The 69,757-nt window shown below is 47.1% G+C and overlaps 4 protein-coding genes, 3 long non-coding RNA genes and 1 pseudogene across 12 annotated transcripts in view; 3 read left to right on the top strand and 5 right to left on the bottom strand.

Annotated features, from left to right (window-relative positions):
• Nucleotides 1-28,600: 28,600 nt before the first annotated feature.
• On the bottom strand, nt 28,601-33,202 carry LOC100193802 (ubiquitin carboxyl-terminal hydrolase pseudogene; annotated as a pseudogene). The gene is made up of 12 exons (NR_159680.1): nt 32,661-33,202; nt 32,537-32,573; nt 31,975-32,065; nt 31,324-31,368; nt 31,060-31,171; nt 30,890-30,951; nt 30,712-30,786; nt 30,069-30,252; nt 29,329-29,466; nt 29,122-29,208; nt 28,965-29,030; nt 28,601-28,867 (listed from the first exon to the last, which is right to left on the bottom strand). The product of NR_159680.1 is annotated as a ubiquitin carboxyl-terminal hydrolase pseudogene (transcript).
• A 1,896-nt stretch (nt 33,203-35,098) lies between these two features.
• On the bottom strand, nt 35,099-35,964 carry LOC111589540 (uncharacterized). The gene is made up of 2 exons (XR_002748602.1): nt 35,598-35,964; nt 35,099-35,508 (listed from the first exon to the last, which is right to left on the bottom strand). It is a non-coding gene; the product is annotated as an uncharacterized lncRNA (long non-coding RNA).
• A 1,101-nt stretch (nt 35,965-37,065) lies between these two features.
• LOC103630747 (WRKY transcription factor 42) lies at nt 37,066-39,725 on the bottom strand. Its single transcript, XM_020540171.2, has 6 exons — nt 39,422-39,725; nt 39,217-39,318; nt 38,910-39,095; nt 38,381-38,803; nt 38,173-38,286; nt 37,066-38,063 (listed from the first exon to the last, which is right to left on the bottom strand). Exons 1-6 carry the CDS (start codon nt 39,647-39,649, stop codon nt 37,428-37,430), a joined length of 1,689 nt encoding a protein of 562 aa, XP_020395760.1. The 5' UTR covers nt 39,650-39,725; the 3' UTR covers nt 37,066-37,427.
• Nucleotides 39,726-41,097: 1,372 nt separating this feature from the next.
• On the bottom strand, nt 41,098-47,024 carry LOC100282399 (aspartic proteinase oryzasin-1). Of its 4 annotated transcripts, none has more exons than XM_008649622.3 (14): nt 46,890-46,954; nt 46,168-46,534; nt 46,002-46,062; nt 44,598-44,692; nt 43,946-44,058; nt 43,279-43,447; nt 43,155-43,194; nt 43,008-43,072; nt 42,379-42,492; nt 42,211-42,275; nt 41,910-42,069; nt 41,710-41,829; nt 41,504-41,592; nt 41,098-41,415 (listed from the first exon to the last, which is right to left on the bottom strand). In XM_008649622.3, exons 2-14 carry the CDS (start codon nt 46,522-46,524, stop codon nt 41,331-41,333), a joined length of 1,533 nt encoding a protein of 510 aa, XP_008647844.1. In that variant the 5' UTR covers nt 46,525-46,534; nt 46,890-46,954; the 3' UTR covers nt 41,098-41,330.
• A 2,585-nt stretch (nt 47,025-49,609) lies between these two features.
• On the top strand, nt 49,610-60,277 carry LOC103631640 (14-3-3-like protein GF14-D). The gene is made up of 3 exons (XM_008652505.2): nt 49,610-49,965; nt 59,801-59,879; nt 59,974-60,277. Exons 1-3 carry the CDS (start codon nt 49,610-49,612, stop codon nt 60,166-60,168), a joined length of 630 nt encoding a protein of 209 aa, XP_008650727.1. The 3' UTR covers nt 60,169-60,277.
• A 1,639-nt stretch (nt 60,278-61,916) lies between these two features.
• LOC103630745 (uncharacterized) lies at nt 61,917-62,375 on the top strand. The gene is made up of 3 exons (XR_002262664.1): nt 61,917-62,027; nt 62,116-62,215; nt 62,315-62,375. It is a non-coding gene; the product is annotated as an uncharacterized lncRNA (long non-coding RNA).
• Nucleotides 62,376-62,414: 39 nt separating this feature from the next.
• On the top strand, nt 62,415-63,797 carry LOC118472276 (uncharacterized). Its single transcript, XR_004850397.1, has 2 exons — nt 62,415-62,577; nt 63,084-63,797. It is a non-coding gene; the product is annotated as an uncharacterized lncRNA (long non-coding RNA).
• A 3,170-nt stretch (nt 63,798-66,967) lies between these two features.
• The window catches only part of LOC103630744 (cell wall protein AWA1-like), an 11,331-nt gene continuing 8,541 nt past the window's right edge, over nt 66,968-69,757 (bottom strand). The window contains exons 8-10 of one of the 2 annotated variants that reach the window (NM_001329052.1): nt 68,583-68,738; nt 67,721-68,233; nt 66,968-67,595 (exon numbers count right to left, since the gene is read on the bottom strand). In NM_001329052.1, coding sequence (NP_001315981.1) covers nt 67,314-67,595; nt 67,721-68,233; nt 68,583-68,738 — 951 coding nt within the window. In that variant the 3' untranslated portion in view covers nt 66,968-67,313. The remainder of the gene's footprint in view (nt 67,596-67,720; nt 68,234-68,582; nt 68,739-69,757) is intronic. The other variant, XM_023300323.2, reaches the window with a different exon arrangement.

The following is a 69,757-nucleotide window of genomic DNA, read 5'->3' as shown; positions in this document are numbered from 1 at the left end:
CCCAGACTAGAGGGCCTTCGGTTGCCTCTTTGCTCCTTTGTTGAATCCAAAACTTGATCTTTTTATTGGCTGAGTGTGAACCTTTTACACCTGTATAATCTATACACTTGGGCAAACTAGTTAGTCCAAAGATTTGTGTTGGGCAATTCAACCACCAAAATTATATAGGAACTAGGTGTAAGCCTAATTCCCTTTCAATCTCCCCCTTTTTGGTGATTGATGCCAACACAAACCAAAGCAAATATAGAAGTGCATAATTGAACTAGTTTGCATAATGTAGGTGCAAAGGTTGCTTGGAATTGAGCCAATATAAATACTTACAAGATATGCATGGATTGTTTCTTCATTTTTAACATTTTGGACCATGCTTGCACCACGTGTTTTGTTTTTGCAAACTATTTTGTAAATCCTTTTCAAAGTTCTTTTGCAAATAGTCAAGGGTAATTGAATAAGATTTTTCAAAGCATTTTCGAGATTTGAAATTTTCTCCCCCTATTTCAAATGCTTTTCCTTTGACTAAACAAAACTCTCCCTAAATGAGATCCTCCTCTTAGTGTTCAAGAGGGTTTTGATATAACATTTTGAGATACTATTTTCTCTCCCTTTTGAACACAATAGGATACCAATTGAAAATATTTAATACTAAGTTTTTGAAATTGGTGGTGGTGCGGTGCGGTACTTTTGCTTTGGGCTCATACTTTCTCCCCCTTTGGCATGAATCGCCAAAAACGGAATCATTAGAGCCCTCGAAGAGCATTCTCCCTCTTTGGTCAAAACAAATGAGTGAAGATTATACCAAAGATGGAGTCCTTTTGCTTGGTGCTCTTACTTTCTCCCCCAAAGACGAAGTCCTTTTGCTTTCTCCCCCAAAGATGGAGAGTCTCTTGGAGCGACGTCGAAGGATGAGTTACGGAGTGGAAGCCTTTGTCTTCGCCGAAGACTCCAATTCCCTTTCAATACACCTATGACTTGGTTTGAAATAGACTTGAAGAACACATTAGTCATAGCATATGAAAGAGACATGATCAAAGGTATATAGAAGAGCAATGTGTGCAATTTAACAAAAGAAGTTCCTAGAATCAAGAATATTGAGATCATGCCTAAGTTTGTTAAAAGATTGTTCATCAAGAGGCTTGGTAAAGATATCAGCTAATTGATCTTTAGTATTAATGTATGAAATCTCGATATCTCCCTTTTGTTGGTGATCCCTCAAAAAGTGATACCGAATGGCTATGTGCTTAGTGCGGCTATGCTCGACGGGATTGTCGGCCATTTTGATTGCACTCTCATTATCACAAAGCAAAGGGACTTTGGTTAATTTGTAACCGTAGTCCCGCAGGGTTTGCCTCATCCAAAGCAATTGCGCGCAACAATGACCTGCGGCAATGTACTCGGCTTCGGCGGTGGAAAGAGCGACCGAATTTTGCTTCTTTGAAGCCCAAGACACCAAGGATCTTCCCAAGAACTGGCAAGTCCCCGATGTGCTCTTCCTATTGATTTTACGCCCCGCCAATCGGCATCCGAATAACCAATCAAATCAAATGTGGATCCCCTAGGATACCAAAGCCCAAACTTAGGAGTATAAGCCAAATATCTCAAGATTCGTTTTACGGCCGTAAGGTGAGCTTCCTTAGGGTCGGCTTGGAATCTTGCACACATGCATACGGAAAGCATAATATCCGGTCGAGATGCACATAAATAGAGTAAAGAACCTATCATCGACCGGTATACCTTTTGATCCACGGACTTACCTCCCGTGTCGAGGTCGAGATGCCCATTGGTTCCCATGGGTGTCTTGATGGGCTTGGCATCCTTCATCCCAAACTTGTTTAGAATGTCTTGAATGTACTTCGTTTGGCTAATGAAGGTGCCCTCTTGGAGTTGCTTCACTTGAAATCCTAAGAAGTACTTCAACTCCCCCATCATAGACATCTCGAATTTTTGAGTCATGATCCTACTAAACTCTTCACATGTAGACTCGTTAGTAGATCCAAATATAATATCATCAACATAAATTTGGCATACAAACAAGTCATTTTCAAGAGTTTTAGTAAAGAGTGTAGGATCGGCCTTTCCGACTTTGAATCCATTTGCAATAAGAAAATCTCTAAGGCATTCATACCATGCTCTTGGGGCTTGCTTGAGCCCATAAAGCGCCTTAGAGAGCTTATAGACATGGTTAGGATACTCACTGTTTTCAAAGCCGGGAGGTTGCTCAACATAGACCTCTTCCTTGATTGGTCCATTGAGGAAGGCACTTTTCACGTCCATTTGATAAAGCTTAAAGCCATGGTAAGTAGCATAGGCCAATAAAATGCGAATTGACTCAAGCCTAGCTACGGGTGCATAGGTTTCACCGAAATCCAAACCTTCGACTTGGGAGTATCCTTTGGCCACAAGTCGAGCTTTGTTCCTTGTCACCACACCATGCTCATCTTGCTTGTTGCGGAAGACCCATTTGGTTCCTACAAGATTTTGGTTAGGACGTGGAACTAAATGCCATAACTCATTCCTAGTGAAGTTGTTGAGCTCCTCTTGCATTGCCACCACCCAATCCGAATCTTGTAGTGCTTCCTCTACCCTGTGTGGCTCAATAGAGGAAACAAACGAGTAATGTTCACAAAAATGTGCAACACGAGATCGAGTAGTTACCCCCTTATGAATGTCGCCGAGGATGGTGTCGACGGGGTGATCTTGTTGGATTGCTTGGTGGACTCTTGGGTGTGGCGGCCTTGGTTCTTCATCCTCCTTGTCTTGATCATTTGCATCTCCCCCTCGATCTATGCCGTCATCTTGAGGTGGCTCATTTGATTGATCTTCTTCTTCATCAACTTGAGCTTCATCCTCATTTTGAGTTGGTGGAGATGCTTGCATGAAGGAGGACGGTTGATCTTGTGTATTTGGAGGCTCTTCGGATTCCTTAGGACACACATCCCCAATGGACATGTTCTTTAGCGCGATGCATGGAGCCTCTTCTTCACCTATCTCATCAAGATCAACTTGCTCTACTTGAGAGCCGTTAGTCTCATCAAACACAACGTCACATGAGACTTCAACTAGTCCAGTGGACTTGTTAAAGACCCTATATGCCCTTGTGTTTGAGTCATAACCAAGTAAAAAGCCTTCTACAGTCTTAGGAGCAAATTTAGATTTTCTACCTCTTTTAACAAGAATAAAGCATTTGCTACCAAAGACTCTAAAATATGAAATGTTGGGCTTTTTACCGGTTAGGAGTTCATATGATGTCTTCTTGAGGATTCGGTGTAGATATAACCGGTTGATGGCGTAGCAAGCGGTGTTGACCGCCTCGGCCCAAAAACGATCCGAAGTCTTGTACTCATCAAGCATGGTCCTTGCCATGTCCAATAGAGTTCGATTCTTCCTCTCCACTACACCATTTTGTTGTGGCGTGTAGGGAGAAGAGAACTCATGCTTGATGCCCTCCTCCTCAAGGAAGCCTTCAATTTGAGAGTTCTTGAATTCCGTCCCGTTGTCGCTTCTTATTTTCTTGATCCTTAAGCCGAACTCATTTTGAGCCCGTCTCAAAAATCCCTTTAAGGTCTCTTGGGTTTGAGATTTTTCCTGTAAAAAGAATACCCAAGTGAAGCGAGAATAATCATCCACTATTACAAGACAATACTTACTCCCGCCGATGCTTATGTAAGCAATCGGGCCGAATAGATCCATGTGGAGTAGCTCAAGCGGCCTATCGGTCGTCATGATGTTCTTGTGTGGATGATGAGCTCCAACTTGCTTTCCTGCCTGACATGCGCTACAAATCCTGTCTTTCTCAAAATGAACATTTGTTAGTCCTAAAATGTGTTCTCCCTTTAGAAGCTTGTGAAGATTCTTCATCCCAACATGTGCTAGTTGGCGATGCCAGAGCCAGCCCATGTTAGTCTTAGCAATTAAGCAAGTGTCGAGTTCAGCTCTATCAAAATCTACCAAGTATAGCTGACCCTCTAACACTCCCTTAAATGCTATTGAATCATCACTTCTTCTAAAGACAGTGACACCAATATCAGTAAAGAGACAGTTGTAGCCCATTTGACATAATTGAGATACAGAAAGCAAATTGTAGTCTAATGAATCAACAAGAAAAACATTTGAAATGGAATGGTCAGGCGAAATAGCAATTTTACCCAAGCCTTTGACCAAACCTTGATTTCCATCCCCGAATGTGATAGCTCGTTGGGGATCTTGGTTTTTCTCATATGAGGAGAACATCTTTTTCTCCCCTGTCATGTGGTTTGTGCACCCGCTGTCGAGTATCCAACTTGAGCCCCCGGATGCATAAACCTACAAAACAAGTTTAGTTCTTGACTTTAGGTACCCAAATGGTTTTGGGTCCTTTGGCATTAGACACAAGAACTTTGGGTACCCAAACACAAGTCTTTGACCCCTTGTGCTTGCCCCCAACATATTTGGCAACTACTTTGCCGGATTTGTTAGTCAACACATAAGATGCATCAAAAGTTTTAAATGAAAGACTATGTTCATTTGATGCAGTAGGAGTTTTCTTAGGCAACTTGGCACGGGTTGGTTGCCTAGAACTAGATGTCTCACCCTTATACATAAAAGCATGATTTGGGCCAGAGTGAGACTTCCTAGAATGAATTCTCCTAATTTTGCTCTCGGGATAACCGGCAGGGTACAAAATGTAACCCTCGTTATCCTGAGGCATGGGAGCCTTGCCCTTTACAAAGTTAGACAATCTTTTAGGAGGGGCACTAAGTTTGTCATTGTCTCCCCTTTGGAAGCCAATGCCATCCTTGATGCCAGGGCGTCTCCCATTATAAAGCATACTTCTAGCAAATTTAAATTTTTCATTCTCTAAGTTATGCTCGGCAATTTTAGCATCTAATATTGCTATATGATCATTTTGTTGTTTAATTAAAGCCATGTGATCATGAATAGCATTATTATCAACATCTCTACATCTAGTACAAATAGAAACATGCTCAACACTAGATGTAGAGAGTTTGCATGAATTAAGTTCAACAATCTTAGCACGCAAGATATCATTATTATCTCTAAGATCGGAAATTGTAGTATTGCAAACGTCTAGTTCTTTAGCCTTAGCAATTAAATTTTCATTTTCTACTCTAAGGCTAGCAAGAGAAATGTTCAATTCTTCAATCCTAGCAAGCAAATCATCATTATTATTTCTAGGATTGGGAATTGAAACATTACAAACATGTGAATCAACCTTAGCATTTAAACTAGCATTTTCATGTCTAAGGTTGTCAATCATCTCATGGCAAGTGCTTAGCTCACTAGATAGTTTTTGACATTTCTCTACTTCTAGAGCATAAGCATTTTTAACCTTAACATGTTTCTTGTTTTCCTTAATAAGGAGGTCCTCTTGGGAATCCAAAAGGTCATCCTTTTCATGAATAGCACTAACCAATTCATTTAATTTTTCCTTTTGTGCTATGTTGAGGTTGGCAAAGAGAATACGCAAATTATCTTCCTCATCACTAGCATTATCATCACTAGAGGATTCATATTTAGTGGAGGATTTAGATTTAACCTTCTTTTTGCCGTCCTTTGCCATGAGGCACTTGTGGCCGACGTTGGGGAAGAGAAGCCCTTTGATGACGGCGATGTTGGCGGCGTCCTCGTCGTCGGAGGAGTCGCTTGAGCTTTCGTCGGAATCCCACTCCTGACAAACATGGGCATCGCCACCCTTCTTCTTGTAGTATCTCTTCTTCTCCTTTCTTCTCCCCTTCTTGTCGTCGCCTCGGTCACTGTCACTAGATATGGGACATTTAGCAATAAAATGACCAGGCTTACCACATTTGTAACAAACCTTCTTGGAGCGGGACTTGTAGTCTTTCCCCCTCCTTTGTTTGAGGATTTGGCGGAAGCTCTTGATGACGAGCGCCATCTCCTCGTTGTCAAGCTTGGAGGCGTCGATTGGTTGTCTACTTGGTGTAGACTCCTCCTTCCTTTCCTCCGTCGCCTTGAATGCGACGGGTTGAGCCTCGGATGTGGAGGGATCATCAAGCTCGTTGATCTTCCTCGAGCCTTCGATCATGCACTCAAAACTTACAAAATTCCCGATAACTTCCTCGGGGGTCATTTTAATATATCTAGGATTACCACGAATTAATTGAACTTGAGTGGGGTTAAGAAAAATGAGAGATCTTAAAATAACCTTAACCATTTCGTGGTCGTCCCACTTCTTGCTCCCGAGGTTGCGCACTTGGTTCACCAAGGTCTTGAGCCGGTTGTACATGTGTTGTGGCTCTTCCCCTTTGCGAAGACGGAACCGACCGAGCTCCCCCTCGATCGTTTCCCACTTGGTGATCTTTGTGAGCTCATCTCCCTCGTGCGCGGTTTTGAGCACATCCCAAACCTCCTTGGCGCTCTTCAACCCTTGAACTTTGTTATACTCCTCTCTACTTAAAGAGGCAAGGAGTATCGTTGTTGCTTGAGAGTTGAAGTGCTCGATTTGGGCCACCTCATCCTCATCATAGTCTTTATCCCCTACCGACGGTACCTGTGCACCAAACTCAACAACATCCCATATACTTTTGTGGAGTGAGGTTAGATGAAATCGCATTAAACCACTCCACCTAGCATAATCTTCACCATCAAAAGTTGGTGGTTTGCCTAATGGGACGGAAAGTAGAGGTGCATGTTTAGAAATGCGAGAGTAGTGTAGGGGGATCTTACTAAACTTCTTACGCTCTTGGCGTTTAGAAGTTACGGAGGGAGCATCGGAGCCGGAGGTTGATGTTGATGAAGTGTCGGTCTCGTAGTAGACCACTTTCCTCATCCTCTTTTGCTTGTCCCCACTCCGATGCGGCTTGTGGGAAGAAGATTTTTCCTTCTTCTCTTTGTGGTGAGAAGAAGATTTCTTCTCCTTCCCTTTGTTGGAGGAGCTCTTCTTCTTCTCCCTCCTCTTGGTGCGGGACTCTTCCGATGAAGTGCTCCCGTGGCTTGTAGTGGGCTTTTCGCCGGTCTCCATCTCCTTCTTGGCGTGATCTCCCGACATCACTTCGAGCGGTTAGGCTCTAATGAAGCACTGGGCTCCGATACCAATTGATAGTCGCCTAGAGGGGGGGGGGGGGGTGAATAGGGCGAAACTGAAATTTACAAATATAAACACAACTACAAGCCGGGTTAGCGTTAGTAATAAAGAAACGAGTCCGCGAGAGAGGGTGGAAAACAAATCGCAAGCAAATGAAGAGTGTGACACGCGGATTTGTTTTACCGGGGTTCGGTTCTCGCAAACCTACTCCCCGTTGAGGAGGCCACAAAGGCCGGGTCTCTTTCAACCCTTCCCTCTCTCAAACGATCCCACGGATCGAGTGAGCTTTCTCTTCTCAATCACTTGGAACACAAAGTTCCCACAAGGACCACCACAAGTTTGGTGTCTCTTGCCTCAATTACAAGTGAGTTTGATCGCAATGAAAGAATCAAGAAGGAAGAAAGCAATCCAAGCGCAAGAGCTCGAAAGAACACAAGCAAATCACTCTCTCTAGTCACTATGGCGTTGTGTGGAATTTGGAGAGGATTTGATCTCTTTGGTGTGTCTAGAATTGAATGCTAGAGCTCTTGTAGTAGTTGGGAAGTGGAAAACTTGGATGCAATGAATGGTGGGGTGGTTGGGGTATTTATAGCCCCAACCACCAAAAGTGGTCGTTTGGGAGGCTGTCTGTTCGATGGCGCACCGGACAGTCCGGTGCACACCGGACATGTCCGGTGCCCCCGCCACGTCATCACCGCCGTTGGATTTTGACCGTTGGAGCTTCTGACTTGAGGGCCCGCCTGGATGTCCGGTGCACACCGGACATGCACTGTTCCTTGTCCGGTGCGCCAGTATGGGCGCGCCTGACTTCTGCGTGCGCTGCGCGCGCATTTAATGCGCCGCAGGTAGCCGTTGGCGCGGAGATAGCCGTTGCTCCGGAGTTGCACCGGACAGTCCGGTGCACACCGGACATGTCCGGTGCACACCGGACATGTCCGGTGAATTATAGCGGACTAGCCATTGGAGATTCCCGAAGCTGGCGAGTTCCTGAGGCCGCTCTTCCTTGGCGCACCGGACACTGTCCGGTGTACACCGGACAGTCCGGTGAATTATAGCGCGAGTGCCTCTGGAAATTCCCGAAGGTGGCGAGTTTGCGTTGGAGTCCTCTGGTGCACCGGACACTGTCCGGTGGCGCACCGAACACTGTCCGGTGTACACCGGACAGTCCAGTGCTCCCAGACCAGAGGGCCTTCGGTTGCCTCTTTGCTCCTTTGTTGAATCCAAAACTTGATCTTTTTATTGGCTGAGTGTGAACCTTTTACACCTGTATAATCTATACACTTGGGAAAACTAGTTAGTCCAAAGATTTGTGTTGGGCAATTCAACCACCAAAATTATATAGGAACTAGGTGTAAGCCTAATTCCCTTTCAAAACTGTGGCTCGCGGACTACCGGCTGGCCTGCCAACTGGGTGGAACGGACGATGACAACCTCATCATCCGCAACCTCCCCCTGTTCCTCTCTGACACCGCTCGCGCCTGGTTGGAGCACCTGCCTCTGGGGCAGATCTCCAACTGGGACGACCTGGTCCAGGCCTTCGCTGGCAATTTCCAGGGCACATACGTGCGCCCTGGGAACTCCTGGGACCTCCGAAGCTGCCGACAGCAGCCAGGAGAGTCTCTCCGGGACTACATCCGGCGATTCTCGAAGCAGCGCACCGAGCTGCCCAACATCACCGACTCGGATGTCATCGGCGTATTCCTCGCCGGCACCACCTGCCGCGACCTGGTGAGCAAGCTGGGTCGCAAGACCCCCACCAGGGCGAGCGAGCTGATGGACATCGCCACCAAGTTCGCCTCTGGCCAGGAGGCGGTTGAGGCTATCTTCCGGAAGGACAAGCAGCCCCAGGGCCGCCCACCGGAAGATGCCCCCGAGGCGTCAACTCAGCGCGGCGCCAAGAAGAAGGGCAAGAAGAAGTCGCAAGCGAAACGTGACGCCGCCGACACGGACCTTGTCGCCGCCGCCGAGTACAAGAACCCTCGGAAACCCCCCGGAGGTGCCAACCTCTTCGACAAGATGCTCAAGGAGCCGTGCCCCTATCACCAGGGGCCCGTCAAGCACACCCTTGAGGAGTGCGCCATGCTTCGGCGCCATTTCCACAGGGCCGGGCCACCCGCGGAGGGTGGCAGGGCTCGCGACGACGACAAGAAGGAAGATCACCAGGCAGGAGAGTTCCCCGAGGTCCGCGACTGCTTCATGATCTACGGTGGGCAAGCGGCGAATGCCTCGGCTCGGCACCGCAAGCAAGAGCGTTGGGAGGTCTGTTCGGTGAAGGTGGTGGCGCCAGTCTACCTAGACTGGTCCGACAAGCCCATCACCTTCGACCAAGCCGACCACCCCGACCATGTTCCGAGCCCGGGGAAATACCCGCTCGTTGTCGACCCCATCATCGGCGATGTCAGGCTCACCAAGGTCCTTATGGACGGAGGCAGCAGCCTCAACATCATCTACGCCGAGACCCTCGGGCTCCTGCGTGTTGATCTGTCCTCGGTCCGGGCAGGCGCTGCGCCTTTCCACGGGATCATCCCCGGGAAGCGCGTCCAGCCCCTCGGACAACTCGACCTTCCTGTCTGCTTCGGAGCACCCTCCAACTTCCGAAGGGAGACTCTCACGTTCGAGGTGGTCGGGTTCCGAGGAACCTACCACGCGGTACTGGGGAGGCTATGCTACGCGAAGTTCATGGCCGTCCCCAACTACACCTACCTCAAGCTCAAGATGTCGGGCCCCAACGGGGTCATCACCGTCAGCCCCACGTACCGACACGCGTTCGAATGCGACGTTGAAAGTCGCCTAGAGGGGGGGTGAATAGGGCGAAACTAAAATTTACAAATATAAACACAACTACAAGCCGGGTTAGCGTTAGTAATAAAGAAACGAGTCTACGAGAGAGGGTGAAAAACAAATCCCAAGCGAATAAGCAAGTGAGACACGGAGATTTGTTTTACCGAGGTTCGGTTCTCTCAAACCTACTCCCCGTTGAGGAGGCCACAAAGGCCGGGTCTCTTTCAACCCTTCCCTCTCTCAAACGGTCCCTCGGACCGAGTGAGCTTCTCTTCTCAAATCAAAGCCGGGAACAAAACTTCCCCGCAAGGGCCACCACACAATTGGTGCCTCTTGCCTTGATTACAATGGAGTTATGATCTCAAGAACAAGTGAGAAAGAAAAGAAGCAATCCAAGCGCAAGAGCTCAAAAGAACACGGCAAATCTCTCTCGCTAATCACTAGAGACTTGTGTGGAGTTGGAGAGGATTTGATCTCTTTTGGTGTGTCTAGAATTGAATGCCTAGCTCTTGTAAGTGGTTGAGAAGTGGAAAACTTGGATGCAATGAATGGTGGGGTGGTTGGGGTATTTATAGCCCCAACCACCAACTTGACCGTTGGTGGAGGCTGTTTGTTCGATGGCGCACCGGACATGTCCGGTGCCCCCGCCACGTCATCACTGCCGTTGGATTCTGACCGTTGGAGCCTCTGACTTGTGGGCCCGCCTGGGTGTCCGGTGCACACCGGACATGCACTGTTCCTTGTCCGGTGTGCCAGTATGGGCGCGCCTGACTTCTGCGCGCGCTGCGCGCGCATTTAATACGCCGCAGGTAGCCGTTGGCGCGGAGAAAGCCGTTGCTCCGGAGTTGCACCGGACAGTCTGGTGCACACCGGACAGTCCGGTGAATTATAGCGGACTAGCCGTTGGAGTTTCCCGAAGCTGGCGAGTTCCTGAGGCCGCTCTTCCTTGGCGCACCGGACACTGTCCGGTGTACACCGGACAGTCCGGTGAATTATAGCGCGAGTGCCTCTGGAAATTCCCGAGGGTGGCGAGTTTGAGTTGGAGTCCTCTGGTGCACCGGACATGTCCGGTGGTGCACCGGACAGTCCGGTGCGCCAGACCAGAGGTGCCTTCGGTTGGCCCTTTGCTCTTTTGTTAACCCCAACACTTGGTCTTTTTATTGGCTGAGTGTGAACCTTTTACACCTGTATAATCTATACACTTGGGCAAACTAGTTAGTCCAATTATTTGTGTTGGGCAATTCAACCACCAAAATTAATTAGGGACTAGGTGTAAGCCTAATTCCCTTTCAATCTCCCCCTTTTTGTTGATTGATGCCAACACAAACCAAAGCAAATATAGAAGTGTATAATTGAACTAGTTTGCATAATGTAAGTGCAAAGGTTGCTTAGAATTTGAGCCAATATAAATACTTACAAGATATGCATGGATTGTTTCTTACTTATAACATTTTGGACCACGCTTGCACCACATGTTTTGTTTTTGCAAAATCTTTTGTAAATCCTTTTCAAAGTTCTTTTGCAAATAGTCAAAGGTAAATGAATGAGATTTTGAGAAGCATTTTCAAGATTTGAAATTTTCTCCCTCCGTTTTAAATGCTTTTCCTTTGACTAAACAAAACTCCCCCTAAATGAGATCCTCCTCTTAGTGTTCAAGAGGGTTTTGATATACCATTTTTGAAATACTACTTTCTCCCCCTTTTGAACACAATAGAATACCAATTGAAAATATTCAACACTAAGTTTTTGAAATTGAAATTTGTGGTGGTGGTGCGGTCCTTTTGCTTTGGGCTCTTACTTTCTCCCCCTTTGGCATGAATCGCCAAAAACGGAGTCATTAGAGCCTTCGAAGTGCTTTTCTTCCCCTTTGGTCATAAATAAATGAGTTAAGATTATACCAAAGACGAAGTCCGGTCCTTTTGCTTTGGGCTCTTACTTCCTCGCCCAAAGACAAAGTCCTTTTCTTTGATGCTCATGCTTTTCTCCCCCAAGAATGGAGAGTTGCTTGGAGTGACAGCGAAGGATGAGTTACGTAGTGGAAGCCTTTGTCTTCGCCGAAGACTCCAATTCCCTTTCAATACACCTATGACTTGGTTTGAAATAGACTTGAAGACACATTAGTCATAGCATATGAAGGGGTATGATCAAAGGTATATAAATGAGCTATGTGAGCAATCTAGCAAAAGAAATTGCGCGAATCAAGAATATTGAGCTCATGCCTAAGTTTGTTAAAAGATTGTTCATCAAGAGGCTTGATAAAGATATCGGCTAATTGATCTTTAGTATTAATGTAAGAAATCTCGATATCTCCCTTTTGTTGGTGATCCCTCAAAAAGTGATACCGAATGGCTATGTGTTTAGTGCGGCTATGCTCGACGGGATTGTCGGCCATTTTGATTGCACTCTCATTATCACATAGTAAAGGAACTTTGGTTAATTTGTAACTGTAGTCCCGCAGGGTTTGCCTCATCTAGAGCAATTGCGCGCAACAATGACCTGCGGCAATGTACTCGGCTTCGGCGGTGGAAAGAGCGACCGAATTTTGCTTCTTTGAAGCCCAAGACACCAAGGATCTTCCCAAGAACTGGCAAGTCCCCGATGTGCTCTTCCTATTGATTTTGCACCCCGCCCAATCGGCATCCGAATATCCAATCAAATCAAATGTGGATCCCTTAGGATACCAAAGCCCAAACTTAGGAGTATAAGCTAAATATCTCAAGATTCGTTTTACGGCCGTAAGGTGAGCTTCCTTAGGGTCGGCTTGGAATCTTGCACACATGCATACGAAAAGCATAATATTCGGTCGAGATGCACATAAATAGAGTAACGATCCTATCATCGACCGGTATACCTTTTGATCCACGGACTTACCTCCCGTGTCGAGGTCGAGATGCCCATTAGTTCCCATGGGTGTCTTGATGGGCTTGGCATCCTTCATCCCAAACTTGTTTAGAATGTCTTGAGTGTACTTCGTTTGGCTAATGAAGGTGCCCTCTTGGAGTTGCTTCACTTGGAATCCTAGACAATATTTCAACTCCCCCATCATAGACATCTCGAACTTCTGTGTCATGATCCTACTAAACTCTTCACATGTAGACTCGTTAGTAGACCCAAATATAATATCATCAACATAAATTTGGCATACAAACAAGTCATTTTCAAGAGTTTTAGTAAAGAGTGTAGGATCGGCCTTTCCGACTTTGAATCCATTTGCAATAAGAAAATCTCTAAGGCATTCATACCATGCTCTTGGGGCTTGCTTGAGCCCATAAAGCGCCTTAGAGAGCTTATAGACATGGTTAGGATACTCACTGTCTTCAAAGCCGGGAGGTTGCTCAACATAGACCTCTTCCTTGATTGGTCCATTGAGGAAGGCGCTTTTCACGTCCATTTGATAAAGCTTAAAGCCATGGTAAGTAGCATAGGCTAATAATATGCGAATTGACTCAAGCCTAGCTACGGGTGCATAGGTTTCACCGAAATCCAAACCTTCGACTTGGGAGTATCCCTTGGCCACAAGTCGAGCTTTGTTCCTTGTCACCACACCATGCTCGTCTTGCTTGTTGCGGAAGACCCATTTGGTTCCTACAACATTTTGATTAGGACGTGGAACTAAATGCCATACCTCATTCCTAGTGAAGTTGTTGAGCTCCTCTTGCATTGCCACCACCCAATCCGAATCTTGGAGAGCTTCCTCTACCCTGTGTGGCTCAATAGAGGAAACAAAAGAGTAATGTTCACAAAAATGAGCAACACGAGATCTAGTAGTTACCCCCTTATGAATGTCGCCGAGGATGGTGTCGACGGGGTGATCTCGTTGGATTGCTTGATGGACTCTTGGGTGTGGTGGCCTTGGTTCTTGCTCATCCTCCTTTTCTTGATCATTTGCATCTCCCCCTTGATCATTGCCGTCATCTTGAGGTGGCTCATTTGCTTGATCTTCTATTTCATCAACTTGAGCCTCATCCTCATTTTGAGTCGGTGGGGATGCTTGCATTGAGGAGGATGGTTGATCTTGTGCATTTGTAGGCTCTTTGGATTCCTTAGGACACACATCCCCAATGGACATGTTCCTTAGCGCGATGCATGGAGCCTCTTCTTCACCTACTTCATCAAGATCAACTTGCTCTACTTGAGAGCCGTTAGTCTCATCAAACACAACGTCACAAGAAACTTCAACTTGTCCAGTGGACTTGTTAAAGACTCTATATGCCCTTGTGTTTGAATCATATCCTAGTAAAAAGCCTTCTACGGTCTTAGGAGCAAATTTAGATTTTCTACCTCTTTTAACAAGAATAAAGCATTTGCTACCAAAGACTCTAAAATATGAAATGTTGGGTTTTTTACCGGTTAGGAGTTCGTATGATGTCTTCTTGAGGATTCGGTGTAGATACAACCGGTTGATGGCGTAGCAGGCGGTGTTGACCGCCTCCGCCCAAAACCGATCCGAAGTCTTGTACTCATCAAGCATGGTTCTTGCCATGTCCAATAGAGTTCGATTCTTCCTCTCCACTACACCATTTTGTTGTGGCGTGTAGGGAGAAGAGAACTCATGCTTGATGCCCTCCTCCTCAAGGAAGCCTTCAATTTGAGAGTTCTTGAACTCCGTCCCGTTGTCGCTTCTTATTTTCTTGATCCTTAAGCCGAACTCATTTTGAGCTCGTCTCAAGAATCCCTTTAAGGTCTCTTGGGTTTGAGATTTTTCCTGTAAAAAGAATACCCAAGTGAAGCGAGAATAATCATCCACAATAACTAGACAGTACTTACTCCCGCCGATGCTTATGTAAGCGATCGGGCCGAATAGATCCATGTGTAGGAGCTCCAGTGGCCTGTCGGTTGTCATTATGTTCTTATGCGGATGATGAGTGCCAACTTGCTTTCCTGCTTGGCATGCGCTACAAATCCTGTCTTTCTCAAAATGAACATTTGTTAATCCTAAAATGTGTTCTCCCTTTAGAAGCTTATGAAGATTCTTCATCCCAACATGGGCTAGTCGGCGGTGCCAGAGCCAACCCATGTTAGTCTTAGCAATTAAGCAAGTGTAAGTTCAGCTCTATCAAAATCTACCAAGTATAGCTAACCCTCTAACACTCCCTTAAATGCTATTGAATCATCACTTCTTCTAAAGACAGTGACACCTACATCAGTGAATAGACAGTTGTAGCCCATTTGACATAATTGAGATACGGAAAGCAAATTGTAATCTAATGAATCAACAAGAAAAACATTTGAAATGGAATGGTCAGGTGAAATAGCAATTTTACCAAGACCTTTGACCAAACCTTGATTTCCATCCCCGAATGTGATCGTTCTTTGGGGATCTTGGTTTTTCTCATATGAGGAGAACATCTTTTTCTCCCCTGTCATGTGGTTTGTGCACCCGCTGTCGAGTATCCAACTTGAGCCCCCGGATGCATAAACCTACAAAACAAGTTTAGTTCTTGACTTTAGGTACCCAAATGGTTTTGGGTCCTTTGGCATTAGACACAAGAACTTTGGGTACCCAAACACAAGTCTTTGACCCCTTGTGCTTGCCCCCAACATACTTGGCAACTACTTTGCCGGATTTGTTTGTTAAAACATAAGATGCATCAAAAGTTTTAAATAAAATGTCATGCTCATTTGATGCACTAGGAGTTTTCTTCTTAGGCAACTTAGCACGGGTTGGTTGCCTAGAGCTAGATGTCTCACCCTTATATATAAAAGCATGATTTGGGCTAGAGTGAGATTTCCTAGAGTGAATTCTCCTAATTTTGCTCTCGGGATAACCGGCAGGGTATAAAATGTAACCCTCGTTATCCTGAGGCATGGGAGCCTTGCCCTTTATAAAATTAGACAATCTTTTAGGAGGGGCACTAAGTTTGACATTGTTTCCCCTTTGGAAGCCAATGCCATCCTTTATGCCAGGGCGTCTCCCATTATAGAGCATACTTCTAGCAAATTTAAATTTTTCATTTTCTAAGTTATGCTCGGCAATTTTAGCATCTAATATTGCTATATGATCATTTTGTTGTTTAATTAAAGTCATATGATCATGAATAGCATTGATATCAACATCTCTACATCTAGTACAAATAGTGACATGCTCAATGGTAGATGTAGATGGTTTGCAAGAATTAAGTTCAACAATCTTAGCATGAAGAATATCATTTTTATCTTTAAGATCGGAAATTGTAACTTTGCAAACATCAAAATCTTTAGCCTTAGCAATCAAATTTTCATTTTCTAATCTAAGACTAGCAAGAGAAATGTTCAATTCTTCAATCCTAGCAAGCAAATCATCATTATTATCTCTAGGGTTGGGAATTGAAACATTGCAAACATGAGTATCAACCTTAGCTAACAAATTAGCATTCTCATTTCTAAGGTTGGCAATCATGTCTCGGCAAGTGCTTAGCTCACTAGATAGTTTTTGACATTTTTCTACTTCTAGAGCATAAGCATTTTTAACCTTAACATGTTTCTTGTTTTCTTTAATTAGACAATCCTCTTGGGAATCCAAAAGGTCATCCTTTTCATGAATAGCACTAATCAGTTCGTTTAATTTTTCTTTTTGCTCCATGTTAAGATTGGCAAAGAGAATGCGCAAATTATCCTCCTCATCACTAGCATTATCGTCACTAGAAGACTCATATTTAGTGGAGGAGTTAGATTTAACCTTCTTCCGTTTGCCGTCCTTTGCCATGAGGCACTTGTGGCCGACGTTGGGGAAGAGAAGTCCCTTGGTGACGGCGATGTTGGCGGCGTCCTCGTCGTCGGAGGAGTCGCTAGAGCTTTCGTCGGAGTCCCACTCTCGACAAACATGGGCATCGCCACCCTTCCTCTTGTAGTACCTCTTCTTCTCCTTTCTTCTCCCCTTCTTGTCATCGCCTCGGTCACTGTCACTAGATATAGGACATTTGTAGCACTAGGTAAATGACCGGGCTTACCACACTTGTAGCAAACCTTCTTGGAGCGGGACTTGTAGTCTTTCCCTCTCCTTTGCTTGAGGATTTGGCGGAAGCTCTTGATGACGAGCGCCATTTCCTCATTGTCAAGCTTGGAGGCGTCTATGGGTTGTCGACTTGGGGTAGACTCCTCCTTCTTTTCTTCCATCGCCTTGAATGCGACGGGTTGAACTTCGGATGTAGATGGATCATCAAGCTCGTTGATCTTCCTCGAGCCTTCGATCATGCACTCAAAACTTACAAAATGCCCGATTACTTCCTCGGGGGTCATTTTAGTATATCTAGGATTACCACGAATTAATTGAACTTGAGTAGGGTTAAGGAAAATAAGAGATCTTAGAATAACCTTAACCACTTCATGGTCATCCCACTTTACGCTCCCGAGGTTGCGCACTTGGTTCACTAAGGTCTTGAGCCGGTTGTACATGTGTTGTGGCTCCTCCCCTTTGCGAAGCCGGAACCGACCAAGCTCCCCCTCGATCGTTTCCCGCTTGGTGATCTTGGTGAGCTCGTCTCCCTCGTGCGCGGTTTTGAGCACATCCCAAACCTCCTTGGCACTCTTCAACCCTTGTACTTTGTTATATTCCTCTCTACTTAGTGAGGCGAGGAGTATTGTTGTCGCTTGAGAGTTGAAGTGCTCGATTTGGGCCACCTCATCCTCATTATAGTCTTCATCCCCTACGGATGGTACCTGTGCACCAAACTCAACAACATCCCATATACTTTTGTGGAGCGAGGTTAGATGAAATCGCATTAAATCGCTCCACCTAGCGTAATCTTCACCATCAAAAGTTGGTGGTTTGCCTAATGGGACGGAAAGTAAAGGTGTATGTTTGGAAATGCGAGGGTAGCGTAGGGGATCTTACTATATTTCTTGCGCTCTTGGCGCTTAGAAGTGACGGATGCCGCGTCGGAGCCGGAGGTGGATGCCGATGAAGAATCAGTCTCGTAGTAGACCACCTTCCTCATTCTTTTCTTCTTGTCCCCACTCCGATGCGGCTTGTGGGAAGAAGATTTTTCCTTCTTCTCTTTGTGGTGAGAAGAAGATTTCTTCTCCTTCCCTTTGTTGGAGGAGATCTTCTTCTTCTCCTTCCTCTTGGTGCGGGACTCTTCCGATGAAGTGCTCCCGTGGCTTGTAGTGGGCTTTTCGCCGGTCTCCATCTCCTTCTTGGCGTGATCTCCCGACATCACTTCGAGCGGTTAGGCTCTAATGAAGCACCGGGCTCTGATACCAATTGAAGTCGCCTAGAGGGGGGGTGAATAGGGCGAAACTGAAATTTACAAATATAAACACAACTACAAGCCGGGTTAGCGTTAGTAATAAAGAAACGAGTCCGCGAGAGAGGGTGAAAAACAAATCCCAAGCGAATAAGCAAGTGAGACACGGAGATTTGTTTTACCGAGGTTCGGTTCTCTCAAACCTACTCCCCGTTGAGGAGGCCACAAAGGCCGGGTCTCTTTCAACCCTTCCCTCTCTCAAACGGTCCCTCGGACCGAGTGAGCTTCTCTTCTCAAATCAAAGCCGGGAACAAAACTTCCCCGCAAGGGCCACCACACAATTGGTGCCTCTTGCCTTGATTACAATGGAGTTATGATCTCAAGAACAAGTGAGAAAGAAAAGAAGCAATCCAAGCGCAAGAGCTCAAAAGAACACGACAAATCTCTCTCGCTAATCACTAGAGACTTGTGTGGAGTTGGAGAGGATTTGATCTCTTTTGGTGTGTCTAGAATTGAATGCCTAGCTCTTGTAAGTGGTTGAGAAGTGGAAAACTTGGATGCAATGAATGGTGGGGTGGTTGGGGTATTTATAGCCCCAACCACCAACTTGACCGTTGGTGGAGGCTGTCTGTTCGATGGCGCACCGGACAGTCCGGTGCACACCGGACATGTCCGGTGCCCCCGCCACGTCATCACTGCCGTTGGATTCTGACCGTTGGAGCTTCTGACTTGTGGTCCCGCCTGGGTGTCCGGTGCACACCGGACATGCACTGTTCCTTGTCCGGTGTGCCAGTATGGGCGCGCCTGACTTCTGCGCGCGCTGCGCGCGCATTTAATGCGCCGCAGGTAGCCGTTGGCGCGGAGAAAGCCGTTGCTTCGGAGTTGCACCGGACTCTTCCTTGGCGCACCGGACACTGTCCGGTGTACACCGGACAGTCCGGTGAATTATAGCGGACTAGCCGTTGGAGTTTCCCGAAGCTGGCGAGTTCCTGAGGCCGCTCTTCCTTGGCGCACCGGACAGTCCGGTGAATTATAGCGCGAGTGCCTCTGGAAATTCCCGAGGGTGGCGAGTTTGAGTTGGAGTCCTCTGGTGCACCGGACATGTCCGGTGGTGCACCGGACACTGTCCGGTGGTGCACCGGACAGTCCGGTGCGCCAGACCAGAGGTGCCTTCGGTTGGCCCTTTGCTCTTTTGTTAACCCCAACACTTGGTCTTTTTATTGGCTGAGTGTGAACCTTTTACACCTGTATAATCTATACACTTGGGCAAACTAGTTAGTCCAATTATTTGTGTTGGGCAATTCAAGCACCAAAATTAATTAGGGACTAGGTGTAAGCCTAATTCCCTTTCAGACGTCGAGTGCGTGGAGTACGCCGAGGCCCTCGCCGAATCCGAGGCCCTCATCGCCGACCTGGAGAGCCTCTCTAAGGAGGTGCCAGACGCGAAGCGTCACGCCGACAACTTCGAACCAGCGGAGACGGTTAAGTCCGTCCCCCTCGACCCCAGCAGCGATGCCTCCAAGCAAGTCCGGATCGGCTCCGAGCTCGATCCCAAATAGGAAGCAGTGCTCGTCGACTTTCTCCGCGCGAACGCCGACGTCTTCGCGTGGAGTCCCTCGGACATGCCCGGCATACCGAGGGATGTCGCCGAGCACTCTCTGGATATCCGAGACGAAGCCTGACCCGTCAAGCAGCCTCTGCGCCGATTCGACGAAGAAAAGCGCAGAGCCATAGGCGAGGAGATCCACAAGCTAATGGCGGCAGGGTTCATCAAAGAGGTATTCCATCCCGAATGGCTTGCCAACCCTGTGCTTGTGAGAAAGAAAGGAGGGAAATGGCGGATGTGTGTAGACTACATTGGTCTAAACAAAGCATGTCCAAAGGTTCCCTACCCTCTGCCTCGCATCGATCAAATCGTGGATTCCACTGCTGGGTGCGAAACCCTGTCTTTCCTCGATGCCTACTCAGGGTATCACCAAAACAGGATGAAAGAGTCCGACTAGCTCGCGACTTCTTTCATCACACCCTTCGGCATGTACTGCTATGTCACCATGCCGTTCGGCTTGAGGAATGCGGGTGCGACGTACCAGCGGTGCATGAACCATGTGTTCGGCGAACACATTGGCCGGACGGTCGAGGCTTACGTCGATGACATCGTAGTCAAGACGAGGAAAGCCTCCGACCTCCTTTCCGACCTTGAAGTGACATTCCGATGTCTCAGGCGAAAGGCGTGAAGCTTAATCCCGAAAAGTGTGTCTTCGGGGTACCCCGAGGCATGCTCTTGGGGTTCATCGTCTCCGAGCGGGGCATCGAAGCCAACCCGGAGAAGATCACAGCCATCGCCAGCATGGGGCCCATCAAGGACTTGAAGGGCGTGCAGAGGGTCATGGGATGTCTTGCGGCTCTGAGCCGCTTCATCTCACGCCTCGGCGAAAGAGGTCTGCCTCTGTACCGCCTCTTAAGGAAGGCCGAGTGCTTCACTTGGACCCCTGAGGCCGAGGAAGCCCTCGGGAACCTGAAGGCGCTCCTCACGAATGCGCCCATCTTGGTGCCCCCAGCTGCCGGAGAAGCCCTCTTGATCTACGTCGCCGCGACCACTCAGGTGGTTAGCGCCGCGATTGTGGTTGAGAGACGAGAAGAGGGGCATACATTGCCCGTCCAGAGGCCAGTCTACTTCATCAGCGAGGTACTGTCCGAGACCAAAATCCGCTACCCACAAGTTCAGAAGCTGCTGTACGCGGTGATCCTGACGTGGCGGAAGTTGCGACACTACTTCGAGTCTCATCCGGTAACTGTGGTGTCATCCTTCCCCCTGGGGGAGATCATCCAGTGTCGAGAGGCCTCGGGTAGAATCGCAAAGTGGGCGGTGGAAATCATGGGCGAAACAATCTCGTTCGCCCCCCGGAAGGCCATCAAGTCCCAAGTCTTGGCGGACTTCGTGGCTGAATGGGTCGACACCCAGCTCCCAACAGCTCCGATCCAGCCGGAGCTCTGGACCATGTTCTTCGACGGGTCGCTGATGAAGACAGGAGCCGGCGCAGGCCTACTCTTCATCTCGCCCCTCGGGAAGCACCTACGCTACGTGCTACGCCTCCATTTCCCGGCGTCCAACAATGTGGCTGAGTACGAGGCTCTGGTCAACGGGTTGCAGATCGCCATCGAGCTAGGGGTCCGACGCCTCGACGCTCGCGGTGACTCGCAGCTTGTCATCGACCAAGTCATGAAGAACTCCCACTGCCGCGACCCGAAGATGGAGGCCTACTACGATGAGGTTCGGCGCCTAGAAGACAAGTTCTACGGGCTCGAGCTCAACCACATCGCCCGGCGCTACAACGAGACTGCGGACGAGCTGGCTAAAATAACCTCGGGGCGAACAATGGTTCCCCCGGACGTCTTCTCCCGAGACTGCATCAACCCTCCATCAAGATCGACGACACGCCCGAGCCCGAGGCACCCTCGGCCCAGTCCGAGGCACCCTCGGCTCGGCTCGAGGCACCCTCAGCTCGGCCCGAGGCACCCTCGACCCCCGAGGGTGAGGCACTGCGCGTCGAGGAGGAGCGAAGCGGGGTCACGCCTAATCGAAACTGGCAGACCCCGTACCTGCAATATCTCCACCAAGGAGAGCTACCCCTCGACCGAGCCGAAGTTCGGCGGTTGGTGCGGCGCGCCAAGTCGTTCGTCTTGCTGGGAGATGGGAAGGAGCTCTACCACCACAGCCCCTCAGGTATCCTCCAGCGATGCATTTCCATCACCGAAGGTCAGGAACTCCTACGAGAGATACACTCGGGGGCTTGCGGCCATCACGCGGCACCTCGAGCCCTTGTTGGAAACGCCTTCCGGCAAGGTTTCTACTGGCCGACGGCGGTGGCCGACGCCACCAGAATTGTCCGCACCTGCGAAGGGTGTCAATTCTACGCAAGGCAGACCCACCTGCCTGCTCAGGCTCTGCAGACGATACCCATCACCTGGCCTTTTGCTGTGTGGGGTCTAGACCTCGTCGGCCCCTTGCAGAAGGCACCCGGGGGCTACACGCACCTGTTGGTCGCCATCGACAAATTCTCCAAGTGGATCGAGGTCCGACCCCTAAACAGCATCAGGTCCGAACAGGCGGTGGCGTTCTTCACCAACATCATCCACCGTTTTGGGGTCCCGAACTCCATCATCACCGACAACGGCACCCAGTTCACCGGCAAAAAGTTCCTGGACTTCTGCGAGGATCACCACATCCGGGTGGGCTGGGCCGCCGTGGCTCACCCCATGACGAATGGGCAAGTAGAGCGTGCCAACGGTATGATCCTACAAGGACTCAAGCCTCGGATCTACAACGACCTCAACAAGTTCGGCAAGCGATGGATGAAGGAACTCCCCTCGGTGGTCTAGAGTCTGAGGACAACGCCGAGCCGAGCCACGGGCTTCACGCCGTTCTTTCTAGTCTATGGGGCCGAGGCCATCTTGCCCACAGACTTAGAATGCGGTTCCCCGAGGACGAGGGCCTACGCCGACCAAAGCAACCAAGCTAGTCGAGAAGACTCGCTGGACCAGCTGGAAGAGGCTCGGGACAAGGCCTTACTACACTCGGCGCGGTACCAGCAGTCCCTGCGACGCTACCACGCCCGAGGGGTCCGGTCCCGAGACCTCCAGGTGGGCGACCTGGTGCTTCGGCTGCGACAAGACGCCCGAGGGCGGCACAAGCTCACACCTCCCTGGGAAGGGCCATTCGTCATCGCCAAAGTTCTGAAGCCCGGAACATACAAGCTGGCCAACAGCCAAGGCGAGGTCTACAGCAACGCTTGGAACATCCAACAGCTACGTCGCTTCTACCCTTAAGATGTTTTCAAGTTGTTCATATACCTCGCTCCCACGCAAAGTTTAGTCATCAAGGAAGGGTCAGGCTTGCCTCGGCAAAGCCCGACCCTCCCTCGGGGGCTAAAAGGGGGGGAACCCCCTCTGCGTCGAATTTTTTCCTCGAAAAAAGATCCTTTCTGCCAGAATGTCTTTCGTGCTTTTTGACTACTTCGAAAGTGGATCCTGAAAACGATGGAGTACACGTAAGCAGTCAAGGCTGACCGAGCCGAGGGACTCCTATGCCTCCGGGACACGGATACCTCACTCATCACCTTCTGCGATAAGTAACTCACGTTCGGATAAGTGATTCCGCGGACCGAACAAGTCTTCACGTTTGAAAGTTCCTCTGCCGAAGCGATTCTTCGAGCCTTCTCGACTGCGTCGGTGACAGAATCCCATGGACAGGCAAGAGCACGCGTAAGCGGCAAGGCCGACCGAGCCGAGGGATTCCTACGCCTCCGGGATACAGATACCTCACTCATCATCTTCCGTGAAAAGCAACTCTCGCTCGCACAGACAATTCTGAAACAAGAGGAAAAGAAGCGCAACTTTACAACACGGCGAGGGTGTGTTTGGGCCTCGGCGGCCGCAGAAAACACACGCTACAAGATGATCCGATCCTGCAGGCTCGGATCTCGACAAGTTGAAGGGAGCAGCAGCACCCTCGGCATCGACTATACCTTCGGCGAGGTCCGACCTAGCCTCGGACGGCGACGCGGTCTGAGGATCTCCACTCTGAAGGACGACATCATCATCACGCCCGGGCCATCGTCGCCAGGGTCCTCCCCCTACGGCGCGGGGGCTGGGTCCCACGCGTCATGCAAGCTGGCCCAGAGCAGAAGAAGCCAAACCGCCGCGCGCGGTGCATGCAACCGCCCAGTGGTTACAAGCGGTCCTCCACTTTTGCCCAGACCAGCGGGCGAAAGGGCGGGCAACCATGCAGGCGGCATGCAACCGCGCCAAGTGGGCGCACCTCTCCGACATCCAACACGCCCATCATGGAGGCACAGGCCCACGCATCATGCAACCGGCGCGCCGGATGCTGCGTGCGAGCAACTGCACCGCCACCCGCGCCACTGCCACGCCTCCTCGACTGCGGAACCAGTACCGCGACTCAATGCAACCCTACGCACGACCCAGCGGCGCCAGCCTGGCGCGACGGTCAATGCGGCCAAAAATGGGCCAGCAGTAATGGCGGTGGCAGGCGGGCAGGAGCAGCGGTCACGTCGTCAGCCAAGCTTACGTCCCATCCGGGGGCAGCGAGAGAACCCTCTCTCACGGCGTGAAGACGACGCGCCCGTGTTCTGTTCCTCGAACGGCTCACGCACGCGCAACGGCCGCCCCGCGAACCGCACGCCCCGTCGCATTAACTCCGTGGCGGGAAAGGCGGCGCCTCTGGGAGGGGAAGCGAGCGACGCTTCGCCTTCACCATAATGACTGTGTCAAAAAAAGGTACGCCACGTCATTCGATTTCGTATCCTTTTCCTTTTTCCTCTTTATCTCTCTTACAACAGGGACCGGGAAAGGGGGATACCCCGAAAAGGATCCTTCTCCGTGAAGGAACCGGGCTCCGAGCCTCCCTACTGATCAGAGGTTCAAAGGCTGGCCCCTCGGAAGGGTTCAACAGCCGCCTTAGAGCGCGTGGGCTCCACACCCACTACTGGTCAGCGGTTCGAAGGCCGGCCCCTCAGAAGGGTTCAACGACCGCCTCAGGCTACTCGGGCTCCGCGCCCACTACTGATCAGGGGTTCGAAGGCTGGCCCTCGAAGGGTTCACAGCCGCCCTAGACACAGAGCGAGGGATGACCATGGGTACGTTCGATACATAACCAAGGCTCGGGCTGCGCTCCCGAGGTACCCTAGGACATTTCCCAGACCAGCGGGAACGATCTTGTAACGGAATCCCATCAGAGGGAGGCATCGAGCCCTCGGACCCCGTCGACAGGGGACCGGGTACGGCAGATCACCCGCAGGTACTTTTGGGCGCGCCTCTGGGCCGCTAGCCGACCCCTAACAAATGGGGCACGGACGTCCGCTCGGATTACCCGCCAGCAGCTCACCGGAGACACCATGTTCGGCGCCCTCCGAGGGCAACATGGCGCTTCCCCCCCTCCTCCTTGCGGAAAGGCGACGCAAGGGCGTATGTAAAAAAGCTGAGTCTGTCCCTGACCATCCTCTCGCCTTGTGCAGAGGCTCGGGGGCTGCTCTCGCAAACCCGGCTCCGGCCAAACCGTTGACAGCGTCAACATACCATCCCGAGAACTTGGGACCCGACCGTGCACCCGGGCTACGGCCAGCTCGCATGAGGGAACGACCAGACCAGCCAAAGCATTGCGCGAGGCATTAAGACCTCGGAGGAGTCAAACCACTCCTCCGAGGCCTCGGGGGCTACACCCGGCGGGTGCGCTCGCGCGCACCCACCGGAATGTAATGCAACCGAGAAAGGCTGGTCCCCTTGCAAAAAAGTGCGACAAAAGCCTCCAAGCGAGTGTTAACACTCCCTTCGAGGCTCGGGGGCTACTGTCGGGGACCATAATTAGGGGTACCCTCAAGACTCCTAATTCTCAGCTGGTAACCCCCATCAGCACAAAGCTGCAAAGGCCTGATGGGTGCGATTAAGTCAGGGATTGGTCCATTCGAGGGACTCGATCACGCCTCGCCCGAGCCTAGCCTCGGGCAAGGGCAGCCGACCCCGGAGGATCTCCGTCTCGCTCGAGGCCCCCCTCCAGCGACGAACATACTTCCGGCTCACCCGAGGCCCTGTCTTCGCCAAGAAGCAACCCTGACCAAATCACCGCGGCGACCGACCAAATCGCAGGAGCATTTAATGCAAAGGTGGCCTGACACCTTTATCCTGACGCGCGCCCTTCAGTCAGCAGAGCCGAAGTGACCGCAGTCACTTCGCCGCTCCACTGACCGGCCTGACAGAAGGACAGCGCCGCCTGCGCCGCACCGACTGCAGTGCCACTTGACAGAGTGAGGCTGACAGGTAGTCAGGCCCGGCCTCAGGCACCATAGGAAGCTCTGCTTCGCCCGACCCAGGGCTCGGACTCGGGCTAAACCCTGGAAGACGGCGAACTCCGCTCCGCCCGACCCAGGACTCGGACTCGGGCTAAGCCCCGGAAGACGGCGAACTCCGCTTCGCCCGACCCAGGGCTCGGACTCGGGCTAAGCCCCTGAAGATGGCGAACTCCGCTCCGCCCGACCCAGGGCTCGGACTCGGGCTCAGCCCCGGAAGACGGCGAACTCCGCTCCGCCCGACCCAGGGCTCGGACTCGGGCTCAGCCCCTGAAGACGACGAACTTCGCTTCGCCCGACCCCAGGGCTCGGCCTCAGCCCTGGCATCAGCCGACGGTCTCCGCCTCGCCCGACCCAGGGGCTCGGACTCGACCTCGGCCACGGAAGACAGACTCGACCTTGACCTCGAAGGAGCCTCTACATCGCCCAACCTAGGCGCGGACCAACCACGACAACGGGAGGCGCCATCATTACCCTACCCCAAGCTGACTCAGGCTTCGGGGGACAAGATCGGCGTCCCATCTGGCTCGCTCCGCCAGATAGGCAATGATGGCGCCCCGCACGCTCCCTGACGACGGTGGCTCTCAGCCCCCTTACGGAAGCAAGAGGACGTCAGCAAGGACTCGGCAGCCCCGACAGCTGTCCTTCCGCCAGGCTCCAGCGCTCCTCCGACGGCCACGACACCACACGAACCGGGTGCCAAAACCTCTCCAGCTGCCACGATGGCATGTACTTAGGACGCTAGCTCTCCTCCGCTAGACACGTTAGCACTCTGCTACACCCCCATTGTACAACTGGATCCTCTCCTTACGCCTATAAAAGGAAGGACCAGGGCCCTCTCACAGAGGGTTGGCCGCGCGGGGACGAGGACGAGACAGGCGCTCGCATGAGGCCGCTCGCTCCCTCTCCCGCGTGGACGCTTGTAACCCCCTACTGCAAGCGCACCCAACCTGGGCGCGGGACGAACACGAAGGCCGCGGGATTTCCACCTCTCTCACACCCGTCTCCGGCTGCCTCTTTTCCCCCCTTCGCGCTCGGCCTCGCGCCGACCCATCTGGGCTGGGGCACGCGACGACATTTCACTCGTCGACCTAGGGACCCCCCGGTCTCGAAACGCCGACAGTGTCCATGCATATTCTCGGGCCTGCCCCCAGTCTAAGGCAGAGGTTCGATGCCAACGCGTGGCCAAGACGTAACTAGCATAAGCTATCGAACGGTGTCTGACGTATACATCTAACATGAGGCCTGCCAGCATTATGTGCAAATGGTATGCATACTCACCCGCGCCAACGACGGGTAGTGTATCCCCCGCATTAAACGTGTGTGGCGCGTCAGGTCTGCAACATGCAGGATTTCACTCTGACCCCACGTTACCAAGGCAAGATTATTGACCCAATGCGTCGCTTAGGCGCCCTTCTTTGTGACTTCATTGCTCCTTGTGTGTTACCGATACATAAAGAGATTATAGGGGGAGAAGATAGGAGGACACTGTCCACCCCTACACACGACAGCGTATCAAACTACGCCACAACCTACTCCATGGGCTACGACAGAGCTCTGATTAAACGAGACGAGAGGATAGGACATTGGGAGCCAGCACAACGACCAAGAGGAGATACAAGTTTAGGAAGATCTAGTGTCGTCGGGCTTATTCGACACCTCTTGTTCTACTGTGTAAATTGCTCCTGGGCCACCTGTTGGGGGCCAGCTCCCTTATAATGTGTCTCCTCTTGGACTATAAAAGGGTGGCACTTACGACGCATAGGGGAGGTCGATTAATACTCAGACCGACGACTTACAAGCTTTCAACCAATACAACTCTAATGGATGTATGGTATTACGCTCCGGCTAGTCAAACCCCAAACCGCCCCCGTCAAGGGGGCCAGGGGCAGGTGCACTCCGTCACCCGGTCGGTGGTTTTTCGCCTCCGACATTTAGCGCGCCAGGTAGAGGATTCCAGAGCCTGGCCCCTTGATTGATAGAAAATATTAACCATACTTATGTATTTAAATAATTTTATTATGAAAATATATTCGACAATCTATCTAATGTACTAGTACTATTTTTTACATATAATCAATCAAAGGTTAATATGTTAAACTTATAACGAAGCGAGAAAGAGAATTATATTTAAACGTAGTCAACCGTAGCAGACTTTAACCAGGCGTTACTTTTTTAAGTAGTTGAGATATATGTACATCGCTACGGTTTTTACGTATAACTAGGTAGGTGCCCGTGCGATGCCACGGAACATAAATTGCTTCTCGATTTGTATATCAGCTATGCTTCCTGTGGAGCAAGGAAGCGAACGCAAGCCAGCCTTTTGTATTAGTGCATTCTGTTCAGTTCTTACTTGATCATCCCGTGTTCTCGCGTGTGCCATGGCCGAGTGGCAAGCTCAACACTGTATTGTTGTCTTGTCTCAAATGAAGTCCGGTTCCACAAGTTAACCGGAAATCTTCATGGGTGATAGCTGTGTCAGATTCTTCCGTGCATAGGGCAAGTAAAGCAAGTGATAGCTGTGTCAGTTTACCCCCATTTTCTTGGGCATCACTTGTCTCAAATGAAGTCCATTGGAGGTTCGCAATTTATGTTCCGTGGCATCGCAAGGGCACCTACCTAGTATAAACAGAAAATGAATGCTCGGAAATCATAATTGGGATGGATAAATTCATGCATAAGTTCTTGAGTTATGGCCATAGGTTACAGAATAAAAGCATCAACAATCAGCTAACAGATTCGTCAGAACACGTGATCCAAAATTACTGCTCTTAAAAATGAGCTTCATTACGCCAACAGTTCTTCAACATTATGATCAGTACTTGAACTCTGAGCTATATTCTCATATCAAAATCTGAGAACAAGAACAATAAACTGAAGCAGATGAGGCTTTAAAATCTGTACTTGAGAGGTCAAGCACAGAGAGGAGCATAGACTTAAGATGATGAACGTAAGTCATAGTTTTAAAATCTGTACTTCTGACCACTCGTCATTGTCTCCATTTGAGACAGAAGGAATTTCTGGGATCAAGTAAAGAGTTGTGTTATGAACATATAGATGAGATGTCATAGTTTTTACAGTAGAACAAGAACAGTGGCATCCAAAATAATAGCAAACCTGAAGATGATGACTTGGTCAGGCTTTCTCTTCCCAGAACTGGTGTAGAAGTCAATCAGACACTCCCTGCAGCAACATTAAAATCCAACAAGCAATGGGAGAAAGCATGTCATTAGTACATAACTTAACAAATGTAATGCAGGCTAAAATATCTTACCTGATCAGACCATCATCTTTAGCTTCTCGTGGCTTAAACAATGAGTCAATCATTTCCATTTTAGGTGATTGGGTGCGGACAGAAGCTCTGTATTACGAGATAAGAGGCCATTAATGAGAACTAACAATCTAAGAAAAACAAAATAAAGCTATCACAATAGCTACTATTTATTAAATATCACAGAAAATTACAAAAAAATATACTTACAACAACAATAGATGGTACCTCACAATGTCCAAGAGAACCATGGGACACATCCATTCCCAAGATTATAGTTGAGACCTTGGATACAAGAGGAAATGTTGGGGATGTTTCAATTTGGAGCAATGAATTCATGCCACCCAGCTGTTTGAAAAGGGAAGAATATCAAAATATTTAATTGCCATATACAAATGTAGCCATGTTCTAGCCAATAAATCTGTTTAGGTCAAAAAGGTTCGACAAAAGGCAGCATTGTTAGAAAATTCCTAGTAAATCACAATGCAAAGGTTAAATCTTTGATCTGAGTCACTGACATTTGTTTGAGGTGCATGCTGGAGCTGGAGAGAGATATTGGGATTGAACCTTCCAACATGTTTTGATTAAAATGGCTAGAAAGAACAGTAGAAGTAGATTATCTTTTATGAGCGATAAAGAATAAGGGACAGAAACAGATGTCATTTTATGACACTACTAACAAATGTTGTGCCTTAAGAAGGTGGTCCAATCTAGTTCCATTATCTCTGGAGGTTGGGAGAGGTCCGGTCAACTGGTTATCAGTGAGGTCCAACCAGGTGACATCGAATATTCCACTACTAACAAATGTTGATGCCTCCCCTCCGCTCATTTTCTGTTTTTTCTGACTATCTATATTCCTGAAGCATTGGAGCAGAGGACGAAGCAAAGGAAAATGAAGGGTTGAAATCAAAGGAAAAAAATCGGGATTTTGGAAGGGGCTCATGAAGTACCTCATGTCACCGGTGTGCCCGTGGTCCCGTCCCCGGTGTCGGTGGTCGTCGATGCCGCTTTGCAGGTCCACGACGAGCGTCGTCCTCGGTAACGCCAAGGTCACTTTTTGGCGACCTTGTTATATTCTCCAATCATCAGGCATCCTTTGCTCTTTGGGGCTGTCGCAACATCTGGGCTCATACCCTATAAGAAAAAAGAACAGGTAATCATAGGAGTGCAAAGAAAGCAAAACTTCAAAACAAGATTTTTAATGTGCAAAAAAATGATGAGAAAAAATTGGCTATTATTTTTTCCCTTGTTTGGGACAACTCGAGTTGAAATTGAAACCCACTAATGAATTTCATGTGTATGACCTGTAACAAAATTATTTATCTATTTGCAGCTGAAGAAAACAATAACCATAACAATGCTTCATCTATCTATATAAAATAGAATCACAAATTTAAGCTTCACGATTTTACTTTGTTGTCAATGCACACAGCACAGCACAGTTCAGCTCAGACCTTGAAACTATGCTAACTAAAGAAAAATATAGTGGAACATCATGAACTGTATTTAGTGCATAGCCTTACGTTCGACAGTTATTATTCTTTGATGTTTTCTAGATTGATTTCCAGTTCACATATGCAAATAAACCAGTACCTTAGTGGCACCATAATTGGCAGCAAGTAAATGAGCCCTTGCCGTTGTATCATCCTTCTCCAGACACACAGCACGCTGTAAAACATAGCATAAGGCATAACCGCGTAAGGGAAAAAACTGCAAGACTGGTCAAGGTATCCTGGTGACGAGAATGCATTTTGAGAAAACAAACAAGAACCTCATGAGGGTCATCCATGGTAGCAGTTGATTTGAAGAACAAGTCCAAGCATGAATTCTCCACTACAAAAGACCAGATAAGTTAATTCAATTCAGAAACAAGGAGAGAACAACAAAGATTGCAACCATCTTATAGAATTCTGTGTGCTGCATATAATCGTTTCAGGTCACCTAAATTGACTTTGGAAGATGCATTTCCAACAGCATGGAGTAGAGCAATAGTTCCACAAGCATTTCCCAATGATTCGATCTGTTTTATAAAGTAAACCTGGTCCTGTGTTTCCTGTGTTACACAAGGCAGCATGAAACACCATGCACAGTAAAGGGATATGGGCAACTTGATATAAAACCATCAGAGATTTGGATGATGGAGAAATCAACTGCAAATCATACATGAGGAGGGGGGAGGCATCTACAAGGAACGTAATTGTTCACCTTTTCTCCAGAAATTAAGAGTTGTTCTGAAGGGTAACTTGCATCCTGCAGTGGAACAATAGTGTATCTCAGTAAAAAAACTGAACTTGCTTACTGAGCTCATAAATATGAAAACAAGTTTTATGTGCATCCCACATTAAGAGAGAAACATTCGTATATTTGGACGAGTTGGGTTACATATGCAGCATGGTAAAAATTGTTTAGGCACTAATTGGTCATTACTCAACACTACCAGCAGTCACTACGGTTACTTCATCTGAGGGTTACAAACTTATATTGCACGATCAAACTTATATTGCACGGTCAAATCTGAGGGTCATCTAGAAGTAGATTTCGGCTCTGTAACAAAATAGGTAATCACTTACTAAAAGCAAGGCATTCTGAAGATTTTGCTCTAGGTTTTGACTCATAATTTTCAATGACCCCGAAAAGTTTATCTTTCGTAAAGAAATTGTTTTACTACTTTATATTTCCTTGTTGCTCCAAATCAGACGATAGCACCTCCATTGTGCCGGGAGAATCCTACAGCTCCAGCAAACCATGAGTCGCAAGGAAGGGAGGTCACTATCATCTAATCTGCCATGCCCATGATAACAAATAAATAAGTCACATGTTTGCAATCAGACAATCGGAGGATGTAGGAGAACTAACCTGCAGACCACGTCTAAGACTTGTTGTGACAACAGGGCGCCTCTTCAGCCCCAGCAATCTAGCACCACCGCCACCAGGAGGTCACTGTCGTCTGATTTGACATGGAAACAACTTAATAAGTCACTCGGTAGACCACCAGATTTAAGAAAATCTAAGAAAATTCAGAAAGAGTTTGTAAGCTCAAGTACGATGGAGGGTTTGGACCAATTTATCTATCTAGAATTGTGAAGCCTGATCCGGCAAGGAGGCTACGGAACAAGCCAGTTTAACCATAGCTGTAGGCTCCTGAACTTGAGTTATAATTTACAGTCCTGTAGTTCTAAATTTCTGAAACTTCAGGAAGTAAAACCAGTGTTCCAAACATGATTTGCTAAACCAGATCTAAAACACAAAACGGCTACAGTACTGAACAGTTAGCTAATCCATATGAGGGGGGATCCAAGTCAAATTACCTATTGAACAGTACTGAACAAGCAAATCCATATAAGCTCAATCCCCACGGGTCATCAAACATATATAATTGAAGATATAATTGAAGATAATTAAAAAACACAAAACACACCTATTGAGGGCGCGGATGTAGGGAGCAGTGGTTGAATCTGCAGCAATGGGGAGAGTTGTGGGGAGCAGTGGTTAGAGCAGCAACTCAACCACGTAGTTAGAGCACGGTGTGGTGCAAGCCTCACCGGTTGTTCTTGTAGGTGGCCAGAGGTTGCCGAGGTCGATGCGGCGTCGTCGATGGAAGGTGAGCGAGGATCGCGGACCAGATGGGTAGGAGAGCGTCCTTTCCATCCGCGCACCTCCTCCCCATCCACGCGCCATGCTGTTTTGGAGATCCGCGGGCGGTCGCGGAGGATGAAGGTGCGCGCCGCGGGGATGGAAGGTGCGCGCCACCTCCATCCGCCACCTTCCATCCGTGGGATTTGGCAACGGACCTTCCATTGGCGTAGGGGCGGGCGTGGCATTACGGGCATCCATCCTCAACCTCCTCCTCTCGACCAATGTCGTACGGTGACCTTCCATTCTCCGCTCAATCAAGGAGGAGTTGCGCCATGGACCTTCCATTCTACGCAAGCCGTGGCACGAGCAGGGGTTGCGCCAGCCGTCGGGGCGCGTCCAAGGAGGATTTGGCGCAGGGGCGAGCGCGCAGGGGTGTGGCGGCGGATTTGGCGCGGTGGATTGCGGCCGCGGATGGAAAGGCGGTGGATTGCGGGGGCTGCGGGTGGAGAAATCGCGGCGGGCGGGCGTTGCGGGCGCAGGGGTGTGGCGGCAGATTTGGCGCGGCGGATTGCGGCCGCGGATGGAAACGATTGCGGCCGCGAATGGAAAGGCGGCGGATTGCAGGGGCTGCGCGTGGAGAAATCGCGACGTGCCCGCGGCGGGCAGAACATGGCATGTGTGGACGCCTACACTAAGAACATATAGAGTAGTAGAGATTCATATATTAAATAAAATTTCAGAATTGTTCCACTTCTGCCATACTCTAGAAGAAAATATGATGCATAAGGTATCTTAAGAAAAACATCATGCTTCGAGCTCATAAATGATGCATATTCTGATTCGTGAATGAGGCAAAGAAATATCAGAGTTGTAAGTAGATATTTAGATTTCTTACTGTCAACTCATAAGTGCTAGCATGTCAGATTATTATGACAGAAGTAACTGCCTATCTTGTGAAACAGAAACTTTAGTGAAAATAACATAAAGGGGAAAACCTTGTCCTCTTCAGAAGTTGTGGTTGAATTACATGGTAGCCGAAAGAATAAACAAAACCTGCAAAGAAAAATAGGCTATCCAATTATCAACATGGCAAACTTATTTAGATAATGCAGTAAAGGTAAATGGTTTTGTATAGGCACTAAAAAGGAAAAAAATTAGCTGCAGAATTTACCTCACTTCCTTAAGATTTCCATGTCAGGAAGCAGCTTGAATCCAAGTTAAGTCAGTGTTCTAACATAATTTTAATTATCAAAACATCTAGAGTGCTTGAAATCCATTCATACGAAAATGCTTGAGCATAGAATGAGGAGGCTGGAGCATAGATGTACTTGTAACTGTGCACCATTTGTACACTGGGCAAAATCCAAGTAGAGATGGCTACCTAATATGGTGACATGAACTCTAACATACAAGCTAAGCAATGTCATTGCCGACATTGGAGAAACAGTTTTTCTGAAACCTAAGAAATCAGAGAAAAGCCACAAAAACAATAACATTGTTAGAAATGCATATTTATGATTAGACAATGAATAGACCCAGCAAGTCATGCATAGCAGTCAGCCTTAATATAGTAGTATAGATTTATAGCCTCTATCTTATAACAGCTGTCATTTTTTAACCAAACGTTATTTGAACCTTCTAGTGCAAAACGATCCTAATAAATACTTTCTCGGACATGCAGTCAGCTCCTCAAAAGGAAAAGGAAAAAAAGAACCACCTCAATGGATGAATATGCTAGTGAACTAAACAAGCAAAATGCACTGGTCAGCTATATAGTGTGAAGCTAGAAACTTATAGCTTCACTTTCATGATAGTTATTACCTGACTTATATGGTCCCTGGCATTTTGCAGCTGAATTCTAGTCCTACTGTTTGCCATCCCTATTTCTAGGATTGGGTCAGTTTTTGTTAGACAAATTATTAGTAATTTATATGCTCTATAGCGTATGGAAGATCGACTCTGCTAGCTAGATTACTGCACATACTTATATTTTGTCTATGCAGGTAAGTTGTAGCCACCTAATTGGAGCAGAAATCAAATAATACATGGTTTGAACCTAAAATATCCTCGACCTTCCACAAAGGACATAAGGACAAGGGACTATGGAAGAACACTATTAGCGCTTCAGAAAAAGCCCAACCGATGCAAGACTATTAAATACCAACCGATGCAAGACTATTGAAATTAAAGCCCAACCGATGCAAGGGACTATGGAAGAACATTGTTGTCCTATAATGGTGCTTGTAGTAAATACAGAACATCGCATAGATATATGGACAGAGTCTCCAATTATGTCATCTATTCAAAGATAAGGGATTAAATGCTCAAATCATTTCAAACAATTCCATAGATGGCTTCTTCCAAGCATCTAGCAGAATAATAACACATGAATGTATACAATAGATAAACCAAACAACAGATTCTTCCAAGCATCAAGCAAAATAGCACAAAAATGTGAGTTGTCAATAGAGAATATAAATCATACCATGATAGTTTAAAAGGTACTCACATCACTGGATTCACCCCAACAGAGCTCTACGATTAGAATGCCCCAAAATGACTCAGGCACCTACAGGTTCACCAGTATCTCAGCACAGAAACAAGAAAACTGACACGTATAACCAATTGGAAAAAATACTCCAGCTTTTACTCCATTGGTGGCTTGGATCAACAAAATGGAACACTATAAACATTACAGGATCCGGCCACCAAGCATGCCATGGCCGCTGAGTACCCAGCCTCCATCACGGAGGCCTAGAGGGGATAGAGGTGAGGGCAAGTCCGGCCACCAAGCATGCCACGAGGGCGTAGATCCTTTGAAAACGAAAACGACCAAGAACGAATTAGATCAACACAAACCAGTCATGAAATCCTTGAAGCATTCGAAATCACCCCCACCTCACCTCCAAAACGACATCAAATCAGTGTTGTTCCCTAGCACGGTTGCCGTGTACCTGGCCTCCATTGTGGAGGGGATAGAGGTGCTCCAAGCGTTCTCTTCGCCAAAATTCGGTCTGTCGATGTGCCTGCTGAGGGGAGCGCCTTGGTTGAGCTCTGTCCTTCCTAATTACGAGAGAGGGGTCGAGGATGGATAGAGAGGGAGAAGAAAGGGGTTGGGGCGGGTCTCACCGCGGGGTGGGAAGAAGAATCGGAGTTGCGATCTGGAGGCCGCCACATGGAGGCTCTACCCTTCCTACGGGAGAGCCATTCGATGCTACCTCGTAGACCTACGATCTATCCAGGCACGGAAATGGCGTTGGTGCAGGTGTGTGTGTGTGCGCGGTGCGGTGCAAGGGGGGAGGGGAGGTGGACGGCTTTGGAGGGGAGGTGCATCGCGCGTTGTCTCTGCCGGTGGGGTGGGGCGACGGGATGGGATTTCCGGTAGGGGTGGGCAGCGGGCGGTACAGACGACCTTCCATTGTGCGGATCCACGGCGCGGTACAAGAATTCCATGGATGGCGGGCAGAGGAGTAGATGGCGCACCTTCCATGGATGGCGGACCTCCCAGTAATGGGGAGAGGAGATCCGCGGCAGATGGACCCGCAGCACTCCACGCCGCCGTGTCCAAGCCGGACTACGCACCGCGGCGACTATCTCCCTGCTCGGCGATTTCATAGCAACCGCGGGCGCTGCTCGTCCCTTCCACCTTGGTGTCGCTACCCTCCTCGTCCTCCTCGGGCTTGGCACGGGCGGGGTTCGCGGGGTGCGAGGGCGACACAGAGGTGGATTGGAGCCGCGAAGGCCATCGTCATGCGGGCCTCGTTGACGTCCTCGTCGTCGGACTTAGCACGAGTGGGACGCGGCGGGGGCGGGGGAGGGGGGTGGCGGCGGCGGGGGCGGATCGGAGCCCCGGAGGGTCGGGGACTGCGGGGGAGGTTAGCGATTGGGTACAGCCGTGAGGGTGGGTCGCGGGATCGGACGGCTGGTGGGATCGAACGGCTGAAAAGCATAATGGTAAAAACGGATGGTTGAGATTACATAACGGCAGAACGGCATGCTACCCTTGTAGCCTTAATAAGTAGTACAGATATATAAAATTTCTAGTATCTATAGCACATATAGACATATAGTGAAATGGTACAGTGGTAGAAGATATTTGTCTCCTTTTCAAAGGACAGCGATTTGATTCCTTGTTGACGCCCTTTTTTCATTTTTTGTCCGCTGGGTGCTGAGCGTGGGAAGTTTTATTTTTCATTTTTTTTGCTACCAGCATGGAAGCATAAAGACTCTCACACTTTATTACAGTAGAGATAGAGATTAATTTTATTTTTAAAATAAATTCAAACGCTCGTATATATTAAATGCAAAACGTATTAAAGTCTTGTGTTTTAACTATTAGATGCGAGTAGGTCATACAACCACACTACCATGTTACAAATCATTTGTTATTTTCTAGATTAAATTATGTCTACATTTGAATATCCAATGACAAACATACGTTCATGAACCAAGAAAGGTACAAGTCGGACCAGCATGGTGAAGAGTTGGATCCAGCAATTTCAGTTTTCTCGACAACTACCAAGAATTCAATAAAACTGGTTGCACACCGACCGGAACTGCGTGATTCTGTAACTACAAATTCTAGCCAAAACAAAATCGTTAGAGTAAAATAATGAAAAGAGCAAAATTTCCGTCTCCTACTTCGAAACTGAGGAGACTGGAGTCTTGTGGGAACTCAACTACGCAGACGGAAGGAAATTGAAACCGAGCAATCAAGCAAACGGACGATCACCTCAGCCCCCCTGCTCCCCGGCCTTGTCATCTCTGCTGCTATCGTCGGCGCTGCTCGCCGCCGGCGGCGGCGGCAGCACGGTCGTGCCACTGTTCCCACCGCCGCTGCCGTTCCCGCTTATGTACGACTTGATCGCCGCCGCGAGCACTGCAGGGAAGTTGGGGTCGGACGCGATCACGGCCGCCGCGCTGACGGTGTCGCCCGCCGCGTCCGCTCCCTGCGAGGCGGCGGGGGCCTTGGAGGAGGAAGGGTCGTACAGCTTCTGCCCGAACAGCTGCGGCGTCGGTCGGCCCGCGGCGTCGGCGAGCGCGGCCTGGAGCTGGGAAGGCTCCGTCGTGCTCCGCGCCTGCGCCTGCGGCGGCAGCGGCTGCGTGAGGTCCAGCGCCACGGTGGGGAACGGCGCCGACGCCGAGATGGTGGCGACGCTGGAGGAGCACGGCAGCACGGCGCGCGCCAGGAAGTTGGACCCCGCCATCAGGCTGCTGCCCTCCGCGCTCGGCATCGACCCGGACAGCAGCATGGACGACGCCGTCGTCGTCGTCGAAGCCATCGGCATCGCCGCCGGCGGCAGCGGGTGGTTGTGGTTCCCCTCGTACGTCGTGACCACCACCGTCGTGTCCTCCGCGCATCTCTGGACCTGCCATCAGAATCAGACACCACACACAACGCATGCATGGTCAGGAACGTGCCAGAAAAATGTTCAGACTGGTCCACGGACCACCGCAAGCTTCAGCAGAGCAGCGAACCTGCTTGCGGACCGGGCAGCCGGCGGCCATGGTGCAGCGGTAGTACGAGCGGGGGCACGGATTGCCCTTGGCCATCTTCTGCCCGTATTTCCTCCATTGACACCCATCACTGATCTGCGTACCATCGAGAAGAACAAACATTTCAGCAACAGCTCGCTCAGTAGGCCAGTAGCAGTCCACAGTCAGAAGCGGAGCACTGTCAGCCTACCATGAGTACCTCGGAGCGGGCTCGGACGGAGACGCGGGCCTTCCGCATGGTGGCGGGCTCGGGGCCCTTGACGGGAAGGAACTTGGCCACCTTGTTCGAGAGCCAACCCTGATTCACCGCCAGGTGGTGTGACGGTGGCTCGTCCGGGCTGCTACTGCTACCCCTCTCATGGGCGAGGTGCTGGTGGTGGCCGTGCTCGAACGCGGGCAGCGGCATCATTTCCATGGTCGTCGTCGTCGGCGGCGGCTCCACGTTGCTGGTGGACGCTGAGCTCTCGCCGCCTTGCACGTCTGAGGCCACGAAGCGCAGCGGGTCGTCGAACGACAACGCGGGGGTGCTGAGCCCGATGAACTGCTGCGGGAGCAGGTGGCCGCCGCCGCGGCTCCCCTCCTGGTCCTTCTTCTTCTCCGGATCGACGTTCAGCTGGCGATGACATGAACATGATGTGATCGACGTCCTTTTGATGATCTCGTGCGTTATTATTATCATATCGATCTGTTGGTTGGTGGCGTGGATGTGGTTTAATTACCTCATGGCTTGGAGCTCCGCGAAGACCTCGATGGATGATATTGTTCCTTAGCTGTTGCATCGTTGTGAGGGCCTGCATCTGCATCTGGAGGGGGTTGGAGTTGCTGCTGGTCAGCCTGGTGAGAATGTTCTTGAGCTGCTTGTTCTCTTCGTTCAGGCGTCCAAGCTCGGATTTTGTCAGTGCCAGCTGATCACATAGATATGATATTTTATTCAGTACAAACAAGAGACTATTTACAGTCAAGTAGCAGAAACTATGCAAATTATGCATGGATCACGGCTCCGCTGGTGATATTGTTTTCCTTCACCTCAGTTTTCATCTCCCTCGTATCCCCGTCGTTGGAGGAGACGCCCTCGTCGACGGACTCTTCGCTCCTGTTCTTCCATCTGCCGACGTGGTGCAGACCCATCTGAAATTTAGCCGAGCCGAACCGGCCGCGCGCGTCAAGAAAACGTAGGAAAACTGCCGATCCGACAGGCTAGAGGGAGCAATAACGAAATCGAACGGATTACGTTGATGGTGATGTCTTCTTCCTTGATGCCGAGGTCGTCCGGGGCGGCGGCGTCAGCTTTCCTCTCCCTCTTCTCTCTCTTGAAGAAGTCCATCTCGCCCGTCTCCAAGCGATGGGGCATGTGGTCCACCGCGTCCGCGTCGCCGTACTCGTACCCCAGCGGGAGGAACGCGGGCGGCGCCCTCTCGGCGCCGTTCAGCCTGCGCTTTCCCAGGCAGGAGGACTCCATGACGGAACGACGATAGGCGAGACGGGGTGTGGACGGAGGGGAGTTCCAGGTGCGTTGCGTATAAGAAGGCGCGGTGGGGCGCACATGTGGTGAGGTCTGATCTGAGTCCATCTTTATAGGCACAGGCAGTGCTGGTGACCGTTGACCAGAACCAGGGGATGGTATGGTAATGCAAGGTGATGGTGATGCGATGCAGTCGCGCGTCATGTGACTAGTGAGTGAGAGAGGCTGGGACCTGGGACCCGGGAGAAACTGAGCTGTTGTGCTTGTGCGCGGTCCTCTCGGCTGACCCCTTTAATAACTGTGTCTATGTTACTGGCATTAGGGGTACGTCCCGTCCGAGCACCAGCGGCGGTCAGGTCAACGACTGATCCGAGGAAATGGTAGTAGGGATCAAGACCAAATACTTCTAGGTTTTGACTGAGCAAGATGCACAACTGAACAAGCCACGTAGGCTTAGCAGTAGCACCTACGGATGCGGTTGTCCATGAGTTTTACACACATCGAATATGGTGGGTATCAACGTAAATTTTTATCCACGAGACTATACCTGACCAGATCCGTAAAATAATGGGTTAGACCTAGGTGTGATTTTTCAACCGTGAGTGCTTATTAGACCTCAGAATAACTAGCTTTGAGTCCTTGTCCACGTATGATTTTGGGCCAACCAAGTAAAAAAAAATTAATTTATCTACACATCCTCACTTCTTTGAAATGTGAATTGATATTGCACATATACTAATTATATGTGGTATGTTTCTAATTAATATACGGGTTTTCCTTGCTATTTGTGTTGTTTTTGTTTAGTTATTTGTAATTGTTGATCATCACACAGGTGCCTAATCCAGCAAGCGCGGATTTTAAAGTCCACGCGTTAGGCATTATGAGTGGGGATAATATTCAGTGCATGTAAAAAGTTTGTGCACATGTAGAATCTTGACCTTTAAAACCATATGTAATATATATATATATATATATATATATATTTAAAAAACCCTACATCCTTGGTTGGTTCGTTTAATAGAACCCCTGATATCGTGCACCGTTAGATCTGATTTGAAAAGATAGTATTCTATATATACACACATGTACATGTACATAAGATACCATCTTTATAAATACAGAATAACTTAATATAAACATAGACAGGTATTTATTCACCCGTACTACAACCACTCGTTGACATCTCTAGAGCCACGCGCAGCATGGTCTACGGATACGTTGTCTGCTTCAAAGGCTAGCCCAGCCCAACTAAATGCCCAAAATCTGACGCTGGGAGCACGCGGAGTACGAGACAAGGTTGCCTGAGTTTAAAAACTAAACAAATCCTACGTAGCTTAAACTAAACAAAAGATAAAACCAAGATAAAGCCTCCCGCATACCCCACAAATACAAAAAAAAATCTTTTCGGAACCCGCACCCGCAAATGCCCACGAATGCGAAAAGGCTATTTCAAACACGCAACCGCAAGATGGTCACCATTGCATCAGACACGCCTTTGTGTACGGAGAATACATCCAGAACCAGAATTATTCTTGCGCCACGTTAAAACAGACGGGCGTTGTCTCAGGTCTCGGAAAGCATCACTAAACATGTAGTAGCATATATACACACATCGCCGGTCGCATAAACACACAAATTACGCGTTTGCCTCTGGACGGGTTGCTGCCAAACCATATCCCTAGGCCGACTCTGCGAAGCCAACCCTCAGCTTGCCATAGTCGAAGACGGTGTGGTAGACTCCCATGAAAACATCACCCAAGATCCTGGAATTGCAATTAGTCCAAACGTTATGCGCAAAGATTTAAGATTCGTGCGAGCCAGGACCAGGAGCTTAGCGGTGCACGGTTTTACCAGAGAGGGCCACGGGGTGGTGGGATATCCATAGCTGTGAATCCGCTGATGCACTGGGCAGCCTGTCCTTCACCAACCTTCAGAATGTACTGCATAACCAAAGAGAGAATCAAGTTCAGATACTGCAACAAATATGGCGTGTGGGGGTGTGGTTGGGCTAATAAGGATCAAGGGCCAAGAGTGTGATAGTGGAGAGGGGATCACACCTGCTCTGGTTTCAGCTTGAACTTCTTGCCTCCAATGGTGAACGCAATGTCAGGCATGGACGCAAGACTGCCACAGTCCACGGCTGATTCTCCCATCGGACTCGGAAGACGCTCGCAAAGCTGTCATAGTGAAATAGTTAAGCAAAGCAGCATGCTAAATGGTACAGAAACGCCTTGCGCTCTGGGTCAGTTAAGCTCGCCTGATTAATGTAGTTCAGGATGAGCTCCTGTGTCTTGTTCTGGGCAAGTTGGTTCTGCATCCATACCACAGCCATCTCACAAGCATTGCACATTGGATCACTCTTGAGACCACCATTTGATTTCCCAGCTTCATCATCCACTACGCTCCGAATTCCAGCGCTGTGTTTGCATAGCATATAGCAAAGGAACAAATGAGGTACAGGGACACCATAATATAAGACAGGATTGCCCAGATGATTATCGTTATCATGAGTTCATGGCAGGCTATGTCACACTACAGACATTGTTTACAATACTCACCTGACACCATGGGTGCCATCAAAAGTGCACAGACCAACCTGAGAACAGATCTTCGCTGGTTGTGTCTGCAAAATAACCCAATAGCAAGTTGAGTTACCGCAGAGCTTCAAGAGAAATTGATCAAACCAGCAATCAGAAAAGCAAATCCATAGTTTGGAATATACAAACCTCAGCTAGCAAAAGATCTAGGATCTGCTGTCCATATTGAGAAACAACAGTCTTGCACTCTTGGCTGACTACACCAGCAGCACCAATCTTTTCATTGATTTCAGTAATTATGGCCTGCATTGAACATATTAACTTGTAAGCATCAGAGCAACACAGGGTGCAACACAAAATGCAAAGAAGCAGGGAATGGTAATCAGACTCAGATCACCACCTAGATATTTTATGTGAGCACCACAGGATTGAACACAAAATACAGAAAAAAGGAGAGTGATGATCATATGTTCAGATCACCACTCACCATCTAGGCAAATATCAAAAGTAGGGTAAAGTGTCCAGGAGGCAACCCAGTATATCTAACTGGGTCTAATTTCCAAACTGTCTATCGAGATATTAAGCACCTGACAATCGATTTGTCAACACAAGGGCATGATATGATGATACAGTAATAGAAGTAGCAAGGGGGCATTTTTAGGCAGACACGATAGCATCAACTACATTTTTCATTCAACGAAGATAAAGGTCATTCAAAAAAGGTTTCATTATATACGTAAAATATCACCATAGACACAAAAACTAAGCAGCTGCTTCAATCTCAAATGCAGATAAAAAACACAGAGCTCAAAACTTACTGTGGGGCCAGCAAGCAAGGAAGTTCCAGAATCTGCGATGGCTGCACAGCCACCGGCACAAAACCCTGATAATGATAGATGCCACATTTAGTTATATTTCTCATTAACATGAGATTAGAATAACAAAAGATAGAAACATTGCAGTACCAGTGGACTTTCCATCAACCAGGACATCACCCATGTTGAACTGCATCAACAAATTGTACACTTTAAACTGATATATACATTCGAAAAACAAAGTTATTAGAGAATACAAGAAACAAAAACCAACCTGCCAGTATCCCTTCCGAGTGACTGGGACAAACGTGTGATCACCCTTGTAGTGGCTAGAATCCATTCCACCAAACACAATTTCACCACCTTCTCCTTCATCAGCATGTCGGTTAAACCAGAAAGAGAAAACAGGGTCGCTGATGAGACCTTGTTTCACCATGTTATACCTGCAATTTGTTTGTTCTTAGGGACCAGATGTGCGAAGTAAATTACATATCCCAAAGTACAAACCAATATGTAACAAAGTTCTACAATACCAAAATCACATATCTTACTATTCTTGCTAGAGACATCACAATTTACAATCTAACTACATAGCATGGCAACACATAAGATACCCCAGAAAACTCTCTTTACAGATGTAAGCAATTAAACATAAAAAAACTGGGAATAAGAACTCCTAATGCAGAAAGATGACCTTTCATTTTACACAATGATAGCCAGGAAATATGTAGCATGCTGCCATTGATGTAGATACCATGTGCTATGATATGAACAACTAAACCACTACAACCTTGAGCTTTAGTGTCCGAGAAAAAAATACCTAGGTTTCTGAAAGAATCTACAGCAGCTAAAGATAGATGCAAAGAAATGATCATTGCTTTTACTGTAATTGAAAGAGAAGTGTGAGCAAACAATCTGAACTTTGAAGTCCACGAGCTTACCACACTGGTGTTGCATTCCCAACAGAGATTTCTTGAAAGCCTAGCCCAAGAATGCCATCAAATTTTGCAACCATGAAGGTAAGCCCTGGCTCCTTTGTAGCTTCAATAAATTCCTAATAAAGCAACACGATATTAATTATTTCCAAGTGGAACTGATGTAACCAGAGAGAAACAATAAATGAATTTGGAACACATATTATAACATATACATTGTCAAGGCCTAAGGAGGCCCACAGAGGGGCTGCGACAGCAGCAACCATGGACCCTCCAAAGGGGATTAGATAAGGATAGTTAGAGATAAGATTAGAAGATTAGTTGAGATTATTTAGGAGATTAGTTGAGATTATCTAGGAAGGTTATCAGTTAGTTTGTTGAGAGTTTTAAGGAGATAAGGATCTCTAGCTAGACAGGGGCGGCCAGTCGGCCTATTTATGCAATCAATGGATGAGAAATAAAGTAGGCAAGAATTAGAAGAGAGAAACACTCTTCTTGCTCGGCCGTGGGCAGAGGCCCCCGGCCGACGTTCCTGCCCATCGATACCTCTCTCCAATCCCTCACCGATCCCCTTCTCCAATCCCTCACCGATGTAGCGACCATAACATACATAATAACACTGTCCCATACAAATAAACAGATACAAGTGTGCACTAACCTGATCCTTCACAACCAGATCACCTAATGTAACGCTATCCTCACTGAAAAAACCAGCAATGGAACCAGTTCCATAGCGTATGGCAGCAGGTTTTCCTAGAGAGTTGAAACAAGACAACATGTCAATGTCCAGAAGCAAATAAACAGCATACAAAAATGCCCAATATGAAGACCCAGAGTCTTTATGCTTTTCTCATCTTTTTTATTTTACATTCTTAGTGGCTCGTGTTGGGTTTCATCTCTAGCATACTCAATTTGCTTGGAACTAAAAGTTTTTTTATAATAGTTAGTAGTATGATAAAACAAAGCTATATATATATTCAATAAGAGGCAAACCTTTCGATACCCATACTGCAAGAAAAATGAGGCACTCCCTCCATCCATGTGAATTAGTCATTTTAGGTTTGTCCTAAGTCAATCACTATCAACTTTGACCGGTGATACCGGATGTTTCATAAGATTTTACAATATAAAAGTAAAGTTACTAGATTTATCATGACTTGAACTACGATAATATGTAATTTTTTTAGTTTAAAACAATTCAATCTTATGTATATTGGTAGTCAAATTTCAAATAGTTTGACTTAGGACAAACCCAAAACGACTAAATCATGTGGACAGAGGGAGTAACTATTTCCAGCATAAGGTGTGCTAGAGTCATGCGCTGAAGTTATTACTATACCAACTTCTAGGGTTTCCATTGAATTCAACGAGTCATAATCAAGCTAAAAAAAGACAGCTACTGTAAACTGTCATCATCGTTCCTGAATCCTGGCTCCACCTCACTACACAATTTGCACTACATCTACATCAGCAGCTTTTGACGTCCTTGTCATGGATGTTGCAATTACCAAGGTACCGCAGATTTTGTTTCGATGTTGCCAACCATACATGATGAATTTTCTGTTTCATCCTAAATATTCTAGAACTCGAAGTAGGGGATGCAGCAGACAAAGTAGGATTTGTAAACTACTAGCAAAGTAGCAATACATGAGCAAAAATAAAAAGGGAAATTCGTGACGTTGGAGCTGAAAAGAAAATTTGTGTTTCTGCTCAGAGTAGATTTAGCGTTGAATTAAAGACCATGTGTTATTCTAGGTATGGTGTCTTGGGCCTAATCTCATAGCTCGGAACTTTTATTATGTCCACGAGGCATTTAACTTATGATCACCTGACATATAAGTTTTGGTTTTTTTCCCCCACATTTATATACACCTTTTCAGCATATATGGTCTGTGTGTGCGTTTTCCTGCATAAGAACATGGGCTTCAATATGACACGACCATGTAACATGGGGAACCAGTTGGGAAATACAAACGTATGAAGAAAGTGATGCAGATATCAGTCCACAACGAGCAAATCGGGAAAACAATACAGTAACAAGACAAGAAAGGAAGAGTCAAACCGTTCTTCTTGTAAGTGCTTGACTGCCCTGACTTGTAGCGCGAGTGGAAGTAGCAAGCGATCTGCATCACATCAGCACAAAAGCACACTCCAGTGTTAGCGCAAAACACATCCAAGTCCTGAAAAAGGAAAACCTCGGCCAGGCAAGGGGAGGAACCAGGACGCACCGAGAAGTAGCACTTGGAGGACGGCACCCAGAGGTTGGAACTGCCGGTGTCGAAGATGACGGTGAACTTCTGCTGCGGCGAGCCGACGCCGATCTCCCCAAAGTACTGCGCGTTCATGTAGTTCTTGAGCGCGATGACGTCGGAGTCGTCGTCGCCGCCTGAGCCCAGGGCGTTGGCGCCGCGGAGGAGGAGGCGCTGCCTCTCCTCGGCGGAGAGGCGCGCGGCGACGCGGCCGTTCTGGTCGACGGGCAGCTTCTTCAGCGCGACCCGCACCAGGCCCTCCGACGACGCGAGGAGGAGCGCCTGGAGGAGCAGCACCGCCGCGAGGAGCAGCAGGGCGACGCCGCGGGTTCCCATGTTCGCTGATCTGCGGCAGCCCAAGGCGGAGCGAAGGCCGGTTAGATATCGAACAGATCCGTCAGTGGGGAAAGCACAGTACAACCAAGAAAAGGACAGTTTCCGGCTGACAATAACGCTGCGATTACGGTTGCGAGCGGGTTTTGCAACATCTGATGAAAGCCTGACACAGATCGGATCGACCGAGGATCAAAGCCGCCCACGAAAAACCTCAAAACCCGGTGAGTCGATGCCCAACAGAATTGAAACCCCTTTTTTTCCCAAAAGAGAGAGAGAAGATAACACAAAACTACTTGGAAATCGTAAGAATCAATCGGGGGAAAGCGGATTGCAACAAGCAGATGAGCCCGCGTCAGACACCGAACCAGCAATTCAAGTCGCGGTCAAGGCGGCGGTAAGTCCACGAGAAGAGAAGCGTCGAACTCACCAGAAACCGAGGGCAGGAGCAGGAGGAGAAGGTGGGGGGAGCAGCAACTGACGTGAACTAGTCACTAGAGGGCGGATTCGGCGTGGTGGTGGGGCGGGCATTTTGTACAGAGGTGGCGGCGGAGAGGGGCCACGCGCTCTGTTGGCCGTCGGATCCGGGGGACGTGTGAGGTCGACCGACCGTTTGGGTGAGGATAGGTGTCCCGGGTGGAAATCTGTACAAGTACCCAGGCTCACGAGACACGACGGCCATCGTGAGGGGCTGGGTAAAAGTAGGATAGCGTGTGAGCAGAGCGATGAGCGACGCGTTGCTGCTAGTCGCGGGATTCTGCCGCCCCTCGGTGCCCGCCGCATCTGATGGTCTTATCTTTTTTTCTTTATGTTGTTACTAGTTCAGTATCCGTGTGTTGCAACAGGAACATATAATACCATGATAACTTATATACAAAATGTGTCTTATATTGTTATAAGAAAATATTTCATAATCCATTTGTGATCCTAGCCATACATAAATTTTGTTATTTTAATTTAGTTGTTTCACTACTACATTGCAACCATCAGTATCATGCAGACTTCGATATATGTCATGATTTTCATGGTCTCATTATTGGAGAGCACGTGCCACACCTGCCGATAGAAGTTCCGTCGTACATCGTTAGTCATCAGGCACGCACCACCATACACGCTTGCTTAAACAAAAAATGCAAAGTGTGTGTTTGCGAAGAGAATTAAAGGCAGGCCGGCACAAAAGGTACCCCGACGATGGCGAGTGGTCATTGTTGTCGGTCCACCTCTGCTCACCTCCGGTGTCGAGATGACGCCACAATCCTTGATATAATAGTCATCGAACGCGCGCGATATGGTGAGTACCGATCACTCTTGGCTGGGCTGCCAAATGAAGTGCACCCCGGGCTCATCAGCGAGGTAGTACACCTGGTCGTTGCACCACCGGATGTGCTACTCCTCTACATACATCTTGTTCGAGGACACTCACACAACAACAACAATGGTCATCATTCCAGCGCACAAGAATTCATGGTCGGTCAGTAGCGACTTACGTGGCAGGTTAGGCTTCAGGTGGATGATGAGCTAGACGGCGTGATGACGTCGTCGTAGGTTGCGATGCCCAGAACAACCCGAGAGTCGTCGACATTGGCGACGACCATGAGGTCCCCATGTTTGACGATGGACATCGCGGTGTAGCCGCTCTAGACCACGTCCAAGCGGCGGCTGCGCCAGAGCTTGCCGTACACAGCGGCGCATGGGCCATGTAGGACTGCTTCCAGAGTTCGAACTGGCAGTCGCCAAGTTTCTTCTCGTCGTCGGTGAGCGACGCCAACACGAGCGCCTCGTGCTAGTGGTGTTTGTTCGGGGTTTCCAAGTAAGAAACATGGATTTATCTTTGACATTGGTTTATGAAAATGATTTATAAGTAAGATCCATGGAAAAATATTATGGAGAATAAATGTTACACATGCAAAAAAAGTATTTAAGTTGAAAACATTATTCAAACAAAAGAAATTGCATGCAAGGCTCTTCTTTAAATACTACTCCCTCAATCCAAAAATATAATTTAATAATCTCAGTGATACTTATCTACTACTACACATTGGACAAGGGTAGCAGGTGGGCTTCGGGAGAGATGTATTATATGTTTTTACTATAATAGATGTAGACATAAACACACATGTGGTGTAGTGGTAGCTACAAACACATTTATTTGAGAGGTCGCGGGTTCGAATCCCCTTGGAGCCTGTTTTTTTAATTTAATTTTAGCTAGGCGTGGGATGCACATGGGAATGGGAATAGGCTTTGTGGGAGGGGGAATGAGAAAGACACGTGATAGCCGGGAATGGAAATGTGAATGAGCTTTGCAGAGAATGGGAATGAGCTTTGCAGTGAGGACGCCATGAATGGGAATGAGCTTTGCAGTGAGGACGCCATGAGAATGGCAGCAGAACACGGAATGGGGCAGCCTACCCCTTACCGTCTTAATAGGTAGTATAGATTACTAATCCTCCTTGTTGTTGCTGAGCCGATGACAAGCGCACGCGGCACGCCACTAACTCAATATTAGCATGCATGAGGGGCACTGAACTCCGACGAAATCACTGACGCTTTGTTTATCTTTACTACTCGCTCCGTTTCTTTTTATTTGTCGCTGGGTAGTGCAAAATTGTACTATCCAGCGACAAATAAAAAGAAACAGAGGGAGTACTAATTAAGGCTGCAAGGGGTAGGCTGCCTCCTTGCGTTCTGCCTTTTTTTCATTTCCTGTTTTGCCCTCCTGCCCGCGCACCTCACCTGCCCGCGTCGCCTCCTCTCCTGTCCTCCGCGTGCGTTGGGCGGGCAGCCAACTCCCCCACCAAACCCTATTCACTCCGGCGCCGCGCCGCGCCGCGCGGACCTGCCTCGATCCGCTCCAGCGGCCGCCCGCCGAGGCGGCTGTGCGGTGGATCCAACCTGTCGTCTTGTTGCGTCTCGTGCGTCAACGCGAGGTAGGAGCAACATCCACTTCCGCAAGCTGGTCGAGTACCACACAAGGCTGCGCATGATGAGGAGCCTCCGCGACTCCCTCCATGGCCGAATCACCGCACGCCTCGAAGCCAAGGTTGGTGTCTCCCCCCTCTCTTTCTCTCCGTCGTAGACTGTGCAACCAATGTGCAATCGCTCAATCAAGAAATCTAGGGCATATAGCCTGATTAGTTCACCAAAATCCGGCGGAGTGGAGGAGCTCTCCGTGGAGGAGCGCAACCTGCTGTCCGTCGCCTACAAGAACGTCATCGGCGCCCGTAGGGCCTCGTGGCGGATCATCTCCTCCATCGAGCAGAAGGAGGAGGGCCGCGGGAACGAGGCGCACGCCGCCTCCATCCGCGCCTACCGCTCCAAGATCGAGACCGAGCTCGCCCGCATCTGCGACGGCATCCTCGCGCTGCTCGACTCCCACCTCATCCTATCCGCCGGCGGCGCCGAGTCCAAGGTCTTCTACCTCAAGATGAAGGGTGACTACCACAGGTATACCATTATCACTAGCAGATCTCACTTTTTTATTCTTCGTATTTGCCTGTAGAGTCTAGACTATGCGATCTATTTATGGAGTGGCGAAGGAGGGAGGAGTCCATACCATGGGAATTGTGTTTTGGAGAAGTTAAAACCTGAGATCTGTGCGTAGATGTTTTGTATGGTAGCAGGGGCATGAGGCTCCCTGTAAAAACCTCCTCCAACCGTGTATGCAGTGTGCGCAGTACTCAAAAGGTTTTCTATAAAAGGTCCATGTATGTATAGGGAGAAGAATCTTCTCTATATAGGGGGAGTGATATGCTCTCCACGTTAATTATGTGGTTCTTATTCCTAATTAACTCCCGTGATATGATAATAATGTGTATTATGGTATTATAAATATTGTTTGCTTCTAATTCAAAGAAAAAAGATAAATAAATGTTAATCTGTAGTGTATAGAGGAAGCTGGATTGTAGTGTATAGGGGAAGCTGGATAGGGGGGGAATGGTTGGAGACAAAACATAGTGGGAGAATAAGGGAGTTTAGTGTAGTAAAATATATTAAAAAATACAGATAAGGGGAGATGTATAGGGGAAATGGTTGGAGATGGCATGAGTTCTTATTATCAATTGGGTCTAAATTTAACATGTGGTCTTTTTGTTTGAACTTTTTGTTATTTGTGGCCGAAAGTTCAAAAGATAAAAAGGGGAAAGGGGTTGTGCAGGCTGTGACGTTTTTTAGTGAGGTTGTTGTCCTTTTATTTATGTTGCACGTTGAAGTTGCTTATCTATGAATTTGCCCTGTATGATGCACGATGTTGTGCTGTCTCCTGTAATGCATGGTTGAAAGATGTGAAATTGTGTTTCATGGTTTTACCCCCTACCCTACAGCTGAAAGGGAAATGTGCCCTTAGGCCATTTCTAAGTATTTGGTGATTGAGTGCCAACACAAGTGCCTAAATGTGAATTTATGCTCATGGATGGACAAAGTGCAAATCAAGAGTAAAGGTATGTTTCTAAGCCTGAGTACATTGGTTTTGTGTACTAATATACTTATCTAAGTGTTAGAAACAGAAAGAAGAAGAAAAGAAAAGAGGTGAAAAAGGCTTGGCTGTGTACAGCCAAGACTCAGCTCAATCTGGCACACCGGACTGTCCGGTGGTGCACCGGACAGTGTCCGGTGCGCCAGGCTGACTCGGCGTGAAGTGGCCGCTCTCGGGAATTCGCCGACGGCGTACGGCTATAATTCACCGGACTGTCCGGTGAGCCAACGGTCGGCCGCGGAATCTGCGCGCGACACGTGGCCGGGCCAACGGTCGGAAGGGGGCACCGGACTGTCCGGTGCGCCAACGGCTCCCAGATCTGCAACGGTCGGCCGCGCCATTTTAGGAAGGAAATCGAGCACCGGACAGTGTCCGGTGTGCACCGGACTGTCCGGTGCACCTGACGACAGAAGGCAAGATTGGCCTTCCAGATTTGCTCTCAACGGCTCCTAGCTGCCTTGGGGTTATAAAAGGGACCCCTAGGCGCATGGAGGAGTACACCAAGCAACCTTAGAGCATTCTTGATCATCCACACTCAGTCTTTGCGCATTCGTTTGTCATTCTCAGTGATTCGAGCTCCGTTCTAGTGAGAACTTTGAGATAGTCTTTTGAGCTCGATTCTTGGCCGTGTGTGTGCGCATTTTGCTGTGGATTTGTGTGTGTTGCTTCCCTCCCTTACTCCGTATTTCTTTGTGAATCTCAAGTGTAAGGGCGAGAGGCTCCAAGTTGTGGAGATTCCTCGCAAACGGGATATTGAAAGGCAAAGCAAAACACCGTGGTATTCAAGTTGGTCTTTGGACCGCTTGAGAGGGGTTGATTGCAACCCTCGTCCGTTGGGACGCCACAACGTGGAGTAGGCAAGCGTTGGTCTTGACCGAACCACGGGATAAACCACTGTGTCATCTCTGTGTTTGATCTCTCGTGGTATTGTGTTTTGTTGAGACTCCTCTCTAGCCACTTGGCGATTATTGTGCTAACACTTAACAAGTTTTTGTGGCTATAAGTTTAAGTTTCACAGGATCACCTATTCACCCCCCCCTCTAGGTGCTCTCAATTGGTATCGGAGCCGTTCTCTTCACAAAGGGACTAACCGCCCGAAGAGATGGATCCTAAAGGGAAAGGAATCGTGATCAACGACAAGGAGAAGGAGTCCTTCGTCAACGAGCCAAGGGATGACAAGTCCAACGACTCGGGCTCGGGCCACAGACGCAAAGATGGGAAGAAGAAGAAGACAAGACGCATCAAGGAGATCGTCTACTACGACAGCGATGAGTCTACTTCCTCCCAAAAGGACAACGACCACAACGAATACGAGAGAAAGAAACCGGTCAATTCGAACTTTTCTTTTGATTACTCTCGTATTCCTCAAAGTACTAATGCTCATTTATTATCTATTCCACTTGGTAAACCTCCTCATTTTGATGGAGAGGACTACGGATTTTGGAGTCACAAAATGCGTAGTCACTTGTTCTCTCTCCATCCTAGCATATGGGAGATTGTAGAAAGTGGAATGCACTTTGATAGTACGGATAGTCCCATGTTTATTAATGAACAGATTCATAAAAATGCACAAGCTACTACTGTGTTGCTAGCCTCTTTGTGCAGGGACGAGTACCATAAGGTGAGCGGCTTGGACAATGCCAAGCAGATCTGGGACACCCTCAAGATCTCTCATGAGGGGAATGATGTCACCTTGCTCACCAAGATGGAGTTGGTGGAAGGCGAGCTTGGACGATTCACGATGATAAGGGGAGAGGAGCCAACCCAAACATACAACCGGCTCAAGACCCTTATCAACAAAATAAGGAGCTACGGAAGCACGCGATGGACGGACCACGATGTCGTCCGCCTAATGCTAAGGTCCTTTACCGTTCTTGATCCTCATTTGGTGAACAATATTTGTGAAAATCCTAGGTACACCAAGATGTCGCCCGAAGAAGTTCTTGGGAAGTTCGTAAGCGGGCGAATGATGATCAAGGAGGCAAGATACGTGGACGACGCGTTGAACGGTCCTATTCATGAGCCTCAAGCCATTGCTCTCAAGGCAACGAGGAGCAAGGAGGCGCTACCGAGCAAGGTGGCGCAAGTTGAGGCGGCCGGGCTAAATAATGAGGAGATGGCCCTCATCATTAAGCGCTTCAAGACGGCGCTTAAAGGTCGCAAGGGACAGCCAAGCAAGACCAAGACAAAGGAGAAGCGCTCGTGCTTCAAATGTGGTAAGATTGGTCATTTCATTGCTAACTGTCCCGATAATGAAAGTGACCAGGAAAAAGGGGACAAAATGGAGAAGAAGAAGCATTACAAGAAGGCCAAGGGCGAAGCACATATCGGAAAGGAGTGGGATTCGGATTGCTCCTCCTTCGACTCCAACAATGAAGGACTCGCCGCCACCGCCTTCAACAAGTCATCTCTCTTCCCCAACGAGCATCACACTTGCCTCATGGCAAGGGAGAAGAAAGTAAGCACTCATGATACTAGTACTTATGCTTCTTCAAGTGAGGATGAGACTAGTGATGATGATGAGATAGATTACTCATGCTTATTCAAGGGATTAGATAGATCTAAAATTAATAAGATTAATGAGTTGATTGATGCTTTAAATGACAAGAATAGATTACTAGAAAAACAAGAAGATCTGTTATATGAGGAGCATGATAAATTTGTTAGTGCACAAAATTCTCTTGCTCTAGAAATTAAAAGGAATGAAATGCTCTCTGGTGAATTATCTACTTGTCATGAAACCATTTCTACTTTACAAGTTGTTAACAATGATTTAAATGCTAAATTAGAAATAGCAAATAAATCCAATTCTTGTGTGGAACATGTTATAATTTGTACTAGGTGTAAAGATTTCGACATTGATGCTTGTAGTGAACACCTAGTTTCAATTTCCAAACTTAATGATGAATTGGCTAGTCTTAATGCTCAACTTAAGACTAGCAAGAGTGATTTCGATAAGCTAAAATTTGCAAGGGATGCCTACACGATTGGTAGACACCCCTCAATTAAGGATGGACTTGGCTTCAAGAAGGAAGCCAAGAACCTAACAAGCCATAAGGCTCCCATCTCTGCCAAGGAGAAAGGGAAGGCCCCTATGGCAAGTAGTGCTAAAAGGAACCATGCTTTTATGTACCATGATAAGAGACAAACTAGAAATGCTTATAGGAGTTACAATGCTTATGATGATTTTGATTCTCATGACATGTTTGCCTCTAGTTCTTTCTATGTGCATGATAAAAATGTTGGTAGGAGAAATGTTGTCCATAATATGCCTAGGAGAAATGTTGTTAATGTTCCTAGGAAAGTTAATGAATCTTCTACAATATATCATGCTTTGAATGCTTCCTTTGCAATTAGTAGAAAGGATAGAAAAGTGATTGCTAGGAAATTAGGGGCAAAATGCAAGGGAGATAAAACTTGCATTTGGGTCCCTAAGACAATTGTGACTAACCTTGTAGGACCCAACAAGAGTTGGGTACCTAAGTCCCAAGCCTAAATTTGCCTTGCAGGTTTATGCATCCGGGGGTTCAAGCTGGATTATCGACAGCGGATGCACAAACCATATGACGGGGGAGAAGAAGATGTTCAACTCCTACGTCAAGAATAAGGATTCCCAAGATTCAATTATATTCGGTGATGGGAATCAAGGCAAGGTAAAAGGGTTAGGTAAAATTGCAATTTCTAATGAGCACTCTATCTCCAATGTGTTTTTAGTTGAGTCTCTTGGTTACAATTTGCTATCTGTTAGTCAACTATGCAATATGGGATATAATTGTCTTTTTACAAATGTAGATGTGTCTGTCTATAGAAGAAGTGATGGTTCACTAGCTTTTAAGGGTGTATTAGACGGCAAACTTTATTTAGTTGATTTTGCAAAAGAGGAGGCCGGTCTAGATGCATGCTTAATCGCTAAGACTAGCATGGGTTGGCTGTGGCATCGCCGCTTAGCTCATGTAGGAATGAAGAACCTTCACAAGCTTCTAAAGGGAGAACACGTGATAGGTTTAACTAACGTGCAATTCGAAAAAGATAGACCTTGTGCAACATGTCAAGCAGGTAAACAGGTGGGAGGAGCACATCACAGCAAGAATGTGATGACCACATCAAGGCCCCTGGAGCTGCTACATATGGACCTTTTCGGACCCGTCGCCTATCTAAGCATAGGGGGAAGTAAGTATGGTTTAGTTATTGTTGATGACTTTTCCCGCTTCACTTGAGTGTTCTTTTTGCAGGATAAGTCTGAAACCCAAGGGACCCTCAAGCGCTTCCTCAGGAGAGCTCAAAATGAGTTTGAGCTCAAGGTGAAGAAGATAAGGAGCGACAACGGGTCCGAGTTCAAGAACCTTCAAGTGGAGGAGTTCCTTGAGGAGGAAGGGATCAAGCACGAGTTCTCCGCTCCCTACACACCACAGCAAAATGGTGTGGTAGAGAGAAAGAACAGGACGCTAATCGATATGGCGAGGACGATGCTTGGAGAATTCAAGACCCCCGAGCGTTTTTGGTCGGAAGCTGTGAACACGGCTTGCCACGCCATCAACAGGGTCTACCTTCACCGCCTCCTCAAGAAGACGTCGTATGAGCTTCTAACCGGTAACAAACCCAATGTATCTTACTTTCGTGTATTTGGGAGCAAGTGCTACATTCTAGTGAAGAAGGGTAGAAATTCTAAGTTTGCTCCCAAAGCTGTAGAAGGGTTTTTGTTAGGTTATGACTCAAATACAAAGGCGTATAGAGTCTTCAACAAATCATCGGGTTTGGTTGAAGTCTCTAGCGACGTTGTATTTGATGAGACTAATGGCTCTCCAAGAGAGCAAGTTGTTGATTGTGTTGATGTAGATGAAGAAGATGTTCCGACGGCCGCTATACGAACCATGGCGATTGGAGAAGTGCGGCCACAGGAACAAGATGAACGAGATCAACCTTCTTCCTCAACAACGGTGCATCCCCCAACTCAAGACGATGAACAGGCTCATCAAAAGGAGGCGTGTGATCAAGGGGGAGCACAAGATGATCATGTGATGGAGGAAGAAGCGCAACCGGCACCTCCAACCCAAGTTCGAGCGATGATTCAAAGGGATCATCCCGTCGACCAAATTCTGGGTGATATAAGCAAGGGAGTAACTACTCGATCTCGATTAGTTAATTTTTGTGAGCATTACTCTTTTGTCTCCTCTATTGAGCCTTTCAGGGTAGAGGAGGCCTTGCTAGATCCGGACTGGGTATTGGCCATGCAAGAGGAGCTCAACAACTTCAAGAGGAATGAAGTTTGGACGCTGGTGCCTCGTCCTAAGCAAAATGTTGTGGGAACCAAGTGGGTGTTCCGCAACAAACAAGACGAGCACAGAGTGGTGACAAGGAACAAGGCTCGACTTGTGGCAAAAGGTTATGCCCAAGTCGCAGGTTTGGACTTTGAGGAGACTTTTGCTCCTGTGGCTAGGCTAGAGTCCATTCGTATCTTGCTAGCATATGCCGCTCACCATTCTTTCAGGTTGTTCCAAATGGATGTGAAGAGCGCTTTCCTCAATGGGCCAATAAAGGAAGAGGTGTACGTGGAGCAACCCCCTGGCTTCGAGGATGAACGATACCCCGACCACGTGTGTAAGCTCTCTAAGGCGCTCTATGGACTTAAGCAAGCCCCAAGAGCATGGTATGAATGCCTTAGAGATTTCTTAATTGCTAATGCTTTCAAGGTTGGGAAAGCCGATCCAACTCTTTTCACTAAGACATGTGATGGTGATTTGTCTGTGTGCCAAATTTATGTCGATGACATAATATTTGGTTCTACTAATAAAAAGTCTTGTGAAGAGTTTAGCAGGGTGATGACGCAGAAATTCGAGATGTCAATGATGGGCGAGTTGAACTACTTCCTTGGGTTCCAAGTAAAACAACTCAAGGACGGCACCTTCATCTCCCAAACGAAGTACACGCAAGACTTGCTAAAGCGGTTCGGGATGAAGGACGCCAAGCCCGCAAAGACTCCGATGGGAACCGACGGACACACCGACCTCAACAAAGGAGGTAAGTCCGTTGATCAAAAAGCATACCGGTCAATGATAGGGTCATTACTTTACTTATGTGCTAGTAGACCGGATATTATGCTTAGCGTATGCATGTGTGCTAGATTTCAATCCGATCCTAAGGAGTGTCACTTAGTGGCGGTGAAGCGAATTCTTAGATATTTAGTTGCTACGCCTTGCTTAGGGATCTGGTATCCAAAGGGGTCTACCTTTGACTTAATTGGATATTCAGATTCCGACTATGCTGGATGTAAGGTCGATAGGAAGAGTACATCAGGGACGTGCCAATTCTTAGGAAGGTCCCTGGTGTCGTGGAACTCTAAGAAACAAACCTCCGTTGCCCTATCCACCGCTGAGGCCGAGTATGTTGCCGCAGGACAGTGTTGCGCGCAACTACTTTAGATGAGGCAAACCCTCCGGGACTTTGGCTACAATCTGAGCAAAGTCCCACTCCTATGTGATAATGAGAGTGCTATCCGCATGGCGGAAAATCCTGTTGAACACAGCCGCACAAAGCACATTGACATCCGGCATCACTTTTTGAGAGACCACCAGCAAAAGGGAGATATCGAAGTGTTTCATGTTAGCACCGAGAACCAGCTAGCCGATATCTTTACCAAGCCTCTAGATGAGAAGACCTTTTGCAGGTTGCGTAGTGAGCTAAATGTCTTAGATTCGCGGAACTTGGATTGAATTGTAGCATACATGTGTTTATGCCTTTGATCATGTTCATTCTGCATTTTGTTGCTTATTGTGGTGCTCAAGTTGTACATACATTCCCTGGACCTCACAAGTCCTTGTGTAAGTGATGCACATATTTAGGGGGAGGTGTGTTACAACTTGACCCTTTGAGACTAACCATATGCTTGAGTTTGCTTGATTTAGTCTCGAAGGAGAATTGAAAGGGAAAAGGTGGACTTGGACCATGAAAGACTTCCACTGCACTCCGATGAGAGGATAACTTAATTCCAAGTTCATCTCATGAACTCGTATTGCCATTTGCTCTTAATTGAAGATTTTGGTGAGGCAATGGGGTTATAGGGCCAAGATTGATCCCGTTTTGGTGCTTGATGCCAAAGGGGGAGAAAATAAAGGCCAAAGCAATAAATGGATCAGCTACCACTTGATAAATTTTGAAAATAGTAAAATAGAGCTTTTTGTTTTGTCAAAACTCTTGCATTGTCTCTTTTGTCAAAAGTTGGCCTCTTGTGGGGAGAAGTGTTGATTATGGGAAATAGGGGGAGTTTTTTGAAATCTTTGATCAATCTCTTTTGGAATGACTCTCTTTATGCTTCAACATGTGTGTTTGACTTAGAGAAAGAGATTTGAGTTTGATTTGCAAAAACAAACCAAGTGGTGGCAAAGGATGATCCATATATGCCAAAAATTGAATCAAAATAAATTTGAGTTTTATTTGAAGTGATATTGCACTTGTTCTAGTTACTCTATGTTGTGTTGGCATAAATCACCAAAAAGGGGGAGATTGAAAGGGAAATGTGCCCTTGGGCCATTTCTAAGTATTTTGGTGATTGAGTGCCAACACAAGTGCCTAAATGTGAATTTATGCTCATGGATGGACAAAGTGCAAATCAAGAGTAAAGGTATGTTTCTAAGCCTGAGTACATTGGTTTTGTGTACTAATATACTTATCTAAGTGTTAGAAACAGAAAGAAGAAGAAAAGAAAAGAGGTGAAAAAGGCTTGGCTGTGTACAGCCAAGACTCAGCTCAATCTGGCACACCGGACTGTCCGGTGGTGCACCGGACAGTGTCCGGTGCGCCAGGCTGACTCGGCGTGAAGTGGCCGCTCTCGGGAATTCGCCGACGGCGTACGGCTATAATTCACCGGACTGTCCGGTGTGCACCGGACTGTCCGGTGAGCCAACGGTCGGCCGGGCCAACGGTCGGCCGCGGAATCTGCGCGCGACACGTGGCCGGGCCAACGGTCGGAAGGGGGCACCGGACTGTCCGGTGTGCACCGGACATGTCCGGTGCGCCAACGGCTCCCAGATCTGCAACGGTCGGCCGCACCATTTTAGGAAGGAAATCGAGCACCGGACAGTGTCCGGTGTGCACCGGACTGTCCGGTGCACCCGACGACAGAAGGCAAGATTGGCCTTCCATATTTGCTCTCAACGGCTCCTAGCTGCCTTGGGGATATAAAAGGGACCCCTAGGCGCATGGAGGAGTACACCAAGCAACCTTAGAGCATTCTTGATCATCCACACTCAGTCTTTGCGCATTCGTTTGTCATTCTCAGTGATTCGAGCTCCGTTCTAGTGAGAACTTTGAGATAGTCTTTTGAGCTCGATTCTTGGCCATGTGTGTGCGCATTTTGCTGTGGATTTGTGTGTGTTGCTTCCCTCCCTTACTCCGTATTTCTTTGTGAATCTCAAGTGTAAGGGCGAGAGGCTCCAAGTTGTGGAGATTCCTCGCAAACGGAATATTGAAAGGCAAAGCAAAACACCGTGGTATTCAAGTTGGTCTTTGGACCGCTTGAGAGGGGTTGATTGCAACCCTCGTCCGTTGGGACGCCACAACGTGGAGTAGGCAAGCGTTGGTCTTGACCGAACCACGGGATAAACCACTGTGTCATCTCTGTGTTTGATCTCTCGTGGTATTGTGTTTTGTTGAGACTCCTCTCTAGCCACTTGGCGATTATTGTGCTAACACTTAACAAGTTTTTGTGGCTATAAGTTTAAGTTTCACAGGATCACCTATTCACCCCCCTCTAGGTGCTCTCAACAGCACGTATATATTGTTATCTGATTTCTCCACATGATGATTTGGCAGGTACCTTGCTGAGTTCAAGTCTGGTGCAGAGAGGAAGGATGCTGCGGAGAGCACCATGAATGCCTACAAAGCTGCTCAGGTTGGACCATGGTGTACATGTTGATAGGATGAAGGTGTACATATCTTATTAATTGTGATTCGTAGTTTCTGGGTTTTTTTGGGGGGGTTTGTAGGACATTGCTCTTGCAGATCTGGCTCCAACCCACCCCATCAGGCTTGGCCTTGCTCTCAACTTCTCAGTGTTCTACTACGAGATCCTGAACTCCCCTGATCGTGCCTGCAACCTTGCAAAACAGGTTTGCTTCTTCTCCTTCTATCCCCCCTTTGTGATTTGCTTTCATTTTGAGACCCTTTGTGATTTGTTTTAATTTTGAGACATGATGTCTCCTAGATTGTGTGTAGCTTCTGGGCAACGGATTGAGTGTGCATAAACAGCTCCTGTCTCCATCAGCTTATGTAGGGGTTTGGTTGATTCAATTAAAAAAAAGATGGTGCAAAGGAAATAGTTCACTTGCCTCCATCTGCATGCCTATTCACCGAAACAATTTTTTCTTACATTAGGCACTGTGTAAGTGATGGATCTAATTACTCTGGGTGCTAACAAAATGCTTCTTTTGTTGCATATTTGTTTCAAAGAACGAGAGCTCGAAATAGTAACAGGAAAAAATACCCAGGAGAAAATACTACTGAGAATAATAGTAGCGCAATCTTTGATGGTATACAAGTAATAGAACCCAATTTTGGTTTGATAGATAAACCAGATGCAGATACAAATGACATGATTTCTGAAAAGTTGATGGTACAAATTAATCTTAACGAAGGCATTGAAGAGGATATCCCACCAAGCCAATATACTACCAGGTGTGAAGAGAAATTAACTATGACTCAAGCTGCCATCTCAAGGGAAGCTGGACCTCCAGGTTATGATCCTGGAGAAAACTTTCTTCAGGTCAGTTCAATGATTACTAGCTGTGAGCAGAGTGTGATAATGGCTCCTAGCGCTATCGCAAGAGGAGTTGGTCCACCAGGATATACGCCTGGAGAACACCAGGGCAATGGGGCTCCATGGAATACAAGCTATGAGCGAAGACCGTTTACGAGTCCTGCGACTAGCTCAAGAGAAGTCAGACCTCCAGGATATGGGCCTGAAGAAAACCAAGGCAGTGGCATTTCCTGTAATACAAGCAGAGAGCAAATATTGTTTATGAGCCCTACAACCATCTCGAGAGAACTTGGTCTACCAGGATATTTGCCCAGAGAAAACCAGCGCAGTGACACTTCATGGAATACAAGCTGTGAGTCAGGACTATTTATGAGTCCTGCGACCACCTCAATAGAACATGGTCCACCAGGATATGGGCTTGTAGTCTTGTTGCTTGCTTTATTGTGTATACTATTTAGTATAAATAGCTGTATATATTATTTTTGTCCTGAAATATTTAGGATGACTATATGTACGAGTTACGACTATGACTAGGCTTGAGTAATCGGTCTGGTCGAGGACTAATCATGATTAGTTGCCCAGTCTGTCCCATGGCAACTAGGTTTGACTATACAATTTATAAACATTGGATCCTATCTAAGTGCATTCAAAGCAACTAGAGTCCATTTGGACTTTGATTATCCAAATTCACTACCACTTCTACCTTTGGTAATGGATAAGCAGCTGAAGCTCTTGTTCTTCCCCTGATCCTCATGACTAACATGCTCTTGTCAGGCTGTTGAATTGATTGATGCAGAAATAGCGCAGTCATTTTCACAACAAAGGAAAAAAAGAGAGGGCGGTGGTCCTACATATCATGAAACTTTTGCTTATGCTCAAGGGTCGTTTGCTCGTGTACCTGAAGCTTACGTTCTAAGCCTGGGCATTTATCTGCTTCCCAACAGAGAGTGCACGAGGTACAGCAGCAGAACATAAACTTCTGAATTAAAATTTTGCATATTGTTTCTGCATTGGATACATGACTGTCTGCATCTAATTCTGTTCTTTTCAGGACTTTGTTCACGTGTGGCATCCCCACAATCAAAATGTGGGAGCAACAGGTTCTGGTCTGTCTGGTGTTGCTACTGTCTCGAGTACTCTTGGTGTACTTCGAGCTTACAGTCCAAATTTGACATCAGCATCCTCCAGTAATTTGTCAACTGTCCATATGGGTGGACTAACATGTATAACTCAGCCGACGACAGAACTGGGGTCTGAGGATACTGTTATTGCACAATTTTTGAGGTACACATGTTTTGACTATCTTTTACAGATGTGTCATTCTTTTTCTGTTGCTTGTTTTGGACTGATTATATTCTTGCGCCTTCCATAGTAATCCTGCCCAAGTTGGACCAAGCGAGTCTCCTGTCCTATTTAGTGGAACAGTTGGTGCTGCATCTACATTTTCTCCATTGGCATCTAATGACCTTCCTGTTAGTGTAACGACTGTCTCAACCAATGTATTTTTCCTGTTGACCTCATGACTATGTTGCCATATATTATCTTCTAAGACCTTTCTAACCTTCTGCCAGGAAATAAGTGCTATGGTGCCCCCTCCATCAACATCTGCTGATCGTCTGGGACTTGTATTACTTGGTTGTATACGAGACGTCTTGTGGCACGGCCATTTCTTAAGGTATTTCTCGCTACAATTAATTGGTGACAACTCTGTTCTGTTCCACTACAGGTATCTCTTGATATTGGACCGCACGAACTGGAAGACCAACATGCTGACAGCTCTCTTGGTTCCTTACATTTTCTTCACTCTGCCTAATGTGCTGTTTTCTCTGATCAGGTGATTAGGCACATAAACTCTATCTCAATTCTCACTGACCAGTCTGTTGTGCATTGCATATATCAATTGTTAGTTACCATGATAGTTTTCATGTCACTATGGGTAGCAGATGAGATCGATGTAGTACAGTAAACTCGTAGGATCAAAGCACTACCACAGTACCACTACAATATTGTCATACTCTACACATCGTAGAATGACAATTACAAAATTTATTAAATTCAGTTATGTTTCTGTGGATCAGTTATGGCATGTTCGTTTTAGTGAGTTTAAATTCATGGCAAGTCAAAATGCTCTTCTAATTTTTTCCCTAATCCATATAAGATGGAAATAACCGAACAAGGCCTTAATCTAGAACATCCATATTGGTTACATGTTGTTGTGAAGTCTGCTGTAGTGATAGCTCAAAGCACTTTCATGAGAGAGTGTTCTCTCTTGATCACTTGATCTATAACAGAGAATACGAAAGAAAATTGTCTTATATAATCAAACCTTTGAATTTTCAGAGGAGAGGTGGGGAAATGGATTGCGATTATTGCTGTTATTCTACGCCTATTTTTTCCGCGCCACTTCCCAGGTACATCTCCAGCCTATTGGTTTCAGCCTATCAAATTTCCAGATATTGGTTTCACTTACATTTTATTAACATTTTGCGGTTTTGCCCTTCAAATAAAATAGCCACGGTTCATACATTTTGCTTAGCGACTCTTTAGCATGGTTTCATCCTGTGCACCAGATTGGTTAGAGCTTCCCGGTTCCATCATCCTGCTCACAGCGGTCGCCCCAGTCTGTTCGCACACACCTTCAGGGACGACCTCGTCGGTGTCTTCATATGCCTTGCGATCGGATGCTACCTGCTCCAAGAGCACATCAGGGCGTCAGATGGACTCAGGAACGCCTTCAGGAAGGGCAATGGCGTGTCCAACTCCATTGGCATCCTCCTGCTCTTCATCTACCCTGTCTGGACCGGGGTGCTGCGAATCCTGTAGGCACTGTTGCCTCCGTGTTCCCGTATGCTGTCCAGGCATCCAGCTCCGTTGTCGTTCGTCTCTTGTGCAAATGTTTCTTCTATGGTGATCGTGGTTCTGTGCTATCGGGATGGGATGTAAATCGAGATGTTGGCCATATTATCAGGCGTGTAAACCCTTGCCGCTTCTGTTAAGTTGTCGCAAGTTTGAGGATGGGTGTTTATAGCAACTACTGTATATCATTTGATGTTATTCCTTCTGAATATGATGCAAGCGGTGACAAATATTGAAACATGAACCGCGCACGCTTGCTGTTGTCCTCTACACCAGGCTTCCGTTGGTTCAGCAGCCTTTGCCTGCCATTCACTCGTGCCCGTCGCACCACACAAGCCTTTGCCTGCCATTCACTCAGAACGAACTGACGAATGGAAAGCAGCGCGACCTGTTGCCCCATAGAGTTTGCAATGGTCGAACATGGTTTGTGCGCAGCTGGTACATTTTTTAACAACACAAATATGTAGTTTTCCCCCTGGGTTCCTCGAACTATTGGGCTGAGAGGATGTCAGGGCAGGCCTTTGAGCCATCTTTGCGCCTACTGGCATTCCTTCTCGTTTCCATTGGCCCACTTGGTTTGGATCACGTCAAGTGTATGGGACAACTCGGAGAGCTCATGTTGCAATTTAACCAATTAATAATAATAATAATAATGAAATGGATGGAAAGATCCACAATGGCAGGGGCAAATCTCATAATCTTAGCTATCAATCAGTCATCGTCGTCATTTTTATAGTTCCTGGTCATCGGCTCATCGCCACCTTACAAAGCGTGTGCATAATAGTATTGTTTTTATTAAACATGAGCTGAAAAAGAAAAAAAAACAATATACCACTTGGGCCAATTCAATACTATAGGAGAGTGCCCGTGCGTTGCAACGGGAACGTATAAAACCACGATAAACTATGTGGCAAATCGAGAAGTTTTACATATACCAGTGTTCTCGATTTGTATATCAGCTATGCTTCCTGTGGAGCAAGGAAGCGAACACAAGCCAGCCTTTTGTATTAGTGCATTCTGTTCAGTTCTTACTTGATCATATCGTGTTCTCGCGTGTGCCATGGCCGAGTGGCAAGCTCAACACTGGTATTGTTGTCTTGTCTCAAATGAAGTCCGGTTCCACAAGTTAACCGGAAATCTTCATGGGTGATAGCTGTGTCAGATTCTCCCGGCAAGTAATGCAAGTGATAGCTGTGTCAGTTTACACCCATTTTCTTGGGCATCACTTGTCTCAAATGAAGTCCATTGAAGGTTCGCAATTTATGTTCCGTGGAATCGCACGGGCACCTACCTAGTAGAGACAAGAAGGGGGGAAAAGAAAAATCAAGTGAAGTCAACTTTTAGATGTCTAGTACCTTGGTTACATTACATGCATGAGTACTATATATACTATAGGGTATCGGCCACTATGTTCAGACCAGGGTTAACCTTCCCGTTTTTTCTTCATTTCTCACCACCACCCAAAAACGGAAAATCAGTGAATTTCACTCAAATTTCATAGATTTCAAACGAATTACTATTTTAAATTTTGACTTAGTGGATTTCATTTTTCTCGGCGGACTTGTCGTTCAGTTTAGCAAAAATTTATTTTTTATAGGATATGCCTGCAAATTGTTCAAATCATGTTGTACAATGACTAATAATATACTCACAAATAATTTAATGTCCAAAATCACATAAACTCATAATTGATTTGAACTATCCATGCATTTTTTTTATAAAATCATAAACACATAGAAGCTCAAACACTCAACAAGTCCGCGTCTTGTAATTATATTGTTATGTCATGTATGAACTTGTATTATTTAGAGTTTGGATTTATATTCATATATATATATATATATATTGTATGAAAATTGCATGCAATTCATATTAATTTATGTATCTTACGTTTTACAAAGTCATACATATACACTACAATAAAATGGAGCTAAAATTTAATTTTTTACAAGGTCAAACGATCTTTTTCGCCTAAAAACACTGAAATCCGTTCGAAAACACTGAAATTCGGTTTTCCTGATTTTTTAAAAACTTTTGAATAGTAAAACGAATTTTTCGATATTTGTATCAAAAAAATTCCGTATAAAAACCGAAAACGAGAAAAATTGTCGAAATTGCTAACAGTGAACCACAGCGTGGCACATGATACCGTGTACAGTCGGGTCATGTGGGCCGCCATGGTGAGCTTGTTGTATCACATAGTTTAAATACCATACAACTAATGAATATATTTTTTTACCTATGTTTTATCTACGGGTGCAGCCTTAACATGGCTCTATGCAGTTAATCAAACAACGATTGTTTCTTGGTTAATACACGCACTCAGTCTGGACGGATGTACGCAACATACCAATCACAATCACAAGGATAGTAAATTATTCCCCCTTCTTGTCTCTCAAAAATATGCATAATGGCTCGTGGCTGTATATCTTTAATAATAAAGAAAAATAGAGAAAGAATCACTGCCACATGGTTTAAATTTCTAAGAAAACGTACACGCATCTTCTTATATAAAAAAACCAAAATACCGTATTAGTTACCCACCCAGCCGCCTCTGGAGCAGGTTATGGATACCCCGTCAAACTCTAGTACCCGCATATCCTCGTAGGCAAGCAACGGCGGCTCTAGCCAGGTTGGAAGACCACACACCAGTTACGATGACTCCAAACTCAAGCTATTGTTATTGGATCCAGCCTCTTCCTAGCCAAGTCAGCTACACTTCCTTAACTTTGTCTTACCCCCCACCAGTCGTCAAAGGAGATCTCATCATACCGAGGAGCAAGCAAGATCATGCTGTCCGATTCTGTGCAAAGAATTGAAACTATAACTGCCGAGCAAAGATGCAAAAAGATGAATAGATTTAATCTCTTCTTCATCAGCAATTTCGGCAGCAATCTAATCCAGAAATAGATAATGTGAGATATAAACATATAGAGAATACTAACTAAAACGAAATTGATCCAAAAACCTATTACATATTGAGCTTGAGCAAGAGATAAATACACAACGACAGAGCCAGATGCACTCGACATAGTACATGTCGATATAATCGTTCCGCTTGGCGTAGAGTAGTCATACGGATCATCATCAATTCATCGACGAAGTGAACATTCGTGTCACATATGGACACTCCCTAGATAGAAATAGAAACGTGATTGACGGCTTTCACCTCAGCAAATGAACTATTGGACGACGTGTTTTAGGATTTATTTAATCATTTATAAAAGTCAAACCTATAGTATAACTATTTCAAAGCCATTGTTCATTGTTGTTGTTTGATATGCCAGAAATAGAAACCTGTCAGATGATGAAATGTTGCCTGTGCTAACCTCACGCGATGCCAATATGGTGGAATTGGAAATGTTTTTGAAGCAGTAAAATCATGACCAAAACTGCAAGCAAACAGTCAATCATCAGCTCAAGCTAAGAGCAGCCAACTCTTGGGAAACAGAAACGACTGCTTGTTAGGTTATCATGTCTCAGTTATACAGGACTGCGCCTCCGCACATATAACTCACTATCGAAAACAAACCGCAATGCATCAGTCTGGCAACACACGCAACATGTTAAAACGCTCTAACTGTTGTATGCCTGGGACCCTCTCAGCGCTCACTGAATCCGAGCAGCATACTCTGCATCGAGTGAGGGCACAAGCACGCGAAACTTGGCTTGTGACAGCACAAGAGCCACCCTAACCAGGGAGTACAGGAGGGCTCAGTACGTGTGCTGATGCTGCCAGCTCGGATGAGATGGCTGAGACGGTGTGACCTGGAAGCCGTTCAGGCTGCCCTCAGCAAGGTTCTGGGGGTGCTCCTGTCCCTGAGACTGGTAGACAGTTGGGTACCCATGGCCTCCAAATTGGGAAGGCTGTGGCTGCTGCGCCCGAGCAAAGCCACCCAGCTGACTCTGTCCCTGGTAACCATAGAAGTGGTTAGGCGGAAGCGTCGAGGCCGCTCTTGAACCAGAGCCATGAACCCACATTCCAGAGTTGTCGCCCTGAAAGAGGTATCAATAAATCAACATTTCTGTAAAAAAAAAACTTCATCCACAAAAAAGATGACGCTGATTGGGAGAGCAAAAGGTTCCCCAGGTTACATCATGAGCTACTATGTGATGATTACCTGCTGGAGAGCCATGTATTGACTGGTGTTTTTGTACTGTCTGCTCAATGCTTCATCAAACCCAAGAGCTGATGCAGAGCCGGTACTCTGACTAAGGGTAAAATTTCCTTGTATATTACTTGAGCTTCCAAAGCCTCCATAACCAGAGATGACTGATGAAAGTGGTTGTGGTTGTGGCTGATGTTGCTGTTGTAAGCCTGTGGCAGACAGGTTGTTCTTATACTCTGGAGTCGAGTACTTCATACCAGATGCCAGCAAAGCAGCAGCAGCAGACTGATGGAATGGTCCGCTACTCGGGTATGCTTGCTGGAAGGTGCCTGAAGATAGGTAAGTAGCATAGTTTTGTGGCAAATACGGATACCCAACCATATTTGGAAAATGTGTGATTGGTAAAGTTGGCTGAGAGTAAGGGTGATGTGCTAATTGCTGTGGCAGAGGAAGCCCCGTCTGAATGCTAGTACTTGGAAGACTCTGTGTAGACTGGGCGTTGGAGAAAACCCCTGCTTTCAGTGCCTGAAAATTATTTTCATGAAATGTGGACTTAGGAAAGGCAAAAGAAAAATAGGACAATACTAAACAGGCGGTTCAGAATCTATAATGAATTTAATATAAGTTCGATATGTTTACAGTTTTAAACATTGCTACTGACAACGTATCCCCGCTAATTTATACTCCCTCCGTTTCTTTTTATTAGTCGCTGGATAGTGCAATTTTGCACTATCTAGCGACTAATAAAAAGAAACGGAGGGAGTAATTTATATAGAAGCTCAACTAATATACACAGGAACTTTTGATACATAAAATAGCATAAGCATGTCTAAAGGATGTGAGTGAGAAAAACGAATTCAAATATTTAACTAACCTCCTGCTGCATGGATATGGGTGGTCTAGGATTTGTAGTTGAGCCTGCGTTATATTTTGCTCCCAGATAAGGCGGTAAATCAAACTCTAAGCCATGAAGAGTTGCATGATTTTGATTTGACCCCAATAGGCTGCTGGTGCTCAAAGGATTTGCTTGCTGGGAAAACAAATGATAAGAGTGAGAACTAAGAAACGAACTGACAAGTTTCAGAAAGAATCAAGCATGACATGACTTGAAACAGCACACAAAACTAGAATAACTGCTGAAGCATTCCTGAATGGGCCTTTATATTTCAAAGCAGTAACAAATATACAACAAAAAGTTAATTCAATACAAGAAAGGCCTTTCGTCTTTTTGTACTTCTTTTTAAAGAGTTAAACTACCACACCGTCATACTGAAATATTTTTTCATTTTTGAACTGGTTTATATGGCTTAGAAATATTAAGTGTTGACACATCATTGAACTCCTAGCTCTATAAATCAGAAGCAACTGGTCAGCAAAAAATAGTTTGACCCACTGAATAACTGTTTCTGCTTTGTTTTTCAGAACGTATAGCAATATCTTGATAACTAATCTAGTTATCAAAGGCGGTAAAAATCCTTTTGCTAGATGTAAATACTCCACCATCATCAGCCCTGGACAGTTGTTTGCCAAATTACCTTTCCCTTTTGTTGATATAAACATTTGAAAATTTTACAAAACAAGAGATAAACACCACATAACGGATTACTTTGATTTTTCTGAACTTGCAAACACAAAAAAGGCAACAGGGTAAGAAAACAGCTTAAAAACACCAAACAGCCAACAAGAAACATCTATATGCCCAAAACAGCTAGTCACATAGGCTTTAACTTACTTAATATTTCTATTACTTACGGCTGTTAGATCTATATTATGTAGCCAATCACACTTAAAAGCCATTCTACGTCCGAGAACAAATTCTAGTACGTGTCACAAATTCTTGCCAATGTCTTACAAATGTGGACGCACACACACACACACAGTTTTAAGAAATAATTTCAGAGAAAAACTCCTAGTTGCACAAATGCATCACAAAAAAAGTGATTTTAGCAATAGCTTCACAAAAAACATATTTTTTCCAAAAAAAACTTATTTGCACAGTAGAGTTTGAAATAGGAGGTGGGACAGGGAATGGATAGAAGAGTTGATGTA

Source organism: Zea mays, chromosome 6 (assembly GCF_902167145.1).
Source record: "Zea mays cultivar B73 chromosome 6, Zm-B73-REFERENCE-NAM-5.0, whole genome shotgun sequence".
In the NCBI taxonomy this organism is placed as follows: Eukaryota; Viridiplantae; Streptophyta; class Magnoliopsida; order Poales; family Poaceae; genus Zea; species Zea mays.
This window is presented reverse-complemented; position numbering and strand designations above follow the sequence as displayed.

Coding starts and splice junctions, on each gene's coding strand:
- LOC103630747 (XM_020540171.2), bottom strand. CDS start 39,649: ATGGAGTCCTCCTGCCTGGGAAAGCGCAGGCTGAACGGCGCCGAGAGG. Junction 39,319..39,421: donor AAGAAGACATCACCATCAAC/GTAATCCGTTCG, acceptor GCTAAATTTCAG/ATGGGTCTGCACCACGTCGG. Junction 38,804..38,909: donor GCGGAGCTCCAAGCCATGAG/GTAATTAAACCA, acceptor TGTCATCGCCAG/CTGAACGTCGATCCGGAGAA.
- LOC100282399 (XM_008649622.3), bottom strand. CDS start 46,524: ATGGGAACCCGCGGCGTCGCCCTGCTGCTCCTCGCGGCGGTGCTGCTC. Junction 43,195..43,278: donor CTCGGAAGGGATACTGGCAG/GTTGGTTTTTGT, acceptor TTGTTGATGCAG/TTCAACATGGGTGATGTCCT. Junction 42,276..42,378: donor TAGATCTTTTGCTAGCTGAG/GTTTGTATATTC, acceptor GTTATTTTGCAG/ACACAACCAGCGAAGATCTG.
- LOC103631640 (XM_008652505.2), top strand. CDS start 49,610: ATGTGCAATCGCTCAATCAAGAAATCTAGGGCATATAGCCTGATTAGT. Junction 49,966..59,800: donor ATGAAGGGTGACTACCACAG/GTATACCATTAT, acceptor ATGATTTGGCAG/GTACCTTGCTGAGTTCAAGT. Junction 59,880..59,973: donor ATGCCTACAAAGCTGCTCAG/GTTGGACCATGG, acceptor GGGGGTTTGTAG/GACATTGCTCTTGCAGATCT.